Source organism: Rutidosis leptorrhynchoides, chromosome 1 (assembly GCF_046630445.1).
Source record: "Rutidosis leptorrhynchoides isolate AG116_Rl617_1_P2 chromosome 1, CSIRO_AGI_Rlap_v1, whole genome shotgun sequence".
NCBI lineage: Eukaryota > Viridiplantae > Streptophyta > Magnoliopsida > Asterales > Asteraceae > Rutidosis > Rutidosis leptorrhynchoides.
In genome coordinates, this window is record NC_092333.1 from 602,670,671 (window position 1) to 602,742,759 (window position 72,089).

Sequence of the window (72,089 nt, forward strand, 5' to 3'; positions counted from 1 at the left end):
TATGCGTAATCTGCCTCGATTGCTATGTCTGATATTTTGCTATAAATTAACCTCTTCTGTTTCATTTATTTTCACCACTCCTATAATCTTTTTCCTTATTTCATACTTCTTAATAGATTGTGAAAATGCTTCATCCAGTTCTGATTCTTGATATACTCCTAACTTTCATATCTGTCATTCTTCTTTTTCATCTACCACCGGAGGAAGTTATTTTCTTCTACCATTACCTTGGGGTTATAGTTTTTTCATTCTCCCGTGTCTTTATATTACTATACGCATTGATATACACGGTTTGTAAATTTCGGGGTTGTTATCGGGCTTATATTCTCCTTTATATTTCGGAGCTTCATGCTTTCGTTTTCTCTTCCCGACTTTAAGTCAAGCGAATAATGGTCCAGAATTCGTAGGTATGAAGTTTTGGATGTACAATACTAATGTTCTAAGAAAGAAATTGTAATGGCACGATCTTGATTTGTCAAATTACCAGAATACTAGGAAAAGACCGAATCATCAAGAAATATATTTTCTTGATATATTTAGAGATTATATAGAATGGAAGAGTTATGTAACATGGTTCATGATGAGGGTGGGATCTGTGAACCTTTATCACGTTCCATTAGAAACTCAGCATGACTTACTGTAATATAATCACGTTGATCAAGTGTCATTATATTATACTAACTCATGCTTCAATTCCCAACATTACTTCAAAACATCCATTTTTCGAATTTTTTTTAGATTTTAAAAACTAAAATAGTTTCTTTTATGATGTAACACAGATAGCGCGAAGAGATGAATGATTTCAGATAAGAATGGTTATGAAAAAATATCTTCAGAAATATGGAGGATATTTATAATGGAAGATACGATGATATCATAGAATATTCAAGATAAGATGATGATGAAGAATATTGTCCGCAAAGGTTTTAGAGTAAGGAGCAAGGTATTTGCTAAGGATTTCAGCAGACACTGAATCATTTGTATTCTTTGAAGGTAGATTTCGTTTTTGTGATTTGTCCACAGCCTCCTTCATGGTCTACTCAATCCGTTTTCCAGTTCCAAACCTTCTCTTTTTCTCAGCTTTACCACCATACTATTCTTTATCATCAAACTTTTGACTGTTAAGGTCGTTTACAGTTTTTGCAGCTTCATCAGCATTTTTCCAAAATTCGGAGAACTAGTTTCGTAGTTTGAGGTGTTTTTCAGAAACTTCACATTCGAAGTATGTAAGTCTAGAAGATAGATGTTATCTATATATAACTGTTGTCGTAGAAAAAGCTGCGAGATTCAAAATACTGATTGCTAATTCCCGGTGGTTGGTATGGCAATTATTGTTACAAGATGTGGATGAGTACATGATAGGGTTTCAATGAGTATAAGGATTTTTCGAAAGGTCAAGGATTAATAAAGTTGTTGGTAAATTTACTGCTAATGTGGTGGAACATGAAAGGTTCCCCAGTGACAAGAACGTATATGTTAAGGTTATAATAAGGCTAATCTGAAAAGTTGAAGTTGACTAGTTGGAAGTGTGATAAAACTGGATACTTTGAGAAGGAATTGCAAGATTATTTTCGGTAATAACAATGCTAAAGGATCTTTCACAGTTTTGAAGTCAAAGTATAGCTTTGAAAGATGTAGAGATCTAAGAATGATATCACTTGTTAAATCTTGACTTGGATTCTGATCCGTCAATATCAGAATATGTAATTGAATTTGTATGAGAATGATTGTGTATCATTGTGAAGATAGTGAGTATAGTTAATGATTTTTGAATCAAAGTTGAAGAATGTACAGTATAACATATTAATTGTGAATTTAAATATTTTCCGGGTATTACCTACCCGTTAAAGATTTCACAATTAATATTTTGTACAAAAGAATTTTTATTGCCGTCTTTATAAAAATATATGTATGTATATTTTCTTCAGATGTAATACAGATTTAATGAGTTAATATCATATTAAGCTCACTTGATTTTCGGCTTGAATTAGAAATGAATAATCTCTAAAACATTAGAGATTACATAATCTTTGTGGAGTATTTTACTAATGAAATTAATACTTCATTATTTATTCTTATTGATATTCCTCGGTGAAGGAAGTTGGTACTCGTGAAATTTTTGTGAACCTTACAAGGCACATATGACGTTTTCTTGAAAGTTTCGAGTACATCGAAAATGAAAATGTAAAATCAATTATGTAATTGAATAATACACTTGGTTTATTAGGAAATGGAATTCATTTAGTTGAAACAGAGATTTGTAGTTAACGATGGTTAAGTTGTTAACGAAGGATGTACATCATAGCATTTTAGTAGTATGAATTAACCGAGTAATATTCACCCTTTTTCAATTCATACATAATAGCTTAGTACGAAAAGATTTATGATGGTTTTAAAATTTATATATATAAGATATACATATAAATTCTTTAGAGGAATTGAGTTATTACTTCATAACTCATTGATACAATATACTCGTTGTTGACTCGTAATGATGTCCACGGTGCTTTCTTGAACTGGCGGAGCTTGTGATGTAGCAGATGATGCTGATGGTGACGATGCAGACGGTACTGACGATGCTGATGATGCTGACAGTACTGTTGATGTTGTGATATAACAAGTCTAGCTTGTAAATCATACACCATTCCGATCAGGGTTTCTACTCTATCTGTTTTATGGTTAAGGCTAAAATAAATAATCTCTAAACTTTAGAAATTACATAATCGCCATAGAATGTTTCTCCGATGAAGTTATGAATCAATACTTCATCGTTTATTGTTGTTGGTACTCCTTGGTACCTATGGTGTGTATGATGTTGATATCCGAGATACAGATTGTGATGTTGAGGCGTGTGATGGGGATGTTGTTGGTGGTGGTAATGGTACTGTTGGTGTTGATGATGGTACTGGTTATGCTGCTGGTGCTGCGGGTGTTCGTAACCCTTGCACTATATTCTCCAAAGCCACTACCCGAGCACGAAGCTCGTTGACTTCTTCCATTATACTGGGATGATCGGTGGTTCGAACGATAGGATAAATAAGATTTAGAATATGGGATAGTATATAATCGTGACGAGACACTCTGGAAATGAGAGAGAAAATGGTGTCTCGGACAGGTTCGCCGTTAAGTGCTTCAGGTTCTTCACCAAGAGGGCAATGTGGTGGATGAAAGGGATCACCTTCTTCTTCTCTCCAATGACTAAGTAGGCTACGAACCCATCCCCAATTCATCCAGAATAGATGATGGCTAATTGGTTGATCCATTCCGGTTACGCTATTTTCGGAGCTCGAGTGGAAATCTATATCGGAATAGCTGTCGGAATCCGAGGAAATTGAACTAGATGCGGAATTCATCTTACACGATTAGATAAAGGATTTTTGGTATGAAATGATTTTTGGGTATCGGATAATATTCTAATTACATAAAATACCAATATATAGTACAAGGGACCCCGCAAATTACGGAGAAATTTTCGAAAGCTGTCAGGTAAAGTTGACAGTAACAGATATGCTAAGATATGAAATTTGGTCTATACACTATCTATGCAATCAATGCAATAAGATGCGTTTAGACTTAAGATGATAGACATGTAATTTCCGATAAGAAATGATAAGCAAAACTTTTGACATGCAGACACAGTCGAAGTCCAGACTTACTAATGCATCTTAACAACTATCAGTTAGACACACTCATGCAAGACCTGGTTCACTAGGACCAACGCTCTGATACCAACTGTGACGATCGCTCCAAATCCATATGGACGAACACGTCATTCATCGATTTCATTGCGAGGTATTTGACCTCTATATGATACGTTTTGTAAACATTGCATTCTTTTGAAAAGGCACACCATAAATGAATATTTAAATCAAAGGTATTCGACATCTGATGCTTTCTATATATAGACAATTACCGTAAATAATAGTTTACAATAGTACTTCCGTTGACAATGCAGTCAAAATAAGATACATGGTGATGATTTGGTGAATGCAACGTTTCCTTGATAAATATGCCATGTAAGACTCCATGCACATAGCTTGTCTAACATATAAGCAAACAGCGGAAGACTTCTGGGGAACCTGTGAATAAACATGCTAACAAGTGTCAACACAAAGGTTGGTGAGTTCATAGTTTTAATGTTTTGCATAATCTGTACATAAAGGTGGATCACAAGATTTCAGTTGTTTCATCCAGAAAGGTTTATCAAAATATTATATAAAAGTGGATCACAAGATTTTAGTTGTTTCATCCAGAAACGTTTATCAATAGATTCTACATAACAGAGCACCCTGGTAACTAAACTTTAACGTTATAATGATAAATACCCCATTCGTTTTAATACACGCAAACCAACGTGTCCTAAACTCAAATAACACACGTCCGTTAAAAGGCTAGCGCTCTAGCTCGGACAGGGATGTCAAGCCCTATGGATCCATATAATGTTATTCGCGCCCACCAGTCCATATCCTATGTACTGGCAGCTACTAGTTACCAAAGCTAAGGGATTTTCGGTTCAAAATCAGTGTAGAATTAAGTATGTACTTGTATCCATTGCGTTTAAAATAAATTGCATGTATTCTCAGCCCAAAAATATATATTGCAAAAGCAATTAAAAAGGGAGCAATGAAACTCACCTTAGCAGCACATAAAGTCGTTCACCGAAATGTTACCGAAACTTGGAATACCAAATAACCGTAGATCTCAACCTAGAGAACATATGTTGGTCAATAATTGTCTATCAAGCTAGGTCAGGTCATAGTGTATCACAATCCTAATGCTCGAGATTGACATACAAAAGTTATCCAAATTCGTTTCAAAAAGTCAATTTTGACAATAGTTCAACAAAACGAGACGTACCTTGTATAAGGATTCATTTACTCGGTTGGTAATATTCAAAAATCCATTTTATCAATCTCGTAAACAAGTTGTTTAAATCTTAATTGTAGATTCAAAAGCAATTTCAATTAACGTCAGTCATAATTCAGTTGATCATATCTTTTAATCCGCTCATCGAAACTATTCGGTGTCTAAATGAAAAGTTAATGATTTTTCGCCAGCTTTCCAAAAACATGTATAACATATACCTTTTACCAGTAATATATGTATTTAATTCGTGATTCATTATAAACTGTTTAACGACGAAATTTAGCATATAAACATGTATAAATATATATACTCGAGCACTAGACATGTATACACTATTAATTTATAAAAGATAAAATATAAATGCTTACGTATCAATATTGTGATTCAATATTTCAGAAAAGTACGTAGACGCAACAGAGATGATAAACATTAGGTTTGACTTGCGAACAATACCCATGAACATTGCCCATAACCTCCATAGCTATAACCCATATTTTCCTTAGCTTTAATCCGTTTGAAAACCCATTTTGAAAGTGACACGTTCATAACCTTGTCGTAGTATTTTATGTATAATACTAATAATAACGATATCTAAAAATACTTATAATAATAATAAGATTAATAATAATAATAATATTAATCTTAATAATAATAATAATAATAATAAATAATAAATAATAAATCTTATACGGAGTAATATAGATAAATATGTGTGTGTGATAATTAAGCCAGAACTCGATCAATTTATAGAACCTTTTCTGAAAAAGCACCCCATGCGATCGCATGGGATTTGTGCTTCAAGGCCATGCGATCGCATGGCCCTCTGATCCAGCTCACATTCTTTTAACTTCTAGTTTGTCGACATATTTAAATATTAATATAATATATATAATTTAAATTAATTAATTATATATTATATTATATTCCCGTGCATAGTTGATTTGTAATTTTTGTTCCGATAAGTTGTACGTCATCACGCGACTTATGTCCCGGTTCCGGTTTTTCGAACGTCCTTTCGTACGCTGAGAAAACTTGTACTTTATGTTTCGTGACTCGTACTTTTGTCAAAATATAGTCTTAAATTATCCCTAAATTATTCCACTCAAAGTAGATCTTAATCTTTCGAGTGTATTGGTCATTTACTTCTATAAATCATCTTCTCGTTATCATAGTATATATAATTTTAAATCAAAATGTTTTATAACCAAATTAATATTACATTTTATCATATTATTAAATATATATTTTCAATATTCATAAACACGTTTTTAAATTACACACCGCAAGTTATTCATATATCTAATTCTAACAGTTAATATTTCTTATTATTGTGTGTGTACAAACACTTTAACATTTATTTCGAATATCGTTAAAAATGAATGATTTCCCAAATCAACGTGGACCTTACAACAGAGACCCGTAATAATATCATAATCCTTAAGGGACTCAGTAAATATCTTTTAATTCAATCGTTTAGCATAATCTTTTAACTTAGTAGTTAAACATATCAATCAGATAATCAAACCAATAAGTTTAATGCACAGTATCATATACTCAACACTTTGTTACGTTTTCAAGTTATAGTATGTACCTGTTTACATATAATTGTTCTCGAATCATTGAGAACAATCGAAGGGTAATTGAATAGTTCAAAATTTTGAGATTCAACTTTATAGACTTTACTTATCGTGTCGGAAACATTAAAGATTAAGTTTAAATTTGGTCAGAAATTTTCGGGTCATCACAATTATTCTTAAACACATCGAACCACCCCCACCGGAGCATAACCACCACACTTTTTCTTCAATCACCATGAAACAACTACACCTTTTTACGGTTTCTGTTTACACTCGATGACCACAAATCAGCCTACAAATGTACATTGCGGCTGCTACAGCCTCTAACAACCTGTTTCTGTTTCTATGCCGAACAAACAACCACACAACCTTGCTTTCCTATTTCGACTCAATCACCATCGCTTTTGTTGACACAACCATCAACCACCATCAAACAACTTCGATAGAATATATAGCAACTCAGGCTACTGCACTCTTTCTGTTTCTTTTTCTATTCGAAGAACACCCACACCACCTTATATCTCCTATTCAACGATCACAACCCCACAACCAACACCCACTTATTCGAAGGTCTTTCTGTTTAAACCCACCATTATTCATTACCTTAAACTAACTAAAATGTTATTGTTTTCTATTTTCATACGGCCATCTATCACCACAACCTCAAGACACCATCACAATTGAACACCACTTTCATCAAACCCGTTAAACCACCACCACCATGCTACTGCTAGCAACGCGTATACTTTTCTGTTTCTTGCTTCTGTTTCGAACCATCACAACAGCCATTCATTAAACTACAATTCCTGCTGCGTTTTACGGCCAACAAACATCACTAATCGCCACCCAAAATCACCTCGAACCGCCATCATCGAAGCCCAATACTGCAGCAACCTTTAATCATTACCACCGCTGCAGTAAATTTTCCATTTTTGATTCGTTTCAAACCCACAAAACTCTTATAACTACTGCACAGCTCTTGTTGTTGTTGTTATTATTATTATTATTATTATTTTTTCTCTAAACCCACTTGAAGAAGATAATGAATAGTGGTATTGAACGATGAAGATGAAGATGATGATGTGAGTAACGATGATCATGGATATGATGATTCTGTGGTACGTGAAGATGGTGATATAATACGATGATGATGATGGATCATGAGATGATGGTAATGGGTATACATGATAATGACGATGATCGATAGTATTGATTATGATGATTACCAAATAATAATAAACGTGAATTGATGACTAGGATAGTATATATATAATTGCGAGTGATGATGATGAGATTAGGCGATGATGGTGAGTTTATAAGTGATGAATATTGATGATGATGATGATAATGGATGATGAAGCGATGATGAGGAGATGATGACTTGTATACGCGTTTTATTTTTATTTTTTACTTACGTTTCTGCCAAAAAAATTCATGATCCAGGTTAACAAATAAAAGAAAGTCCACAGAATAACCAGTTGGGCCGAAGTTCATTTTGTTATTGGGCCATGTATATGGTGTTGGGCCAAGTATGGTTGGGCTATTAGGATGGTAAACAGAAAACGAGTTATACTTAAATGGGTTATAATTTAATTCAGAAAAACAGTCTTGGACCGATGGCTAAGGGTGTTAGCAGGGGAGCGAGAGGTCTCGAGTTCGAGTCCTGTTTGGGGCTTTCTTTTTTATAAAAAGCTTTATAAAAGGGTATACTCCTTATCCTTAATTTTATAATTATCATTACTATTATTATTGTCATTATTATTATTGTTAGTAATATTACTAGTATTAATTATAACTAGTATTACAATTATTATTACATGTATTATAAATGTTGTTATTATTATTATTATTATTATTATTATTATTATTATTATTATTATTATTATTATTATTATTATTGTCATTTTTATTATTATTATTATTATTATTATTATTATTATTATTATTATTATTATTATCTTAATATTATTATAACTATTATTTTACAGACAATAGAAATTAATATGAAAATATATTTATTACATAAGTATACTAATATTACATAATATATATGTTTTAACTAATATAATATTATTTATATTGATATAACGTTAATTAAATTACATATCAAATAAGTATTATAACATATTATATGTATTAATGAAATTATATATAAGAATATTAATTTTAATACATAAAGAAATATATAAGCTTGTTCAATTACGATTATATGTGTTAATATATATACTTGAATTAGGTTCGTGAATTCGAGGCCAACCCTGCACTTGTTCAATGTCGTCATATGTATTTTTACTACAAAATACAGTATTGTGAGTTTCATTTGCCTTTTTACCCTTTATATTTTTGGGCTGAGAATACATGCGAAATTTTTATAAATGTTTTACGAAATAGACACAAGTAATCGAAACTACATTATATGGTTGAATGATCGAAGCCGAATATGCCCATTTTTACTTGGTAACCTAAGAATTAGTAAACCAGTCTACTAATTGACGCGAATCCTAAAGATAGATCTATTGAGCCTAACGAACCCCATCCAAAGTACCGGATGCTTTAGTACTTCGAATTCGTTTTTATCATGTCCGAAGGATTTCCCGGAATGATAGGGGATATTCTTATATGCATCTTGTTAATGTCGGTTACTAGGTGTTCAATCCATATAAATGATTTTTGTCTCTATGCATGGGACGTATATTTATGAGAAATGGAAATGAAAATCTTGTGGTCTATTAAAATGATGAAAATGATCGATTATGATAAACTAATGAACTCACCAACCTTTTGGTTGACACTTTAAAGCATGTTTATTCTCAGGTATGAAAGAAATCTTTCGTTGTGCATTTGCTCATTTTAGAGATATTACTTGGAGTCATTCATGACATATTTCAAAAGACGTTGCATTCGAGTCGTTGAGTTCATCAAGATTATTACTAAGTCAATTATAGCTGGATATATTATGAAATGGTATGCATGCCGTCAACTTTCGATGAAATGAAAGTTTGTCTTTTAAAAACGAATGCAATGTTTGTAAAATGTATCATATAGAGGTCAAGTACCTCGCGATGTAACCAAATGTTGATGACTTCGTCCATATGGATTTGGACGGGGCGCTACACACCCGAAAGGGACATGTGCCATTAATTGCCTTCCCCCACAAACCCACAATGTGAAGGAACAGGTTCGAACCTGCGCCTGTTTTGATGCAAGTCAAACACAAAGTGGGCCCAGAGATCATAAGAATCGGGTACCATTGAGCTACATTTGTTGTAGGTAGTTTATGTTCTCGTTGGTTTATTTTCTCGGGTTTTGTATATTTGGGCCTTGTTCCTAGTTTTGAGGTCGTGATTGTTGGGCATCGCCCTAGTATTGTAGCTTTTCCTTTTTCTTCATCTATTGATGAAAGATTAGGTTGTTATGTCATTTCTTCATATATATATATATATATATATATATATATATATATATATATATATATATATATATATATATATATATATATATATGAGAAAAACGAAGAAGATTGTCAGTGATAAATATTCCCTCCTAAGAAAGTTTCTACATATCTATAGTATTATATAAATATGTAAAATGATAATATCATAAATAAGGATTTTCTAAGCTTTAAAAAAATCAAAAATAAAGAAAAAATTTCTAAACCTCTCCCTCATGATGATGTCATTAAAATAATTAATTATATTTAATAAAAATATTAACATATTCATTGTATAATATATGAAGCATTTATGTACAATCTTATGATAAAACACTCTCATGACCATATGTACAATATTTGAAGCATTATGTACAACTTTATAGTAAAAAACACCTCCATGACCATATGTACAATATTTGAAACACTATGTACAACCTTATGATAAAACATCCTCATTACCATATGTACAGACTTTAAAACAAATTGTACAATCGTTTACAAAACACCCCATGAACACATGTACAAACTTTAAAGCATATTGTACAACCTTCATATAATAATTGTATTTTAAATTTTAAAAAAAAATTTAAATAGGCATTTGTTATTACTAATAATTATTATTAAAAATATAAATACTTAATTTTAGAGCAAACTTTATTATTATTATATAATATATAATTATTATTCAAATGTGAGTTCTCTTTACGGGATTAATTACGTTACATGTGTATACGAAATACATGTCTCAATAAAATGTTGTAATGTAAACTTTTATGACAAGGAAAATAGTAATTGTGATAAAAATTAAAAAAGGTCGTGAGAAAATAAATGTAGTTCATTTATTCTGGTCAAGTTAAGTATATCAATATGTAAAAACAACGACAAGTTTCTTAGTCGGAATATGTGGTTCCACGGGTCATTAAACTAAATGACTTTAGCATTTACGTTCTTTAATACCTAAAACGTATTATTAAACAAATTAACTGTTTCGTTTAGTATGTTATATTACTTAAATTCAAAAGTAACGCGTTCATTGTGTTGAAATAATCATTTTGAGATGTAGAAAGCAACATATTAACAACTTCCCTCGTCTTTTTTCATTAAAAAGAAGTCAACGAGTTAGTTTTCTTGGATCTATATGACTATATATATAATGTATATGACTATATATATAATGGCTAAAGTCTTTATACTTGTATCATCCCATCTGGTAAACAAATACTCCGTAGGTTTCTTAAACACATCAATGGCCTCTTCTTCTCGTTCATGGAAGTACCACGTGTTCCTTAGTTTCAGAGGAGTCGATACTCGCAAGACCTTTGTAGATCATCTCTACTCGGCTCTTGTAGAACGTCAAATTCGCACTTACAAGGACGACGAAACGCTTCCTCAGGGTGATGTAATCGGTCCATCACTCTTGGAGGCTATTGAAGGATCACATATTGTGGTCATCATATTCTCTGAAAACTATGGTGGTTCTTTCTGGTGTTTGGATGAACTTGCATTTATTATGAAATGCAGAGATGAGACTGAGAGAGGACATATCGTCATACCAATATTTTATAACGTGGGTCCCGCAGAAGTGATGACACAGAGTGGGAAATTCGAAGAAGCATTTACAAGAATAAAGAAGGAGAACATGACAAAAGCTGAATCATGGAGAAAAGCACTTGTTGATGCAAGTAATATTGCTGGATGGGAACCCCAACAAATTGCTAACGGGTTATTTTCTTCTAAACATTTACTATTATTTCAATTCATAACCGGAAATCTAGGCCCCGTTTGGCTCACGAATCCAATGGGATTCCGGCGGAATTGGAAGTGAATTTAGACATGCGTCATGTCTAAATTCAATTCCAATTCCCTCGGAATCTCATTGGATTCTGTGAGCCAAACGGGACCTTAAGTTTCTTGAATGAGTCATGGATTAGTCTCATTTTGTGAGCAGGATAATGATTTCTTTGTGAAGGAAATCTCATACATAGGCCTAAACATGGACCTAACTAATAATTTAATTTGTACATGTGTTAAAACTATTACGGAGTAGTAACCAAAGGGCCTCGCGATATCGAGGTGCCCCTCTGACCTCGAGGTCAAGGGTTCAAGTCTCGTGGTGGACTTTATGTATATATTCGTGTAAAAAATTGTGTTGGGTGTATGTGTGTGTGTGCCTTTCAAAAACAAAAAGCTATTAGTAACGAAACAGAGAAAATTTATATGACAAGTTTCATATATTGAATGAATATATTTGTTGTTGTTGTTGTTGAAATGACTGAATCTGTCCATTTTTAAACCTGTCTTGTTTGATCCATATTGCAATGCTCTTTTTTGAATGGGAGCATCCGCTAATCACATTCACATGTATATTTCAAATGGGCAGGCATGAGTCAGTGGGCATCAAAAAGATTGTTAATACAATTTTTGATAAATTGTTTCCTTCAAGTTCAGATATAGATAAAAGCTCGTTGGAATAAGTACTCGCTTGCAGTCGTTGAAATCACTGCTGCAAATTGGGTCGGGTGGTGTTCATATGGTCGGAATATGGGGCATTGGGGGAAGTGGAAAGAGTACTCTTGCTTATTCCGCTTACACACAAATCTCTCACAACTTTGAATATCATTGCTATATTGAAAATATTCGGGAGGAATCGACAAAAAATGGTCTAAAAAAGCTCCAAGAAAAAGTTCTATCAACTCTTTTAAAAACACAAGTGAGATTACAAAGTGTTCAAGAAGGAAAAGATAAGATAAAAAGTAGGTTATGTCGTAGTAATGTGCTACTTGTTCTCGATGATATTGATGACCTTGACTAACTAACGGCGTTAGCTGGATCACATGAATGGTTTGGTGTTGGAAGCCGAATAATAATCACAACAAGGGATGAGCATTTGTTAAGAAAGCACAAGGTAGACAAGATATATCATGCAAGCTTATTATCACACGATGAGGCACTTCTATTTTTTAATAGTTATGCATATCAGGAAGATAAGGCGATAGAAGACTATAATATACTTTCACAGAGTGATTTCTTAGGCGGGTGGGCTTCCATTAGCGTTAGAGGTTTTAGGTTCTTTTTTGTGTGACAAAGACAAAAGTGAGTGGATCAGTACCTTAGCCAAGTTAAAAGAGATCCCAAACCTTAAGATTAATGATAAACTCAAAATAAGTTACGATGGACTTGATCCAGACGAGAAAGAGTTATTCTTGGATATTGCGTGTTTCTTTAGGAGGAAGAATGTAAAGGAGGCAACAGAGATACTTGACGCTTGTGGTTTTCATTCTGGTATAGGGATCAAAGTGTTGAGACAAAAAGCTCTCATAGCTATTTCAAATGATTGTTTGGACATGCATGATCTTGTTCAAGAAATGGGACACTACGTTGTTCAGGGCCGACATCCTCATAATCCTGAGAAACATAGCAGGGTTTGGGAGCATTCAGTAATTGAAGACATGTGCTCCACATATGCTACAGCGGTAAAGGTTACATTATGAAAGATTTGATATAAGTCATATGTTACAATGTTTTTAACCCCTTTTTTTCCATTACTGCAGGAAAATTACAAGATTGAAGCAATAAGTTTTTCTGGTTGTTCATCAGGTTTTCCGAAACTTGTTTCAAAAATGAAGAGACTAAGGTTTCTAGATTGCTCCAAGGCAGATGAACCATCTGACGAAGACGTTGAAGGGCCTAGTTTTCTTTCAAATGAGTTGCGTTACATATATTATGCTTATTTTCCTAGAAGTCCATTTCCTGCACATTTTCAACCAACTAAACTTCTTGTTCTAAAGTTGTGGTGCACCTTGCAAGAAGAACTTTGGGAGGGTCACAAGGTAAACTTACTAGCTTATTTCTCTTATGACATATGGTAGTATATAGTAGCCATACCTCTATTTAGATTTTAGAGGTGCGTTTGATTGCATCATAATTGAATGGTTCAGCACTGTATGTTTAACCATTAAATGTTCAGTGCTATTTTTGTGAAATCTGGATGACAAATGATGCTTAACCGTTCAACATTCTGTGCTAAACCATTCAGAGTTGAAATACCCTCTTAATCTAAACCACTCAGCATCTCCATCTCCTTAATATCTAATAGTTACAGCTTACAAAGATAACTAATATCTGACTTTTGTATATCAGCATCTACCATATTTGAAAGAGCTTGAGCTGTATTATGCGGAGAACTTACTCAGAAGGCCAGACTTTGATGGGCTTCCATGTCTTGAAAACCTACGGCTCGGATTTTGTAAAAGTTTAGAAGAGATTGATCCAACACTTGGATATCATAGACATCTAGTTGACGTATGTGTAACTGATTGTGAGAAGCTAAGAACTTTTCCAACAATTATCTGTATGGAAAAGTTGGAATCACTTGAAATATCGAATTGTAATTGGCCTTTTATGTTCCCGGAGATCGAAAGAAGCATGGATAGCCTAGTAAGCTTATCCTTGATAAATGTTGGTTTAGAAGTTCTGCCCTCATCAATCGGACAGTACTGTACCAACCTAAATTTTCTAAATGTATCATGGTGTAAATATCTAAAGACCATAGAAGGCAACTTTCAAGCCTTGAGACGAGTTCATAAGCCTGAGTTTAGCGGTTTGCGTGCACTCGAGAAGCTGCCAAGTGATCTCTTTAGTGTAGAATCTTGTTTGTTAACAAAGATGAAACTCTCTGTTTGTGGATTTGAAGATGGAGACATCCCTGTTAGTGTTGGTGAGTTAGTTAGCTTAAAAGAGTTATATCTAGGTGGAAACAAATTTTCACGGTTACATTTCAGCCTTTCGCAACTTACTCAGCTCAAAGTACTCAACGTCGAGAACTTCAACAAGCTTATAGAACTTCCGGAACTCCCATCAAGTATAGCTATACTTGTAGCGAATGGTTGTCACTCTCTTGAAGCTATGGGAGATACTTACATAAACTGTAAATGGTTATGTCAAGTCTCCCTTTCCAATTCGAAAATTGTCACTGGTGGTGTAAGATTACTACAATCTATGCTACATGTATGTCTCTCTCCAACTCTCTCTCTCTCTCTCTCTCTCTCTCTCTCTCTCTCTCTCTCTCTCTTATTAAAATTCAAGCTTTATAAAACTACACCTGGCTAACAAAGAATGCGTTTGTTTCCCCCTCTTAATTGAATGACTGTCAGTGTGTCAGCGTGTTTACTGTGTCATCTGAATGATAAATGATGCTATACCATTCAGCATTTTGTGTTGAATCATTTATAATTGAAGTACTCTCTTAATCATTTAGCACATCAATTTCCTTTAATATTCTACGTATATTATATACAAAACACTTATAATACAATCATGTTCTTTTATTCGTCATTTAAAGGTTAATACATTAATTTGCCATCATTTATAGAGTTCATTTAGAATGATTATAAAACAGGTTATTGTCGTTCAGAATCAAGTTCGATAAAAAAGAACTTTTAAATCATTCAACACTTAATAATTATGTTCTATCAATTGCAGCCAAAGTTGTTGATAGAAATTCGCTGAATTTTAACAAACTTGTGTTAATTAGGGGATGGCGATTGAAAGACACTCTATGAGTGTGGACATATGTGGCCTTGAGATTCCAAAGACGTTTATACCTCCTTTGACAAGAGGAACTATATGTAGATTGCAACTTCCACAAAATTGGAGCAATGACTTTAGCGGATTCTTAATGTGCGCCGTTTTAACTACAGACGACATGTTGTTTCCAAATATATCTTTGAAGCACGAGACAGGTACTACAATGGACATGGATCCTGGGTCTGGGTCCGGATTTTGGAAGGAGTGTGATAAGGAAAGATATATATGGGTGGGTTATGTTTCTTTTGGTTCATTGAGACACACTACTTGGTGGGACTCGACATCGAATGCCGTTTCATTTTCAATTGGCGTGTGGGAAGAGGAAGATATGTGTAGCGGTTTTGGAGTCAAACTGATTTCCAGGAATAATGGAAGTGTTCTAACAGAAACAACAGATTCCTCTGAAGTTTGTGGTGAAGAAGGTGATTATATGTTCAAATTCGAGATTGTATATGATACGAAGTCGGTTATGAAGATTTCATCTACTCATAATCATTATATGTATAATAAATTGTAAGTTTAATTCACATATTCAACTGTTTTAGCACACATGAAAGATATAATTTCTTGATTCTCGCAAAAGGTTTCATAGATTTCTATCATGTTATATGATGAATTGTATTTTAACACAATTAAGTTTATATTTTGGCATACCAGAAATGTACCCTACAGTGTGTTCCTAAAAAAAAAAACTAAATGGCACATTAATGTAGTTCGAAACTCACGTATAACAGACGGGTTCTATAGAGCAATGGTGTTGATAAATTTCCGTTTAGCAAAAGCTAACCACCACTTGTTTGGAGTTCCGTTGGGTCTATAAGCAACACTCAACAATCTTCCACTTGTTTCTTCTCGTATTTGCTTTAGATAATTCCGTAATAGCTCTGCAATACAAATTTTTATACATCAGCAACAAATATAAACATCCTACGGCTCTATTGAGTCGACAACAATCGTCGATTTATTGACGACTTGACTGACTTTTAGAGCCTAAATTAAATTCCAGGCAGGATTTAAAACCCATGGAAATTTGATTCTACCATTTTCATGGTGTCTATTATTATTTTTTATTTTAGTATTTTTAATTATTTTTAAAAAAAAAACTTTATCCTACTTAAAGGCCGGAGGTCCTCTCGGAAGCAATCTCTTTATCCGTCGAATAAAGATGGATGACTTTCTCTACTCTACTCTTGAGAGCGTTTCACTCTGGGTGGAGAAATGACTTGTCTTTATTCTCGAATAGGGGAAGGATTGTCTACATATCACCTCCCCCATACACCACTCATGTGGTATTGGGGTTTGTTGTTGTTGTTTGTTGTAACAAATATAAACATCCATATACTCGTATATTTGTATAATTTTAGTCATTTTGCTCATCATTAGTTAACTTAACCAGCTTTAATGGTCAAATTGGGACTAGGGTCTCAAATTCTCCAAGACTATGATCCATGGTAGATAATTTGACTGAAATTGGTTAAAGATAATGTAGCTAGTACTAATGTGAGAACTGTTTAGTAACTGGCCTTATTCAGGTACACAAGTAAACAAAATGTAGTCAAGTAGAAACCGAAAAGGTCTCAAAAATCCTCTCTAGATTATAGTAAAATGAACCTTGTAATCGTATAGTGTTCTAAACAGTACTCGCCAATATCAAATCTGTTTTTGTGGGAACGCAAATGGATGATCCTCGAGGTTAAACATTTTTGGATATTCGAAGGACATAAAATATTTATCTACGATCATAACAAGCCTCATTGATTTTAATGTCAAAAACTAGTCTAAAGCATTTAAGTCAAAATGGTCTCAAATTTTGGTATGATTCATCTAACCAAGAAACCCCCTTGACCAGGGGTGTTTTTGACATTTATTGGAAATAATCGAATAACGAAATTTCATTGTTAACTTTCTAATACTCCCTCTGTCTCATGCATGCCTTCATAAATAATTCCAACCGCATAATATCCTCAAGACCTAGGTATATAAGTGAACCAAACATTCAGGTAACAATTCGTGAACCGTTTGGCAGGAAGTTCGTTTATGTTCGTTCGTTTATAATATGACCGAACAAGATATGCTCATCGAATAATATGAACATGCGTGAACATATGTCTCGTTCGTGCACATTTGCAACATGTTAATTTATATTCGTCTAAAGACAAAATAAGTCACTTACCACTTGATCTACAGTTTACTTTTTTCGATTATATTCGTTATTACATTGTGTCTGTTTGTGTAATTGAATTTGTGCATATTTATATATCCCACTCTAATCTAAACCAAATTTGAATATATTGAGATAAAACGTTTATAATTTAGGTATTATAAAACGTGTTCATGTCTCATAACTAAGCATCACAATTTGGTCATTCTGTAATGTTAAATATGCATCACAATGCTTCAAGTTATGTCTATATATGTTCGTTTATGTTTGTTTGCATAGGTTTAGGTTCATTTAACATATTAACGAACAAATGCATTAATTTGTATATTCGCTCATTACCGTTCATGAGAAACATATTTTTTTAGTGAACGAACATGAACAAGAAAATCCAACCGTTTATATTTTCATGTTCGTTCAACTGTTCGAAAAAACATTAATAAACAAACACGAACATGCTCTGTCCGTGTTCGTCCGGTTCAATTACAGGCAACAAGACCTCAACTAATCTTATTGAAAATCGTCAAACAGTCCAAGCAATTTACTTTCATGACCATATTGACCCTTAAATCAGCAAGCAAGATTATATAAACATAGTAAGAAGAACTCACCTGCTTCTTTACTAGACCCTGCTAACGGAAAAAGGCCGGGAAAAGGGAAACCCGGCTCTCCAGGTACAGGTACGTCTTCCAAACCAAGATTAATTATCGCTTTTGTTCCTTCAGCTAAAGTTCTGCAACCTTCAAGCCTCTTCAAGGCAACGTTGATATAAAACGTTAAATATATAAGCAGTTTATCAGCCGGGCTTTGGATGTCAAAGTTCTTGAAGAAAACATTCGCCCTAAAGAACGTGATTGCTTCATCAATTATATCAGTTGTGGCTGCAAAAACTTAAAAATCAGATTTAAATAACAATCTTATTCGACTATTTTTTATTATTAAAACAAAAAGGTTTGACCTTGATCGGAAACGGGAGCGGGTCCTCTAATGTGACTTTTTAACGGAAGTAGTGGGCACCCACAAGCTTTACTAATTCCTTCCTCATCAACAAATGTGGAATGGTAAACCTGAGTAGGAAAGAAGCTTACATATTAAGCTTTACCAATTGACTTAGAAGTATATATATATATAATGTATATAATACATGTAAAGAAAATCGAGGGTGTCCTCTTACCATTTTTAATAGACTATACGCCACCGCCCACAGGGTTACTCACAATTTGATGTTGTGCTTCAACAGCATAAACGTAAACGGGTAAACGGATAAGGTTTTCCCTGTTCGGTTCCTAATTGAATTCACTTCCTGCAAGTTGGTATCCGTACCTTATTGTTTGTAAGATTGAAATCATATACAGGTAACACAGAAACCATGAACATGCATATCTACACATATATACAAAATAAAGAAGAAATATTGTATTAACTACTACTACACTAGCAGTCAAATTTAAAAGGGTGTTCGGATGTGTGTGGATAATCAGTTTCGAGAGTTCGGTGAAAATCTTATTATGCTTCTGATTTGAAAAGATACAGCGACGAGTGGATATATGAATTCTGATAATGATATAAAACTATCAAACTATTCATAACCTTGAAGCATATGAATATCAATTCAGAATCTTAAGTCACGATGATCACTTTTAAAACGCAAGTCCAAACACTCCTGGATCTATACTTTAAAGGAAGATAACGATTGGATATACAAGTCTATAACCAAAAGTAGGGTCAAAAGCTCAATCTTTACAAAAAATAGTTCAAGATCCAAACTTCATAGCGCATGTTTATCATGAATTTGAATTCAAATTCTTATTAATATCATGATTTCCCACCTATGACCTCAAATTTCAATTCAAATCCTACTTTATTTAAAGTAAAACTTCTACTGTTTTGCCATTTCTTATCCAACTATATAAAGTTCCGACATTTATTAGCATACAATTAGAAACTTTAAGCTATAAATAAATTTAATTTATCATGCAAATTCTTAACTTTTCTTGATGGATGTCAACAAGATTGTTTCTTAACAATGAAATTTGGCATAAACAGGCACAAAAATACGTACTCCATTACCATAAAGATTAAAGATACAAAATTCAAAACAATAATGCAATTCATTTGATGTTTTATTGAATTGTAACGAATCAATCATATTTTCAAAACCCAATTTTATTGGATCTCGAAGATTAATTCAATTACCGTGAAATTGATCAATTCATAGAGAAAATAAAATACCTGTGAGTGGGTGGGTGGGGTGAGATTTAATGACAGATCAAAGATGGGATTTCTTGATCCCAACAACAGGAGATGTTCGAACCCTAGGTTTCTGTTTCTCAACACTTGTATCTTTCTTTTTCCGCATAAAAAAAGTCAATAGTTCTGCCTTTCTGTTTTTTTTAGTTTTTGATACGTTTGAAGTGTGGATGGATGGGTTGTTGTTGTTTGGGTCTTTGCTTTGGGGGTGGCCATCTTTTAAGACTATATTGTTAATTGTTAATTCTTAATGTGCATAGTAAAGTAATTTATATCCGTGCTAGTGCTAGTTCTAGTTTTACGAGTTTGTATGTTACACGATAGTTGTACAAATTAGTTCTCCGTTTTTAATAATGTTACTATTGATTGATATTTTATCAAATGTATAATATAATTACAATTAAAAAATCATTTATTACAGATAATATTTGTATCGAAAGTATTATTATTGAATACTAACGTGAATCCGTATATTCAGTATTCACAGTAGTTATATAAATTAGTTTTCTATAGCGTTAGTATTAATGGCTCTATTAATCGAGTTAACGGCAAGTGTCGATTTATTGGCGACTTGACTGTCGTTTCGAACCTAAATTGAACTTCAAGCAAGTTTAAAACCCATGAAAATTCGATTATACAATTTTCATGGCGCTTCACACTTTTTTTCTTTTTTCAAACTACTTATTACCTGGAGGTTCATTCGGAAGCAATCCATCTATCCATAGAACATTGAAAGTGGGAACTTTCTCTATTATTGGACTTTTCTTTATTATTAAAATAGTCTACATCTTACCATTCTTACCTTTTTCATACCCCACTTTTGTGAGATTGAGTTTTGTTGTTGTTGTGATAACGTTAGTATTAAATATTGATATTTATCAAATTTATAATAAAATTACAATCAAAAACCGTTTATTACAAATAATGTGTATCAAAAAGATTAGCATTGAATACTAACACATGATTATGAGCTCGTTTATGTGGATATTGTTTATTTAAAAGGATAGATATATTAGCCCTTAATTATTAAAATATTAAATTTAATGAATAATAATTAAATTTTGAAGTCATATAATATAATATTAATGGATAAGATATAAGTTCTTATTATATTTAGATTATGATTGTGATTCTATACGTAATTTGATAGAATATTGGAAAAATTACATACCTTTAATTTATGAAGTTATTTTAGGGAGTTATCATTATTTTTTAATTCAGTTTAATTAAGAAAATGACACGTACGATTATTTATTTATTTTAATTAAGAAAAATAACACATATAATTATTTAGTTCAGTTTAATTAAGAAAATAACACGTAGAATTATTGTACGTGTTTTATAATAATATATAGATAGATAATTTTAAGATTTAAGATGTGGTTATCAAATTAGAGTTGTGGTTAATTTTTTTTTATTTATTTATTATGGCTTGTTTGAAATATATTGATTATAGGGGAGGTTAGAATCTAGTTTTTAAAATATTTTCTATATTTGTTAATGAGTTTATCTATGTTATTAATATTTACGGACACACATTGATTAATTATATTTGATTTTAAGGATAACTGTTTGTGAAGTTTTAATATATCCACTACCTTAGCGTACTATTAATTATAAATGCAATATAAATTCTTTTTTTTTTACATCAGTTTGGTATCATCTCTCGTAATTGCATTGATAATGCTAAAAAGGAACATATATTTAGTATCAATATCCTTCCAATATGGAAAGCTTTTAGTTACTATTGTTCTATTTTTATGTAATAATCGTTTAAATAAATAAGTGCGAAGACAAAAGAAGAAAACGACGATTTGAAGACGTAAACGACCAAAAAGCTAAAAAGTACAAAGTACAATCCAAGTGGTTCAAATTATTGATGAGAAACGTCTAGAAATTACAATAGTACAAGCCGCAAAACAGAAAGTACGAGATATTACATTATACGAAAAGGCGTTCGAAAATCCGGAACCGAGACATGAACCAACTATCAACGTGCGACTCAACGGAGCTAAAATTACAAGTCAACTATGCACAAAAATATAATATTATATATAATTAATTATATATATATTATATATTATTTTAATCAAAGCAGCCGACGTTTAATTCATTTGGTGAGCTGGAATCCGAAGCTCCGCACTCGCGGAGCTGTACAGTTCAAAGTGGGCCTATAAAAGGCCACGCATTCTGATCGATTTCCTTACACCTTTTTCTTTTTCTTTCTTTCAATCTATCGATATATATATATTTATATTTATAATTTTAAGTTTAATAATAATAATAATAATAATAGTAATAATAATAATAATAATAATAAAGTTATTGTAAGAAATATTTTACGGATTTTAAAGTCAGAGTTCTGTCCGTGTAACGCTACGCGATAAATAATCACTGTAAGCTATGTTCTTCCTTTTTAAATTAATGTGTCGTAACTAAATTATTATTATGCTTATTTGAGCCGAAGTAATCGTGATGTTAGACTAAATATTAAGATGGGGTTATTGGATTTTGTACCATAATTAAGGTTTGGACAAAAGACCGACACTTGTGAACATTGGACTATTGACTATTAATAGGTAGGGGGTATTGTCTAATCGAATGACAACTCATTGGAACCTGTCGAACCTATCTTCAAATTAGTTAATCTAATAATTATTAAAATGATTATGTATGCCCTATTTAGTGACGTTTATACGACATCTTTTACGATCATTTAATTAATTATTCGGGTTGGGTAATTGATTATTCATTCTGATCAAGTGGGTAAATTAATATTCATATCTCATTAAAACAGGGGTGGATTACATACAAGGATAATTGGTGTAATTGTTAACAAAGTATTAAAACCTTGGATTATACGCAGTCGATAACCTGGTATAATCATTAAACAAAGTATTAAAACCTTGTTACAGTTCGAATCCCTAATTAGTTGGAATATTTGACTTCAAGAATAAGGTTAATTTGACGAGCATTTTATAATTATGACCGATGGACTATTATGGACAAAAACCAGATAGGTATCAAATAAATCCAGGACAAAGGACAATTAACCCAGATAAATAAATTAAAATCAAAACGTCAAACATCATGATTACGGAAGTTTAAATAAGCATAATACTTTTATTTCATATTTCATCGTACCTTTATTTACTGTCATTTTAATTACTGCAATTTACTTTATCGCAATTTACATTCTGTCATTTATATTATCGTCATTTATCTTTACGCTTTATTTAAAATCGACAAACCGGTCATTAATATATAAAATCCCCCTTTTATATATTATTATTACTATATATAATTATATATATATAAATATAGTTGTTAAAAATATAACGTTAAACTTAGCTAGCTCCATGTGGAACGAACCGGACTTACTAAAAACTACACTACTCTACGATTAAGTACACTGCCTATAAGTGTTGTAGCAAGGTTTAGGTATATCCATCTATATAAATAAATAAAACTTGTATCATATTTCGCCGTATTTCATATTAAAAATAAGTATATTTCGTACCCCTTCGCTCGCACACCAAGTTTTTGGCGCCGCTGCCGGGGATATATTTATATATTTTTTTCTTTTCTGTTTCTCTGATTCTCAATCTATATATTTATATATTTGTTTCTCTAATTTCCTTAAAGGATCTACATTTTCATAGTCATGTGGGACTGTAAACCACATCGTTACTATCGTTGTTTATACCGCCGTATTAAAATCACTGATGTATAAAGTGTGAGAATAAAAAAGTGATTCGAGTGAAGTGTGATTTAATTTCAAGTTCTGTATTGCTTGAGGACAAGCAACGTTCAAGTGTGGGGATATTTGATAATGCTAAAAAGGAACATATATTTAGTATCAATATCCTTCCAATATGTAAAGCTTTTAGTTACTATTGTTCTATTTTTATGTAATAATGTTTAAATAAATAAGTGCGAAGACAAAAGAAGAAAACGACGATTTGAAGACGCAAACGACCAAAAAGCTAAAAAGATACAAAGTACAATCCAAGTGGTTCAAATTATTGATGAGAAACGTCTAGAAATTACAAGAGTACAAGCCGCAAAACGCAAAGTACAAGATATTAAATTATACGAAAAGGCGTTCGAAAATTCGGAACTGAGACATGAACCAACTATCAACGTGCGACTCAACGGAGCTAAAATTACAAGTCAACTATGCACAAGAATATAATATTATATATAATTAATTATATATATATATTATATATTATTTTAATCAAAGCAGCCCACGTTTAATTCATTTGGTGGGCTGGAATCCGAAGCTCCGCACTCGCGGAGCTGTGAAGCACAAAACCTCCGCACTCGCGGAGCTGTACAGTTCAAAGTGGGCCTATAAAAGGCCGCGCATTCTGATCGATTTCCTTACACCTTTTTCTTTTTCTTTCTTTCAATCTATCGATATATATATATATTTATATTTATAATTTTAAGTTTAAGTTTAAGTTTAATTTAATAATAATAATAATAATAATAATAATAATAATAATAATAATAATAATAATAATAATAATAATAATAATAATAATAATAATAATAATAATAATAATAATAATAAGGTTATTGTAAGAAATGTTTTACAGATTTTAAAGTCGGAGTTCTGTCCGTGTAACGCTACGCGATAAATAATCACTGTAAGCTATGTTCTTCCTTTTTAAATTAATGTATCGTAACTAAGTTAGTATTATGCTTATTTGAGCCGAAGTAATCGTGATGTTAGACTAAATATTAAGATGGGGTTATTGGATTTTGTACCATAATTAATGTTTGGACAAAAGACCGACACTTGTGAACATTGGACTATTGACTATTAATAGGTAGGGGGTGTTGTCTAATCGAATGACAACTCATTGGAACCTGTCGAACCTATCTTCAAATTAGTTAATCTAATAATTATTAAAATGATTATGTATGCCCTATTTAGTGACGTTTATACGACATCTTTTACGATCATTTAATTAATTATTCGGGTTGGGTAATTGATTATTCATTCTGATCAAGTGGGTAAATTAATATTCATATCTCATTAAAACAGGGGTGAATTACATACAAGGATAATTGGTGTAATTGTTAACAAAGTATTAAAACCTTGGATTATACGCAGTCGATAACCTGGTATAATCATTAAACAAAGTATTAAAACCTTGTTACAGTTCTAATCCCTAATTAGTTGGAATATTTGACTTCAAGAATAAGGTTAATTTGACGAGCATTTTATAATTATGACCGATGGACTATTATGGACAAAAACCAGATAGGTATCAAATAAATCCAGGACAAAGGACAATTAACCCAGATAAATAAATTAAAATCAAAACGTCAAACATCATGATTACGGAAGTTTAAATAAGCATAATACTTTTATTTCATATTTCATCGTACCTTTATTTACTGTCATTTTAATTACTGCAATTTACTTTATCGCAATTTACATTCTGTCATTTATATTATCGTCATTTATCTTTACGCTTTATTTAAAATCGACAAACCGGTCATTAATATATAAAATCCCCCTTTTATATATTATTATTACTATATATAATTATATATATATATATATATATATATATATATATATATATATATATATATATATATATATATATATATATATATATATATATTTGTTAAAAATATAGCGTTAAACTTAGCTAGCTCCCTGTGGAACGAACCGAACTTACTAAAAACTACACCACTCTACGATTAGGTACACTTCCTATAAGTGTTGTAGCAAGGTTTAGGTATATCCATCTATATAAATAAATAAAACTTGTATCATATTTCGCCGTATTTCATATTAAAAATAAGTATATTTCGTACCCCTTCGCTCGCACACCAAGTTTTTGGCGCCGCTGCCGGGGATATATTTATATGTTTTTTTCTTTTCCGTTTCTCTGATTCTCAATCTATATATTTATATATTTGTTTCTCCAATTTCCTTAAAGGATCTACATTTTCATAGTCATGTGGAACTGTAAACTACATCGTTACTATCATTGTTTATACCGCCGTATTAAAATCACTGATGTATAAAGTGTGAGAATAAAAAAGTGATTCGAGTGAAGTGTGATCTAATTTCAAGTTCTGTATTGCTTGAGGACAAGCAACGTTCAAGTGTGGGGATATTTGATAATGCTAAAAAGGAACATATATTTAGTATCAATATCCTTCCAATATGTAAAGCTTTTAGTTACAATTGTTCTATTTTTATGTAATAATCGTTTAAATAAATAACTGCGAAGACAAAAGAAGAAAACGACGATTTGAAGACGCAAACGACCAAAAAGCTAAAAAGTACAAAGTACAATCCAAGTGGTTCAAATTATTGATGAGAAACGTCTAGAAATTACAAGAGTACAAGACGCAAAATGCAAAGTACAAGATATTAAATTATATGAAAAGGCGTTCGAAAATCCGGAACCGAGATATGAACCAACTATCAACGTGCGACTCAACGGAGCTAAAATTACAAGTCAACTATGCACAAGAATATAATATTATATATAATTAATTATATATATATATTATATATTATTTTAATCAAAACAGCCCACATTTAATTCATTTGGTGAGCTGGAATCCGAAGCTCCGCACTCGCGGAGCTGTGAAGCATAAAACCTCCGCACTCGCGGAGCTGTACAGTTCAAAGTGGGCCTATAAAAGGCCGCGCATTCTGATTGATTTCCTTACACCTTTTTCTTTTTCTTTCTTTCAATCTATCGATATATATATATATATATATATATATATATATATATATATATATATATATATATATATATATATATATATATATATTTATAATTTTAAGTTTAATTTAATAATAATAATAATAATAAGGTTATTGTAAGAAATGTTTTACGGATTTTAAAGTCGGAGTTCTGTCCGTGTAACGCTACGCGATAAATAATCACTGTAAGCTATGTTCTTCCTTTTTAAATTAATGTATCGTAACCAAGTTATTATTATGCTTATTTGAGCCGAAGTAATCGTGATGTTAGACTAAATATTAAGATGGGGTTATTGGATTTTGTACCATAATTAATGTTTGAACAAAAGACCGACACTTGTGAATATTGGACTATTGACTATTAATAGGTAGGGGGTATTGTCTAATCGAATGACAACTCATTGGAACCTGTCGAACCTATCTTCAAATTAGTTAATCTAATAATTATTAAAATGATTATGTATGTCCTATTTAGTGACGTTTATACGACATCTTTTACGATCATTTAATTAATTATTCAGGTTGGGTAATTGATTATTCATTCTGATCAAAAGGGTAAATTAATATTCATATCTCATTAAAACAGGGGTGGATTACATACAAGGATAATTGGTGTAATTGTTAACAAAGTATTAAAACCTTGGATTATACGCAGTCGATAACCTGGTATAATCATTAAACAAAGTATTAAAACCTTGTTACAGTTCGAATCCCTAATTAGTTGGAATATTTGACTTCGAGAATAAGGTTAATTTGACGAGCATTTTATAATTATGACCGATGGACTATTATGGACAAAAACCAGATAGGTATCAAATAAATCCAGGACAAAGGACAATTAACCCAGATAAATAAATTAAAATCAAAACGTCAAACATCATGATTACGGAAGTTTAAATAAGCATAATACTTTTATTTCATATTTCATCGTACCTTTATTTACTGTCATTTTAATTACTGCAATTTACTTTATCGCAATTTACATTCTGTCATTTATATTATCGTCATTTATTTTTACGCTTTATTTATAATAGACAAACCGGTCATTAAACGGTAAAAATCCCCCTTATATATATATATATATATATATATATATATATATATATATATATATATATATATATATATATATATATATATATATATATATATATATATATATATATATATATAGTTGTTAAAAATATAGCGTTAAACTTAGCTAGCTCCCTGTGGAACGAACCGGACTTACTAAAAACTACACTACTCTACGATTATGTACACTGCCTATAAGTGTTGTAGCAAGGTTTAGGTATATCCATCTATATAAATAAATAAAACTTGTATCATATTTCGCCGTATTTCATATTAAAAATAAGTATATTTCGTACCCCGTCGCTCGCACACCATGCATAACCAGCCCCTAACTACTGCCCTGGAGAAAACTCAAACCAATCCGAGGGCATGGCCGGTAAAACCTCCTCCCCGCTGCCCCCGCACTAAATGAAAAGGCGACTTGCGTGGATACTTCATGTCAAGGATAACATTGAGTGTAATGTTGCAGCCCAGTGGAGTCGGACTCCTGACCTCTCGCTAAGTGTGACAGACCACGTGCAAAATAATTTTATGTGGTCCAGCGGTTAGTGGCATGCCTCCTCTAGGGGAGGGCAGGAGTTCGACCCACGTTGGCTACATATTAAAAACACAATTTCATCACTGCCATGAAGTATCCACCCATGACACCTTTCCCATATCGTTTGGGGGGTAAAGTGGAGGGGGTTTTACTTGGTCGTGCCCTTGGATCGGTTTCAAGGTTTCCTCCCGGGCAATGATGGGGGCGGGGTTATTATCGATGCATCGGAATAGTCGAAACGGGAGATGATCGCAACGGGTGGTTTAGTCCCCCTTGGGTGATCCCAATCGTTGTCAAAAAAAAAAAAATATATATATATAAGAATTTACAATACATAATCTAAGACTGTAATATTATAGGTCTATCTATATCTACATTTACATTTTATCTACTATAATATCTATATCTACATTTACATTTTTTATAAAAAAACATAAGAGAAACAGTTTTTAATATGTGTTTATTTTTTAGGGGGTGATTCTCGCACACTGTTTTTTGATCCTCACACACCAATTTACTTGAACTCCTCCCTAATAATAGGGTAAAAGGGTGTGTGAGGATCAAAAAACAGTGTGTGAGAATCATCCCCCTTATTTTTTAGGAGTATCAATGAATTGTCAACACCTCACATTCGTGGTAGAATAACTATTTTTTTTTTTTTTTACTTTGAGTGGAACAATGACTTTCCTTTTATTCTAGGGTAGATAGATGAAATACTTCCCTAGTACACTTATATTTCATATTCGTGGAATTGAGTATTGTTGTTGTTGTAAAGAATTGTCCGTGTATTGCATTTTGATACTCGCGAGTATTATTATAGTATTTTGTATGAAGCCAAATACCTATCGACATATTGCGAATTGTGTTACTTGAACCCTTTCACATTTGCAGATATTAAACTTGATTAACAGTTTAACACACATTGCAAGTCAACTAAGTTATGTTTGGCATATGTTTAGAAGATGTTTCAAATCCCTTTCATATTATTTCAAAGATCACCATTATTACACGTTTATGTTCTTCGTTCAAAAGAGTCTACACCCATACTGAATAATTTACACTTTGACACCCAAAAAAGCCTCGAAATCCCATATATCTAGTATCTAGTTATAGAAGGCTCGAAAAAGATGATGTTAGAATGTATGGGGAGTCTATGAGGGGCCCACGTTGGCGTGCCAATTCGTGAATATCCCTCACAATGTCAAAAACTGCCTCCGGTTGAGCTAGTTTAAGTGCATGTTCCGCCATTCTTTTGTGCTCGTCTGCATTGCAACTGAACCATCTCGCTACAATTCTAGCTGTTTCCCTTGAGCTTCGAGTGAATACACCCGCCCCGTTGTTCACAACATATGGAACATTTCCTTTTTCCTGTTATTAATCCATCAAAACACATTTTATTTATGTTACTAGGTACTAAATTACTAAAAAAGACTTGACAAACATGAAATGTTGCATACTTGTCCTGGGATATAGTCGTTGAGGATCAACGGAAGCCCTCTGATTAACGCCTCTGCAATTGTACCGGGACCCGCCTACAAAATCCAATGAAAGATACAAAAAGATCCATTATTTTTTATGGGAAGTGATCCGTACACCATTAAAAAAGTGTTTTAAACAGTACAACATTGTAATGTATGTTTATTAGTGTACGGATCATCGTATAACAAGAAACATATTATATTGAATCATACTTTGGTTATAATGCAATCACAAGCACCCATCCATTTCTGCATCTGCTTTTCGAATCCTCTAACCTACAACAAAAGGCAAAAACAAAAATGACTATAACTATAAAATCATTTTAAGTAAAGATTCGGTTATAATCCAATTGACTACCTTAACAGGAATTTTCCACTCGAGAGACTGAAGAGATGATGCCAAAGACTTGTTTCGACCGCATATTATAACCATTTGTCCAAACGCTTTTCCGGTTTCTTTGTCAACTAAAGCTTCTCCTAGAGCTTTTGCAGTCTTTTTTACTGGGCCCATCCCTTCACCACCTCCCATTAACAACACAGTTGGTAGATTTGGATCCATTTCCAACTCTGCTCTCAACTCATCCTACAAAAAGTATTAAAAAAAAAAAAAAAACAGATTGAGGCTAAAATAAATGGTGTAAACTTATAGAAGTTAAGAAAAAAAAGGTGTAACCTTGTTGAGGACTGCACGAGCAAAAGATGGTCGAATGGGCAAGCCAAACACACGCAACTGACTTTTGTCTAGGTCGTCTAGTAATGCCCGCTGTGCTACCTCTTCCGAAGGGCAATAGCATCTGTCAACTCCCGGATGGAACCTGATTACAACAACAACAACAACAAAAAAAAAAAAAAAAAAAAAAAACTCAGTTAAATTGAACTAGTTAAATCAAGAATTTTTTTTTTTTTTTTTTTTTTTTTTTTTTTTTTTTTTTGTAAATTTGTAGGTAGTTTTATGGTTGAGGGTAGTTGCGACTTTTACCATGTTCGATGGCATGTATTGAGATCTGTAATAACTGTCACAAAGATGACCTTTTTGTCTAATCCTTGCCATTTTAGAACCCACAGAGGAATGTGTTGCATTAGAGGATGAACACTGATGATGATATCTGGTTTATACTCCATTAAACCCGCTTCAACCTCCCTTTAGTTCCAAAAAAAAGATAATTAACAACAATAAAAACAATCATTAGCTATAACTGCAGTTGCAAAAGGGTGAATGTTATAAACTTGGATTGTAAGAAATCTTCGTGCCTGAAACGGAACCGACTCCGGATTGATCTTTGCACAAGTTGTACACTTTTCTAATCGAATATTTCGACCCAATTAGCCACGGGTTACACGAAGTTTCGATTGGGATAAGACAAAGACTAGATTGTTGTCTTGGCTAAAAGAAAACAATCAAAATTATTGCAGAGATTATCTTCTAATTGTATGAAATGAAAGTGTGTGTAAAAAGGTTAAAAATCTGAAACCTTTTTCAAATACACCAAATGTGTATTTATAATGGGTCAAAAGGTTTGATGAAGAATCACAACCTTTGATTCATACCCACTAGTTGCTTGGAAGTTCTCATTCATGTATTTAGACTTAAAATGGTCCAAAAACATGAAAAAACGGAGTTAAAATGCCCTGGAACAACCCCAAAACGTTTGGGGTTCGAAATGTGCCTTTTTGGGTGAAAAAGACACCTTTTCAGCGTCCCCTGTATCAAGCCGCGCCGCGGGCCCTTGAGCCGCGCCGAGGGCTAACAAAGGAAAACCACTTGAAAATGCCAAAAGTCTAGACATGGATTTTGTGCCTTAGGCCGCGCCGCGGGCTAAGCCTGGCCAGCACTCCATTTTTCCAAACTCAAGGTTTTCACTCGTATGGCCTTTTCAAGTCTTGTTTCGCATTTCTTATGTTCCAAATAACATTTCCAAGTCTAAAGGAAACCTCAAACCACCTCACGTTTTACGAACGTGCACTCCACACTTCTCCGAATTCGTGTAACGTATCAATGGTTCGAAAGACACTTTCAAGTTAGTAATCCAATCCCTAAAATGTATTGTTGGATCATGCTAAAATCACCAACAAATCCCCCCCATTTTAGTATGATCCTTGATTACTAAAATACCAACAATTAGAAACTAATGCATAAATGTAAATGTCACATGGATTGAATTTACACATAGTATATTACACGTGCAAGAATTCGAAAATCAGGGTGCTCTAATAGTTTGAACCCATCAATTCATTTGAAAACCTGTCGATAATATACACACTAGTTCCATAATCTCTAACAATACAAACTTGACACTATTAGGAGCCATGTGTCCCAATCCAATCATGAACATATAGAAAACTAAGTCCAAAGCTTTCTTGAAGCGGCTCAACTTCATGTCCACTTAGGTAGCTCTCTTCAATCTTGCTCCTACAATGCAATTTATCAAGAGAACTATTAAGAAGTTATAAACTTCAACCTTACTTTATCTTGTAGGTCCGAACACATACCTTTGGGATTATATGATAAACATGTGTTCCAATCTTCTCAAAATAGGCTTTCCTCATTGAATTCAAGCTTCTAGCGTTGTACTAGAAGGGAATTGGGTATCCCACTTTGAAAGACTTAGATGGACTTCAATCCCACACCAATAGCCGACTTGTGCACCGAGTCTCTGGCTAGTCCCTTGGTCAAGTGATCCGCTAGATTTTGTTCCGATCTCACAAAATCTATGGAGATCACTCCACTTGTGATTAATTCACGTACCATGGAATGTCTAACACCCAAGTGTCTAGACTTATCATTATACATGTGACTATAAGCCTTAGCCACCGTTGAAGCACTATCGCAATGTATACCAATAGGAGGAATGGGCTTTGGCCATAAAGGAATCTCATAAACCAAATTCCTTAACCACCCGGCTTCATTACCCTCCGCAGCCAATGCAACAAATTCCGACTCCATTGTCGAATTTGTGATACATGTTTGCTTTTTGGAAGCCCATGAAATTGCCCCTCCACCAAGTAGGAATATCCAACCAGTATTGGAAGAATGATCTTCCATATTGGTTATCCAACTTGCATCCGAATAACCTTCTAAAATAGAAGGGAAGCTGGTATACGTGATACCAAAGTCCTTGGTTCGCTTCAAATACTTAAATACTCTATTTACAGCTTGCCAATGGTGAGAACCCGGGTTACTTGTAAATCTACTCAATTTTCCCACCGCATAGGCAATATCCGGTCTAGTGCAAGTCATTGCATACATTAGACACCCTATAGCACTCGCGTATTTAAGTTGATATACCGCCGAACCCGTATTGGGTAAGAGCTTAAGAGTAGGATCTATGGGAGTACTTACCGGGGAGGTATCCTCAAGATTGAACTTCTTGAGGATCTTCTCAATATAATGAGATTGAGTTATCGTGATGCCATTATCACCACAGATGATCCTTATCCCAAGAATCACATCCGCAACCCCCATATCCTTCATCAAAAACTTAGATGACAGAAAATGTCTGGTCTTATCAACTTGATCTTGGCTAGTACCAAATATCAACATGTCATCCACATACAAGCAAATAATCACACCATTCCCCTTGTGATCAAATTTGCTATACACACACTTATCCGATTGGTTGATCATAAAGCCATGAGACAAAATAACATCATCAAACTTTTGATGCCATTGCTTTGGTGCTTGTTTAAGCCCATACAAGGACTTAATCAACTTGCACACCTTCGTCTCTTGTCCCGGTGTAGTGACCCGAACTTTTCCATGTTTATATATATTAATTGAGATTGATATTTACATGATTAAATGTTTCCAACATGTTAAGCAATCAAACTTGTTAAGACTTGATTAATTGAAATATGTTTCATATAGACAATTGCCCACCCAAGTTGACCGGTGATTCACGAACGTTAAAACTTGTAAAAACTATATGATGACATATATATGGATATATATATAGTTAACATGATACTATGATAAGTAAACATATCATTAAGTATATTAACAATGAACTACATATGTAAAAACAAGACTACTAACTTAATGATTTTTAAACGAGACATATATGTAACGATTATCGTTGTAAAGACATTTAATGTATATATATCATATTAAGAGATATTCATACATGATAATATCATGATAATATAATAATTTAAAATCTCATTTGATATTATAAACATTGGGTTAACAACATTTAACAAGATCGTTAACCTAAAGGTTTCAAAACAACACTTACATGTAACGACTAACGATGACTTAACGACTCAGTTAAAATGTATATACATGTAGTGTTTTAATATGTATTTATACACTTTTGAAAGACTTTAATACACTTATCAAAATACTTCTACTTAACAAAAATGCTTACAATTACATCCTCGTTCAGTTTCATCAACAATTCTACTCGTATGCACCCGTATTCGTACTCGTACAATACACAGCTTTTAGATGTATGTACTATTGGTATATACACTCCAATGATCAGCTCTTAGCAGCCCATGTGAGTCACCTAACACATGTGGGAACCATCATTTGGCAACTAGCATGAAATATCTCATAAAATTACAAAAATATGAGTAATCATTCATGACTTATTTACATGAAAACAAAATTACATATCCTTTATATCTAATCCATACACCAACGACCAAAAACACCTACAAACACTTTCATTCTTCAATTTTCTTCATCTAATTGATCTCTCTCAAGTTCTATCTTCAAGTTCTAAGTGTTCTTCATAAATTCCAAAAGTTCTAGTTTCATAAAATCAAGAATACTTTCAAGTTTGCTAGCTCACTTCCAATCTTGTAAGGTGATCATCCAACCTCAAGAAATCTTTGTTTCTTACAGTAGGTTATCATTCTAATACAAGGTAATAATCATATTCAAACTTTGGTTCAATTTCTATAACTATAACAATCTTATTTCAAGTGATGATCTTACTTGAACTTGTTTTCGTGTCATGATTCTGCTTCAAGAACTTCGAGCCATCCAAGGATCCATTGAAGCTAGATCCATTTTTCTCTTTTCCAGTAGGTTTATCCAAGGAACTTAAGGTAGTAATGATGTTCATAACATCATTTGATTCATACATATAAAGCTATCTTATTCGAAGGTTTAAACTTGTAATCACTAGAACATAGTTTAGTTAATTCTAAACTTGTTCGCAAACAAAAGTTAATCCTTCTAACTTGACTTTTAAAATCAACTAAACACATGTTCTATATCTATATGATATACTAACTTAATGATTTAAAACCTGGAAACACGAAAAACACCATAAAACCGGATTTACGCCGTCGTAGTAACACCGCGGGCTGTTTTGGGTTAGTTAATTAAAAACTATGATAAACTTTGATTTAAAAGTTGTTATTCTGAGAAAATGATTTTTATTATGAACATGAAACTATATCCAAAAATTATGGTTAAACTCAAAGTGGAAGTATGTTTTCTAAAATGGTCATCTAGACGTCGTTCTTTCGACTGAAATGACTACCTTTACAAAAACGACTTGTAACTTATTTTTCCGACTATAAACCTATACTTTTCTGTTTAGATTCATAAAATAGAGTTCAATATGAAACCATAGCAATTTGATTCACTCAAAACGGATTTAAAATGAAGAAGTTATGGGTAAAACAAGATTGGATAATTTTTCTCATTTTAGCTACGTGAAAATTGGTAACAAATCTATTCCAACCATAACTTAATCAACTTGTATTGTATATTATGTAATCTTGAGATACCATAGACACGTATACAATGTTTCGACCTATCATGTCGACACATCTATATATATTTCGGAACAACCATAGACACTCTATATGTGAATGTTGGAGTTAGCTATACAGGGTTGAGGTTGATTCCAAAATATATATAGTTTGAGTTGTGATCAATACTGAGATACGTATACACTGGGTCGTGGATTGATTCAAGATAATATTTATCGATTTATTTCTGTACATCTAACTGTGGACAACTAGTTGTAGGTTACTAACGAGGACAGCTGACTTAATAAACTTAAAACATCAAAATATATTAAAAGTGTTGTAAATATATTTTTGAACATACTTTGATATATATGTATATATTGTTATAGGTTCGTGAATCAACCAGTGGCCAAGTCTTACTTCCCGACGAAGTAAAAATCTGTGAAAGTGAGTTATAGTCCCACTTTTAAAATCTAATATTTTTGGGATGAGAATACATGCAGGTTTTATAAATGATTTACAAAATAGACATAAGTACGTGAAACTACATTCTATGGTTGAATTATCGAAATCGAATATGCCCCTTTTTATTAAGTCTGGTAATCTAAGAATTAGGGAACAGACACCCTAATTGACGCGAATCCTAAAGATAGATCTATTGGGCCTAACAAACCCCATCCAAAGTACCGGATGCTTTAGTACTTCGAAATTTATATCATATCCGAAGGGTGTCCCGGAATGATGGGGATATTCTTATATATGCATCTTGTTATTGTCGGTTACCAGGTATTCACCATATGAATGATTTTTATCTCTATGTATGGGATGTGTATTGAAATATGAAATCTTGTGGTCTATTGTTACGATTTGATATATATAGGTTAAACCTATAACTCACCAACATTTTTGTTGACGTTTAAAGCATGTTTATTCTCAGGTGAATATTAAGAGCTTCCGCTGTTGCATACTAAAATAAGGACAAGATTTGGAGTCCATGTTTGTATGATATTGTGTAAAAACTGCATTCAAGAAACTGAATTCGATGTAACATATTTGTATTGTAAACCATTATGTAATGGTCGTGTGTAAACAGGATATTTTAGATTATCATTATTTGATAATCTACGTAAAGCTTTTTAAACCTTTATTTATGAAATAAAGGTTATGGTTTGTTTTAAAAATGAATGCAGTCTTTGAAAAATGTCTCATATAGAGGTCAAAACCTCGCAACGAAATCAATTAATATGGAACGTTTTTAATCAATAAGAACGGGACATTTCAGTTGGTATCCGAGCGTTGGTCTTAGAGAACCAGAAAATTTGCATTAGTGTATCTTATCGAGTTTGTTAGGATGCATTAGTGAGTCTGGACTTCGACCGTGTTTTCTTTAAAAATGATTGCTTAACATTTTTGTTGGAAACTATATATTTTTAACATATGAATATTATGTGATATATTAATCTCTTAACGTGTTTGATATTATGTGATAGATGTCTACCTCTAGAACAAGTCCCATTGACTCACCTAATAATAATGAAGAGTCAAATGTAAATTGGAATGATTTGTGGACTGATTCACAAGTTCCCGAAGAGGAACCGGAAGAAGAGTCGGAACCGGAAGAAGAATCGGAACCGGAAGAAGAATCGGAACCGGATGAAGAAATAGAACCGGTGGGGGAAATAATAAAACGGTTAAGTAAAAGAAAATCCTCAACCAACCGACCAAAGTTAATTATGGTCAATGGTGTTTCCGCCAAGGAAGCAAAATATTGGGAGGATTACCAATTCTCCGATGAATCGGATTCCGACGAGAATTCCGATGATGTTATAGAAATTACCCCAACTGAATTTAAAAAGGCAAAAGAAAATAATAAGGGAAAGGGCATAAAAATAGAGAAATCTAATTCCAACCCCGATGAACTTTATATGTATCGTCAACCCCCGAAGTCCTTAAGTAGTAACAATGACCCGGGAACCTCTAAACCACCAGGTTTTTCTAAACCAATGTGGACAACGACGGCTCGTATTAGGGGAACATCATATATCCCTAGAAACTTGGCAAAACGAACCAAAACCGAAGAAGAAGAAACGAGCGAGTCGGAATAAGATAGTTGTATTCGTGTGGTGTAATATATGTAATATAGTGTTCTTATGCTTTATGATATATGTAAAAATTGCTTGTATTAATAAGTATTTTTTTTATGAAACTAACTCTTGTCTATTTTACAGTTTAAAAACACAAAATGGATAGACAACCCAATATTTTAAGAGACCTACCCGGAGACATGATTGATGAAATCTTGTCTAGAGTCGGCCAGAATTCTTCGGCACAACTATTTAAGGCGAGATCAGTTTGTAATACATTCGAAGAACGTTCCAAGAATGTCTTGGTTTATAAGAGACTTTCGTTTGAAAGATGGGGGATATCACATTGGGAAACCCATAAGTTACGATGTGTTTACTTTGACGCATATATTGCGGGGAACCCAAATGCTATTTTACGCAACGGGTTAAGAAATTATTTTGACTCAATATATCCGAATATTGGACTTCGTGATTTAGAAAAAGCGGCTAACATGCAACATAAAGAAGCATGTTATGCTTACGGATTAGTAATGTTCGCTTCTCACCAAAGTGAGAACAAGAACATCGGGCTACAACTATTAAACAAAACGTTTCCACAAGTGACGGAGTCGGTAATTGGGGTAAGAAATGAGGTTTTTAGATTATTACGGGACTGTTGGACATTACGTAACCCTCGTCCCTTTGATGACGTTACAACACGCTGTCTTATCAACGGCCATAACGGTTATGTTGCACAAGACCAAGGATGGGAAGTAGTCCTAGCAAAACCAGAATGCATGACTTGTTTCTGGACGTATGAATTACGTGTCTTTATTGCCTTTGCCGAACGACTTGTGTACTAGCTAGAATTGTCTTCACAACTATCTTGTATCAAAGTTATTGTGTGCTATATTTCATGCTTTATGTAAAATAAGCGGTATTGTAAGTTTGTAAAATATTGTATAAAAGTTTGAACGCGAAATATTATTACAATCAGTTTTTCATATAGAATTGTAGTAGTTGAATTGTATATTAGCTACTAAGTATGAACTTAACGGGTAGGTACTACCCGAATTTAAACTTATAAAACGCTAATATGAAGAAAAAGCTTTTATAAATGAGTTCATATTATGCTACGAAATACTATTAACTACTCTTAATATTCTGTATGATTAACTTGTTCCATTTAACTATTTTGAAGGAAATGGCACCGACTACTCGACACACCGTGAATATGAATGAAGAGGAATTCCGTACTTTTCTAGCTTCAAACATAGCCGCAGTACAGGCTGCGCTACATACCAACAATAACCTTGGATCTAGCAGTATAGGAAATCGTGTAGGATGCACCTACAAAGAATTCACTGCCTGCAAACCTTTGGAATTTGATGGAACCGAAGGACCGATCGGATTGAAACGGTGGACCGAGAAGGTTGAATCGGTGTTTGCCATAAGTAAGTGTACTGAAGAGGACAAAGTGAAGTACGCTACGCATACCTTCACAGGTTCTGCGTTAACATGGTGGAATACATATCTAGAGCAAGTGGGACAAGATGATGCGTACGCACTACCGTGGTCAGCATTCAAGCACTTGATGAACGAGAAGTACCGTCCCAGAACCGAGGTCAATAAGCTCAAGACAGAACTTAGAGGGTTACGAACCCAAGGATTTGATATTACCACGTACGAAAGACGATTCACAGAATTGTGCCTATTGTGTCCGGGAGCATTCGAAGATGAGGAAGAGAAGATCGACGCGTTTGTGAAAGGATTACCGGAAAGAATCCAAGAAGATATAAGTTCACACGAGCCCGCCTCCATACAACAGGCATGTAGAATGGCTCACAAACTAGTGAACCAGATTGAAGAAAGAATTAAAGAACAGACTGCTGAAGAGGCCAATGTGAAGCAAGTCAAAAGAAAGTGGGAGGAAAACGGTGATAAGAATCACCAATACAACAACAACAGCAATTACAACAATAATCGCAACAATTATCCCAACAATCGCAACATCAATCGCAACTACAACAAACGGCCCAACAACAACAACAACAACAACAGCAACTACAACAATCATCCCAACAACAATAATAACCGCAACAACAACAACAATCAGAAGCAACTATGCCAAAGGTGTGAAAAGAATCACTCGGGGTTCTGCACCAAATTTTGCAACAAGTGTAAAAGAAATGGTCATAGCGCGGCGAAGTGTGAGGTCTACGGACCAGGAGTTAATAGAACGAAAGGAACAAATGGTGTCGGAACGAGTAATGGCGGAGCAAGTAGTGTCGGAGCAAGTTATGCCAATGTAGTTTGTTATAAATGTGGAAAACCAGGCCACATTATTAGAAATTGCCCGAACCAGGAGAACACGAATGGACAAGGCCGTGGAAGAGTTTTCAATATTAATGCGGTAGAGGCACAGGAAGACCCGGAGCTTGTTACGGGTACGTTTCTTATTGACAATAAATCTGCTTACGTTTTATTTGATTCGGGTGCGGATAGAAGCTATATGAGTAGAGATTTTTGTGCTAAATTAAGTTGTCCATTGACGCCTTTGGATAGTAAATTTTTACTCGAATTAGCAAATGGTAAATTAATTTCAGCAGATAATATATGTCGGAATCGAGAAATTAAACTGGTTAGCGAAACATTTAAGATTGATTTGATACCAGTAGAGTTAGGGAGTTTTGATGTGATAATCGGTATGGACTGGTTGAAAGAAGTGAAAGCGGAGATCGTTTGTTACAAAAATGCAATTCGCATTATACGAGAAAAAGGAAAACCCTTAATGGTGTACGGAGAAAAGGGCAACACGAAGCTACATCTTATTAGTAATTTGAAGGCACAAAAACTAATAAGAAAAGGTTGCTATGCTGTTCTAGCACACGTCGAGAAAGTACAAACTGAAGAAAAGAGCATCAATGATGTTCCCATTGCAAAAGAATTTCCCGATGTATTTCCGAAAGAATTACCGGGATTACCCCCACATCGATCCGTTGAATTTCAAATAGATCTTGTACCAGGAGCTGCACCAATAGCTCGTGCTCCTTACAGACTCGCACCCAACGAGATGAAAGAACTGCAAAGCCAATTACAAGAACTTTTAGAGCGTGGTTTCATTCGACCAAGCACATCACCGTGGGGAGCTCCTGTTTTGTTTGTCAAGAAGAAAGATGGTACATTCAGGTTGTGTATCGACTACCGAGAGTTGAACAAACTTACCATCAAGAACCGCTACCCACTACCGAGAATCGACGACTTATTTGATCAACTACAAGGCTCGTCTATTTATTCAAAGATTGACTTACGTTCCGGGTATCATCAAATGCGGGTGAAAGAAGATGATATTCCAAAGACTGCTTTCAGAACACGTTACGGTCATTACGAGTTTATGGTCATGCCGTTTGGTTTAACTAATGCACCAGCTGTGTTCATGGACCTTATGAACCGAGTGTGTGGACCATACCTTGACAAGTTTGTCATTGTTTTCATTGATGACATACTTATTTACTCAAAGAATGACCAAGAACACGGTGAACATTTGAGAAAGGTGTTAGAAGTATTGAGGAAGGAAGAATTGTACGCTAAGTTTTCAAAGTGTGCATTTTGGTTGGAAGAAGTTCAATTCCTCGGTCACATAGTGAACAAAGAAGGTATTAAGGTGGATCCGGCAAAGATAGAAACTGTTGAAAAGTGGGAAACCCCGAAAACTCCGAAACACATACGCCAGTTTTTAGGACTAGCTGGTTACTACAGAAGGTTCATCCAAGACTTTTCCAGAATAGCAAAACCCTTGACTGCATTAACGCATAAAGGGAAGAAATTTGAATGGAATGATGAACAAGAGAAAGCGTTTCAGTTATTGAAGAAAAAGCTAACTACGGCACCTATATTGTCATTGCCTGAAGGGAATGATGATTTTGTGATTTATTGTGATGCATCAAAGCAAGGTCTCGGTTGTGTATTAATGCAACGAACGAAGGTGATTGCTTATGCGTCTAGACAATTGAAGATTCACGAACAAAATTATACGACGCATGATTTGGAATTAGGCGCGGTTGTTTTTGCATTAAAGACTTGGAGGCACTACTTATATGGGGTCAAAAGTATTATATATACCGACCACAAAAGTCTTCAACACATATTTAATCAGAAACAACTGAATATGAGGCAGCGTAGGTGGATTGAATTGTTGAATGATTACGACTTTGAGATTCGTTACCACCCGGGGAAGGCAAATGTGGTAGCCGATGCCTTGAGCAGGAAGGACAGAGAACCCATTCGAGTAAAATCTATGAATATAATGATTCATAATAACCTTACTACTCAAATAAAGGAGGCACAACAAGGAGTTTTAAAAGAGGGAAATTTAAAGGATGAAATACCCAAAGGATCGGAGAAGCATCTTAATATTCGGGAAGACGGAACCCGGTATAGGGCTGAAAGGATTTGGGTACCAAAATTTGGAGATATGAGAGAAATGGTACTTAGAGAAGCTCATAAAACCAGATACTCAATACATCCTGGAACGGGGAAGATGTACAAGGATCTCAAGAAACATTTTTGGTGGCCGGGTATGAAAGCCGATGTTGCTAAATACGTAGGAGAATGTTTGACGTGTTCTAAGGTCAAAGCTGAGCATCAGAAACCATCAGGTCTACTTCAACAACCCGAAATCCCGGAATGGAAATGGGAAAACATTACCATGGATTTCATCACTAAATTACCAAGGACTGCAAGTGGTTTTGATACTATTTGGGTAATAGTTGATCGTCTCACCAAATCAGCACACTTCCTGCCAATAAGAGAAGATGACAAGATGGAGAAGTTAGCACGACTGTATTTGAAGGAAGTCGTCTCCAGACATGGAATACCAATCTCTATTATCTCTGATAGGGATGGCAGATTTATTTCAAGATTCTGGCAGACATTACAGCAAGCATTAGGAACTCGTCTAGACATGAGTACTGCCTATCACCCACAAACTGATGGGCAGAGCGAAAGGACGATACAAACGCTTGAAGACATGCTACGAGCATGTGTTATTGATTTCGGAAATAGTTGGGATCGACATCTACCATTAGCAGAATTTTCCTACAACAACAGCTACCATTCAAGCATTGAGATGGCGCCATTTGAAGCACTTTATGGTAGAAAGTGCAGGTCTCCGATTTGTTGGAGTGAAGTGGGGGATAGACAGATTACGGGCCCGGAGATTATACAAGAAACTACCGAGAAGATCATCCAAATTCAACAACGGTTGAAAACCGCCCAAAGTCGACAAAAGAGCTACGCTGACATTAAAAGAAAAGATATAGAATTTGAAATTGGAGAGATGGTCATGCTTAAAGTTGCACCTTGGAAAGGCGTTGTTCGATTTGGTAAACGAGGGAAATTAAATCCAAGGTATATTGGACCATTCAAGATTATTGATCGTGTCGGACCAGTAGCTTACCGACTAGAGTTACCTCAACAACTCGCGGCTGTACATAACACTTTCCACGTCTCGAATTTAAAGAAATGTTTTGCTAAAGAAGATCTCACTATTCCGTTAGATGAAATCCAAATCAACGAAAAACTTCAATTCATCGAAGAACCCGTCGAAATAATGGATCGTGAGGTTAAAAGACTTAAGCAAAACAAGATACCAATTGTTAAGGTTCGATGGAATGCTCGTAGAGGACCTGAGTTCACCTGGGAGCGTGAAGATCAGATGAAGAAGAAATACCCGCATCTATTTCCAGAAGATTCGTCAACACCTTCAACAGCTTAAAATTTCGGGACGAAATTTATTTAACGGGTAGGTACTGTAGTGACCCGAACTTTTCCATGTTTATATATATTAATTGAGATTGATATTTACATGATTAAATGTTTCCAACATGTTAAGCAATCAAACTTGTTAAGACTTGATTAATTGAAATATGTTTCATATAGACAATTGCCCACCCAAGTTGACCGGTGATTCACGAACGTTAAAACTTGTAAAAACTATATGATGACATATATATGGATATATATATAGTTAACATGATACTATGATAAGTAAACATATCATTAAGTATATTAACAATGAACTACATATGTAAAAACAAGACTACTAACTTAATGATTTTTAAACGAGACATATATGTAACGATTATCGTTGTAAAGACATTTAATGTATATATATCATATTAAGAGATATTCATACATGATAATATCATGATAATATAATAATTTAAAATCTCATTTGATATTATAAACATTGGGTTAACAACATTTAACAAGATCGTTAACCTAAAGGTTTCAAAACAACACTTACATGTAACGACTAACGATGACTTAACGACTCAGTTAAAATGTATATACATGTAGTGTTTTAATATGTATTTATACACTTTTGAAAGACTTTAATACACTTATCAAAATACTTCTACTTAACAAAAATGCTTACAATTACATCCTCGTTCAGTTTCATCAACAATTCTACTCGTATGCACCCGTATTCGTACTCGTACAATACACAGCTTTTAGATGTATGTACTATTGGTATATACACTCCAATGATCAGCTCTTAGCAGCCCATGTGAGTCACCTAACACATGTGGGAACCATCATTTGGCAACTAGCATGAAATATCTCATAAAATTACAAAAATATGAGTAATCATTCATGACTTATTTACATGAAAACAAAATTACATATCCTTTATATCTAATCCATACACCAACGACCAAAAACACCTACAAACACTTTCATTCTTCAATTTTCTTCATCTAATTGATCTCTCTCAAGTTCTATCTTCAAGTTCTAAGTGTTCTTCATAAATTCCAAAAGTTCTAGTTTCATAAAATCAAGAATACTTTCAAGTTTGCTAGCTCACTTCCAATCTTGTAAGGTGATCATCCAACCTCAAGAAATCTTTGTTTCTTACAGTAGGTTATCATTCTAATACAAGGTAATAATCATATTCAAACTTTGGTTCAATTTCTATAACTATAACAATCTTATTTCAAGTGATGATCTTACTTGAACTTGTTTTCGTGTCATGATTCTGCTTCAAGAACTTCGAGCCATCCAAGGATCCATTGAAGCTAGATCCATTTTTCTCTTTTCCAGTAGGTTTATCCAAGGAACTTAAGGTAGTAATGATGTTCATAACATCATTCGATTCATACATATAAAGCTATCTTATTCGAAGGTTTAAACTTGTAATCACTAGAACATAGTTTAGTTAATTCTAAACTTGTTCGCAAACAAAAGTTAATCCTTCTAACTTGACTTTTAAAATCAACTAAACACATGTTCTATATCTATATGATATACTAACTTAATGATTTAAAACCTGGAAACACGAAAAACACCATAAAACCGGATTTACGCCGTCGTAGTAACACCGCGGGCTGTTTTGGGTTAGTTAATTAAAAACTATGATAAACTTTGATTTAAAAGTTGTTATTCTGAGAAAATGATTTTTATTATGAACATGAAACTATATCCAAAAATTATGGTTAAACTCAAAGTGGAAGTATGTTTTCTAAAATGGTCATCTAGACGTCGTTCTTTCGACTGAAATGACTACCTTTACAAAAACGACTTGTAACTTATTTTTCCGACTATAAACCTATACTTTTCTGTTTAGATTCATAAAATAGAGTTCAATATGAAACCATAGCAATTTGATTCACTCAAAACGGATTTAAAATGAAGAAGTTATGGGTAAAACAAGATTGGATAATTTTTCTCATTTTAGCTACGTGAAAATTGGTAACAAATCTATTCCAACCATAACTTAATCAACTTGTATTGTATATTATGTAATCTTGAGATACCATAGACACGTATACAATGTTTCGACCTATCATGTCGACACATCTATATATATTTCGGAACAACCATAGACACTCTATATGTGAATGTTGGAGTTAGCTATACAGGGTTGAGGTTGATTCCAAAATATATATAGTTTGAGTTGTGATCAATACTGAGATACGTATACACTGGGTCGTGGATTGATTCAAGATAATATTTATCGATTTATTTCTGTACATCTAACTGTGGACAACTAGTTGTAGGTTACTAACGAGGACAGCTGACTTAATAAACTTAAAACATCAAAATATATTAAAAGTGTTGTAAATATATTTTTGAACATACTTTGATATATATGTATATATTGTTATAGGTTCGTGAATCAACCAGTGGCCAAGTCTTACTTCCCGACGAAGTAAAAATCTGTGAAAGTGAGTTATAGTCCCACTTTTAAAATCTAATATTTTTGGGATGAGAATACATGCAGGTTTTATAAATGATTTACAAAATAGACACAAGTACGTGAAACTAAATTCTATGGTTGAATTATCGAAATCGAATATGCCCCTTTTTATTAAGTCTGGTAATCTAAGAATTAGGGAACAGACACCCTAATTGACGCGAATCCTAAAGATAGATCTATTGGGCCTAACAAACCCCATCCAAAGTACCGGATGCTTTAGTACTTCGAAATTTATATCATATCCGAAGGGTGTCCCGGAATGATGGGGATATTCTTATATATGCATCTTGTTATTGTCGGTTACCAGGTGTTCACCATATGAATGATTTTTATCTCTATGTATGGGATGTGTATTGAAATATGAAATCTTGTGGTCTATTGTTACGATTTGATATATATAGGTTAAACCTATAACTCACCAACATTTTTGTTGACGTTTAAAGCATGTTTATTCTCAGGTGAATATTAAGAGCTTCCGCTGTTGCATACTAAAATAAGGACAAGATTTGGAGTCCATGTTTGTATGATATTGTGTAAAAACTGCATTCAAGAAACTGAATTCGATGTAACATATTTGTATTGTAAACCATTATGTAATGGTCGTGTGTAAACAGGATATTTTAGATTATCATTATTTGATAATCTACGTAAAGCTTTTTAAACCTTTATTTATGAAATAAAGGTTATGGTTTGTTTTAAAAATGAATGCAGTCTTTGAAAAACGTCTCATATAGAGGTCAAAACCTCGCAACGAAATCAATTAATATGGAACGTTTTTAATCAATAAGAACGGGACATTTCACCCGGCATGACAAAACCTTCCGGTTGTTTCATGTACACCTCCTCCTCCAAATCACCGTTAAGAAAAGCAGTTTTCACATCCATTTGGTGAATAACAAGATTGTGAATCGACGCAAGCGAAATCAGCAATCTAATGGTGGTGATACGCGCAACCGGAGCATAGGTATCAAAGTAATCAATACCCTCCTTTTGCCTAAAGCCTTGTATGACCAAACGTGCTTTAAACTTATCAACCGATCCATCAACTTTCATCTTTCTTTTGAAGATCCACTTATTGCCCAAAGGTTTACAACCGGGAGGCAAATCAACTAGAATCCATGTATTATTTTCCATGATAGAGTCTATCTCGTCACGGATTGCCTCTTTCCAAAAAGCAACGTCACGAGACCTCATAGCCTCATCATATGTCCTCGGATCCTCTTCAATATTGTAACAATAATGAAGTTGAGATATGACATTATCTCTAGTTCTTTCAACTAAGAATAGTTGAAAATCCTCACCATATGATTTAGGAGTCCTTTTCCTACTCCCTCTACGTGGCTCATGAGTCTCATTTGGAATTTCTTCCAATTGAGCACCTTGGGAGGTACTTGCAATAGGTACCACATCCTTTGGTTTAGGTATTGATGTAAATCTAGATTCATCAAATATTGCATCTCTAGATTCAATCATGGTATTAACCGAAACGGCGTCATTCGGCTCAATGACAAAGAATCTATACGCCTTGGAATGCTCGGCATATCCAATAAAAATGCAATCAATACCCTTTTCACCCAACGTTTTTCTTTTAGGTTCCGGAAGTGTCACGACCGCCCTACATCCCCAAACTCGCAAGTAATGCAAGTTAGGGCGTTTGTTAAACCAAAGTTCATATGGAGTCTTCTTCCCATTCTTATTGGGAACCCTATTCAAAATGTAACAAGCCGTTAACATGGCTTCCCCCCAAAATCCCTCACTCAAACCGGAATAAGACAACATGGAGTTAACCATCTCTTTAAGTGTCCTATTCTTCCTTTCGGCTATACCATTTTGTTGTGGCGTATAAGGAGCCGTAGTTTGGTGAATAACTCCCATCGATTGAAAATATTCCGGGTCATAGTACTCCCCACCTCGATCGGTACGCAATGTTTTAATTGAACAATCAAGTTGCAATTCTACTTCAGTTTTATAGATTTTAAATTTGTCTAAAGCTTCATCTTTAGAATGCAAAAGATACACATAGCAATACCTAGACGAATCATCTATAAAAGTAATCATGTACTTCTTGTTACCCATTGAAGGAGTAGCATGAAGATCACATAAATCACTATGAATTAGTTCCAATAAAGATGATTTCCGGTTTATTTCTCTAAAAGGTTGTCTAGTGATCTTTGTTAGCATACAAGTTTTACATTTATCTAAATGTTTATCAAAACTTGGTATTAAGTCATCCTTAGACATTTCATACATTCGTTTGTAATGTACATGACCTAAACGAGCATGCCATAAACCGGAATCACAAATACTAGAACTAATCATGCAAGTAGAATTAATGGCCTTAGGAACATTTTTGAGATTAAGCATGAACATTCCATTGTTATAGTACCCAAAACCAACAAACACACCACACTTAGACAATATATATTTGTCACTTTCAAACACTTGTTTATACCCACATTTATTCAACATGGGACTAGATACAAGATTCTTACGTAAGTTAGGTACATACAATACATTATAGAGAGTAATAGATTTTCCGGAGCTAAACTCCAATACAACATTTCCATAACCAACAACACTAGCACTAGATTCGTTGCCCATGTGCAAAACATTCTTATCCGGTATGAAAGTTTTGAACCATTCACAATCCTTGCAAGCATGGCAAGTTGCACCCGAATCTACCCACCATCCAATTGTATCATCCTTGATTAGGAGTAGGATCCTTTGATCCTTGGCCCGCACCCGATGTGCTTGCTCTTTCTACCATCTTGACTTTGCAATCCCACTTAAAATGACCGGGTTTGCCACATCTCCAACAAGACTTCTTGTCCTTCTTATTGGACGCATTCTTGTTGTTTTCAGACTTTCGCTTCTTGTTGTATTTATTTCCATGAGATTTATCTTCAATCATGTTGATTGAAGAAGATCCCACTTCTTTACCCTTTCCCTTGCCACTATCTAGTGCCCGAATTGATTCCTCAATTCTCAAGTGACTTCCCAACTCATTCAAATTCATCTCTTCCTTATTGTGTTTGAGTGTGTGTTTGAAATCTTGCCATGAAGGTGGCAATTTGTCAATGATGGATGAAACCGTAAAAGTTTCATCCACACTTATTTTGTGTTGGGTAAATTGCCCCAAGATCCTAAGGATCTCATGGAATTGTTCCATGATGGGCCTAGTATCAACAATCTTATAATTGTTGAAATTGCTAACAAGGAATTTCTTGCTAGACGCATCCTCGGCCATATACTTGGCCTCCAATTTATCCCAAAGTTCCTTGGCCGATTCAATCGAATTGTAAACATCAAATAAAACATCGGACATACCATTTAGAATGTGGCCACGACACAGCAAGTCATCATTGTCCCATTTGCTCCTTAACCGGGCATTTTCCATTGTCTCTTCATCCAATTCAACGGGCCTTGGAGTGGACAACACATACACCAACTTCAATGAAGTCAAGAGAAACTTCATCTTCTTTTGCCATCTCCTGAAATCTGCCCCTTCAAACCTTTCCAATTTTGCAAACCTTGAAGTCATTTCCTTTACCGTTTCACCGGACATGGTGATAACTATTCGATTAGAATGTTATAAACTTGGATTGTAAGAAATCTTCGTGCCTGAAACGGAACCGACTCCGGATTGATCTTTGAATTGTGTGTACACTTTCCTAATCGAATATTTCGACCCAATTAGCCACGGGTTACACGAAGTTTCGATTGGGATAAGACAAAGACTAGATTGTTGTCTTGGCTAAAAGAAAACAATCAAAATTATTGCAGAGATTATCTTCTAATTGTATGAAATGAAAGTGTGTGTAAAAAGGTTAAAAATCTGGAACCTTTTTCAAATACACCAAATGTGTATTTATAATGGGTCAAAAGGTTTGATGAAGAGTCACAACCTTTGATTCATACCCACTAGTTGCTTGGAAGTTCTCATTCATGTATTTAGACTTAAAATGGTCCAAAAACATGAAAAAACGGAGTTAAAATGTCCTGGAACAACCCCAAAACATTTGGGGTTCGAAATGTGCCTTTTGGGTGAAAAAGACACCTTTTCAGCGTCCCCTGTATCAAGCCGCGCCGCGGGCCCTTGAGCCGCGCCGCAGGCTAACAAAGGAAAACCACTTGAAAATGCCAAAAGTCTCGACATGGATTTTGTGCCTTAGGCCGCGCCGCGGGCTAAGCCTGGCCAGCACTCCATTTTTCCAAACTCAAGGTTTTCACTCGTATGGCCTTTTCAAGTCTTGTTTCGCATTTCTTATGTTCCAAATAACATTTCCAAGTCTAAAGGAAACCTCAAACCACCTCACGTTTTACGAACGTGCACTCCACACTTCTCCGAATTCGTGTAACGTATCAATGGTTCGAAAGACACTTTCAAGTTAGTAATCCAATCCCTAAAATGTATTGTTGGATCATGCTAAAATCACCAACAGTGAAAAGGGAATAAAACAGAACATACTTGGTGTAAAAGGCAGCAAAAGCAGCAAGATAAGCGTTGTGTATCCAACGAGGAGATGTGCTATGAAACGCAACGTTCCAAAGTTGTACGTGTTTAACCATGAACTTGTATTGGTTTTCCATATCGTTTAATGGCCATCCGGCATATTCTTTCCAAACATCCTTGATAAATATCTGCAAAATTGAAGAAAACATAAGCTAACTGTGATTTAAGAAACCGCAAGGTGTTAGCGCATTGGTGGTGACCTAACTTCCCATAAGGGATGTCAGGGATTCGACTCTCAAGTGCTGTAAAGATAATTCCTTGTGGTTACCCGCCCATTTTATGGGCCTTGAGGGTTTCAGACGTCTATGCGTTTGAGCCTCACCCTAGAGGGTTCTACCACACGCGATGCCCACATGAATTCTTCGTGTGGGTTTTCATCCTGAGAGGCGGTTGGATTGTAATGTTCGTCAAGGAAATGATTGGTGGGTGGGTTCTGACATCGCTTTCGGACCATGTCAGTGACTCCTAACTGCCGTTAAAAAAACTGTGATTTAAGAACCGAGAAATGTCAATGCTTCAAAGAACTAAATCACTGTGTCAAGAAATACCTAAATTTTCAGTTTCATTTAAAAAGTAATCTCCTTTTTTGGAGATAAGAATAAGAAACCTCTAGCTATAAGAATGACCAAAGATAAAAATCCCAACTTTTTTGTGTATTTAATACGGAGTAGTACATTGTTGATGGGTACCTTGTATTGATCACCAAATTCGATCTTGAAAGCGTCACGAATGGCCTCAGCAGAGGCACGATGACCACCGCCAGTATCACTCATCAAAACAAGCACATTTTTGGTTCTTTTAGCACCAAGCTCCACCATTTCCATACTAGGAGCTCTATCTCCATTTTCATATGTCAGCCTTTTCATGCCATTGTTGCCGCTGCTGCTACCACCAACATATCCATGCGCCCCGATGCTCTCAAACACCGTCTTCAACCGATTGGCGTTAAATTCTTGTGCCTTAACCATTTTTCTTAATACTTACTGTTGGTATGTATGTATGAAATTTCAAGTAACTCAAAAAGATTGATTCTTGTTCCCAAAAATCAAAAACAAGTTTTTCTTAAATTTAACTGATGGGTTTCTTCAAAATGGTCAAAATTGATGCAATAAACACGGAAATTTTAGATTATATTTCAAAGGAGGTTGAAAATGAGTTTTTTTTTTTTTTTTTTTGATAAAGGGATCTAGAAATGAACACACCTTTTTCAGGGTTCTAACCGATAGGAGCCTTGTGAAACCCACCACCGGAAAATGGGTTTCGTGGGCGGCGAACGGTGGCGAGATAAGAACGTGCGATAGGGAAATGAAGTTAGTTTTTTCTGTTAAAAGAAACTTAAAAATTAATAGTTGTTTATGGTTGAGTGGATTTTTATAACGTGTTTGAAATATTGTAGCCGTACGATATTTTCAAAATGATTTAGTGGTGTGACGTTATTTTCTTCTTTGTGATTTCGTTATTTTGTTGACTACGCACTTTAATAACGTATTATGCAGTAGTTTTTTAATTTCGAAGTTAGGTAACATACCTTTAGCTTCTAGGTAACTAATGCCTTATTATTTTAGATGAAATGAAATAAACTAGTTTATAAAGTTTTGTTAAGATTATAAAAGCATCACAGTAGTACATTACTACATTACCATATGGGTAGTCATATATATATATATATATATATATATATATATATATATATATATATATATATATATATATATATCAGATCTTGAGTTAACTTTGCTAAGGATTGATTATAAGTTCATGTTGAAGAGATAACAACTAAAAACTGTTTGATAGTTACATATTAGGCAATTCATGTGCACCATTTATATATAATACGTAATCGACTACCTAACTCCTAAACCGAGTTCAAACAACTCGAAAGTAACCTAACACTACCATGAGGAAATTCCCCACAAGTCGCCGCGTCCTCCACTTAAGGCAACTTATTTACACCGAAGTGATCATCTAAACATAGAAAACCATTATGCGACTACTTGTCGTATCTGGTTTGATATTATTGTTGCTGTAATACTCGTGTAATCTATTCTTGTGAGTAATAGAGTTATTTTTCTCTCAAATTTGTATCTCCCACGTCCAGGCGATCCTCTCTTCCTAACAAGTGGTATCAAGAGCTTGGTTAGAGACGTTGGTCGAGTTTTGGGTTTTCTGAAGTTTTCAAAAAATATAATTTTGAGTGTACCATTAAATTCACTGTAGCAGCTGGCGGTACTGTAGCAGTACTGTAGCAGTACTGAAATTTTATAATTTGGTCCCTGAAATTTTCAGAAATTCATTTTTGGTCCCTGAAAGTTTATACAAATTATAATTTTGCCCCGTAAGTGGAATTTAAGCCGCGAAGTGTCTATTCTACCATTTTCAACCGTTCCGGACGTAACGGTGATCTCTGTTTTCTACAATTTAACCCCGTTTGTGTTAAAAAAATTATTTGTAAGGTGATAATGTCCACAGAAGAGTCAACATCATCTTCCGGAGCTATGATTATGCTCACAGCAACAAACTACACGCTGTGGAAACCTCGGATGGAAGATCTCCTCAGCTGTAAGGATTTGTTCGATCCTATTGAATTAAAGGGTATAAACCCTAATTCTGCCAAAGAGAAAGAGTGGAAGAAATCAAACCGAAAAACTATTGGTCAGATCCGTCAATGGATTAATCATAGTGTCTTCCACCATGTTGCACAAGAGACAGACGCATATGCCCTCTGGAAAAAGTTGGAGGACATGTACCAGGCCAAGACTGCTCGGAATAAAGCCCTGCTGATGAGGCGTTTAGTCAACATGAAGCTCAAAAGTGGAACTTCAGTTGCCGAGCATACTAGTGAGTTCCAGAGCTTAGTCAACCAGTTATCGTCTGTAGAGATGCCGCTTGGCGATGAAGTTCAGGCGCTACTGCTACTTAGTTCCCTTCCCGATAGTTGGGAAACGCTGGTAGTAACACTCAGCAACTCAGCCCCGAATGACAAACTTACCATGTCAATGGTCAAGGATGCCCTATTCAGTGAAGAGGCACGGAGAAAAGACATGGGCACAGATCATACCCATGCCTTTGTCTCAGAGAATCGGGGGAGACAGCGAATGAGTAGCGAAAATAAATGGAGAGGCAGAAGCAAGAGCAGGGGTAGGTCAGCTGATGGCAGAAAACCAACATATAAATGTCATCATTGTGGATTAGAGGGACATATGAAGAAGAACTGCTATAGATTAAAAGAGGAACAAGGTCAAAACAGTTCACAGCCGAAGAATAAGGGTGGAGAAACATTAGTGACTATCTCTGGTGATGTAGCTTATTGTTCAACCCATGATGAGACATGCCTTCACGTCTCACAAGAAGACACGGAATGGGTGGTAGATACTGCAGCTTCCTACCACGTGACTCCATATAAGGAATACTTCACAACATACAAAGCTGGAAACTTTGGAGCTGTGAAGATGGGAAATTCCAGTTCCGCTGAGATTGTCGGAATTGGTGATGTCAAGATAAAGACAAGTTCCGGGAGCACAATCACTCTGAAGGATGTCCGCCATGTGCCAGATCTTCGGCTGAATTTACTTTCCGGAGTAGCTCTCGACAAACAGGGCTATGATAGTCATTTCAGTAGAGGCACATGGAAGTTGTCAAGAGGCGCTATGATAGTCGCTCGAGGATACATTTGTGGTACACTGTACAAGACTCATGTGAAGATCTGCACAGACAGCATTAATGTTGCAGAAAAGGAGGCTTCACAAAATTTATGGCACCAGAGACTCAGTCACATGAGTGAGAAAGGGTTATCTACCCTAATAAAGAAGGATCTTATCAATGTAGACAAGGACGCTGCACTAAATCCTTGCAATCATTGTCTGTTTGGTAAGCAGCATAGAGTCTCGTTTAATTCCTCTTCAACGAGAAGATCAGAGTTACTTAGTCTGGTACACTCTGATGTTTGCGGTCCCTTGGAGGTTGAATCAATTGGCGGCAACAGATACTTTCTAACGTTTATCGATGATGCTTCTCGAAAAGTGTGGGTATATTTCTTGCGGACGAAGGACCAGGTGTTAGATTACTTCAAACAGTTCCATGTCATGGTAGAACGTGAGACAGGAAAGAAGTTAAAGTGTCTTCGATCCGACAACGGCGGTGAATACTCTTCCAGGCAGTTCGATGCCTATTGCAGATCATATGGCATCGGACATGAGAAGACGGTCCCACGTACCCCTCAACATAATGGTATAGCAGAAAGAATGAACCGAACAATCATGGAACGTGTTCGGAGCATGCTCAGTATGGCTAAGCTGCCAAAGCCATTCTGGGGAGAAGCAGTCAGAGCCGCATGTTACTTGATCAACCGATCTCCATCAGTACCACTGAATTTTGAAGTTCCGGAGAAACTTTGGTCTGGAAAGGATCCATCATACTCTCACTTAAGAGTATTTGGATGTTTAGCGTACGCACATGTATCCATGAAGCTCAGGCAGAAGCTGGATATAAAATCTACTCCATGCATATTCATAGGCTATGGAGATGAAGAATTTGGATAAATATTATGGGATCCAAAGGAGAAAAAGGTGATCAGAAGTAGGGACGTGGTGTTCCATGAAAGCCAGACAATAGAAGATATTGAAAAGCCCACAATATCTCAGAAGACAAATGTTGCTGCTCAGGTGCCAGAAGCAACAATAGATTCATTCATGAGAAATGAATATTCAGTGCAAGAAGAAATGCCAGAAGTAGAAGATTATGGAGAAAATGACGGTGCTGAGCAGGGGGAGCCACAACCCCATCTGCCAGACGTTCCAACACCATCACAAGGTCAAGATGATGGTGGATCTCCTCAGAATGTTCCAGAAGTTCGTAGATCTGAACGAGGTCGGATTCCATCGAGTAGATATCCAGAATCCGAGTACCTTCTACTTACTGAAGATGGAGAACCGGAGAGTTTTCATGAAGCAGTAACTCATAAGGATAAAGAAAAATGGTTGCTCGCAATGCAGGATGAGATGGATTCTCTGTAGAAAAATCAAACTTATGAGATTGTAGAACTTTCACGCGGGAAGAAGGCACTGAAAAATAAATGGGTGTTCAAGCTGAAAAAGGATGGTAGTGGAAAAGTGGTGAAATACAAAGCACGGCTTGTAGTCAAAGGATTCCAACAGAAGAAATGGATTGATTTTGATGAGATATTTTCACCGGTAGTCAAGATGACTTCAATTAGAGTCATACTTGGATTAGTCGCAAGTATGAACTTGGAGCTTGAACAGATGGATGTAAAGACAGCTTTTCTTCATGGAGATTTACAAGAAGAAATTTACATGGAGCAGCCGGAAGGTTTTAAGGTTTCAGGAGATAACCTCGTATGCAAGCTGAAGAAAAGTTTATATGGTTTGAAGCAGGCACCTAGGCAGTGGTACAAGAAGTTTGACTCATGCATGGTGAGTTAAGGGTACAAGAAAACTGCAGCAGATGAGTGTGTCTACATTCAGAAGTTTTCTGGAGGAGATTTCGTTGCTATTCTACTATATGTAGACGATATTTTGATCGTAGGGAAAGATGCAACGAAGATCAACCAACTGAAGAAGGAACTCTCTAAGTCTTTTGACATGAAAGACTTAGGACAGGCTCAACAGATTTTGGGAATGCAGATAACCCAAGACAGGAAGAATAAAAGGTTATGGCTATCTCAGGAGAAGTATATTGAACGAGTGCTTTCACGTTTCAATATGAACAATGCCAAACCTGTTAGCATTCCATTAGCTAACCATTTCAAGTTAAGCAAGAGTTCTTGTCCCTCATCCAAGGAAGAGATCGGGGAGATGTCGTTAGTACCATATTCTTCAGCAGTTGGAAGTTTGATGTATGCGATTGTGTGTACAAGGCCCGATATTGCTCATGCAGTGGGAACGGTGAGTCATTTTCTCTCGAACCCCGGGAAAGAGCATTGGGAGGCGGTAAAATGGATTCTCAGATATCTTAAAGGTACAAAGAATCTATGTCTTTGTTACGGGGGAGCTGATCCAATCTTGGAAGGCTATACAGATGCGGATATGGCCGGAGATCCTGATAGTAGTAAATCTACTTCAGGATTCATTTACACTTTTGCAGGGGGAGCTGTTTCATGGCAGTCAAGACTACAGAGGTGTGTTACATTATCCACAACTGAAGCAGAGTATATTGCTGTCGCAGAAGCTGGAAAAGAAATGTTGTGGTTAAAGCGTTATCTTCAAGAATTTGGAATCAAGCAAAAGGAGTACAAGGTATATTGTGACAGTCAAAGTGTTATAGATTTGAGCAAGAACTCCATGTACCATTCTCGTACAAAACATATTGATATTCGCTATCATTGGATACGCGAGGTAATTGATCGACAACTGTTGAGACTAGTGAAGATCCATACAAAGGAGAATCTTGTGGATATGTTAACAAAGGTGGTGACTCGAGAGAAGCTGGAGTTATGCAGAGACATAACTGGAATGTTCGTGGATTCGGCTGGAGGGGGAGAATTGAAGATTTCAAGCCTACAATCTAGAAGCCCACCTTCTAGATATTCAAAGTAGGCAACCTTGACAACTCATATGGAAGTAGCAAAGTTGATGACGATGACAGCCGCCAACCTTCTCCGTTCACACCATTCCACCGCCATAGAATTTTTACTATAAATAGAGGTGCAAACCTCAGTTGTAAATCATCCTAAATCACTCAGAGAAGTGTAATCACAACCTAGAAAGTATGTATGAGTTTGAGATTTTTTTTTTTTAGAGTTTTGTAATACTCGTGTAATCTATTCTTGTGAGTAATTGATGAAGTGCGAGGTGTATATAAAATAGTTATTATTTTACTAGGAAAATACTATTAAATACGATACAATTTTACACAAGATATTTATTTATTTATAGAATGGATATACTTAAACCTTGCTACAACACTTATAGGCAGTGTACCTAATCGTACAGTAGTGTAGTTTTTAGTAAGTCCGGTTCGTTCCACAGGGAAATCTTTAAACAAAGCTCAACGCTATATTAGTTTACTTTTATAAAAATACAAATATATATATAAGTAATATTATTATTATAAAGGGGGGGTTTTTACCGTTTAATGACCGGTTTGTCGATTTTAAGACTTTAGTCGCAGTTAAAACCTAATGTAAAATATAAAATAAATACAAGACTTAAATTAAAGCGTAAAGTAAATAACGATAATGAAATTGCGAATAATAAAAGTGCGATAAAATTAAATTGCGATAATTAAAAATACGATAATTAAAAGTGCGATTAAATAACAATAAAAGTGCGATAATTAGAAGTGCAATTAAATATAAAATAAAGGAAATAAAATATGAAATAAAAGAATTATGCTTATTTAAACTTCCGTAATCATGATGTTTGACGTGTTGATTTTAGTTTTATGCCCATGGGTTAATTGTCCTTTGTCCTGGATTATTCAATATGTCCGTCTGGTTTTTGTCCATAACAGTCCATCAGTCATAAATATAAATTGCAAGTGTCCTTGTCAAATTATTATTATACCCGAAGTTAAATATTCCAACTAATTGGGGATTCGAATTGTAACAAGGTTTTAATACTTTGTTTAATGAATACACCAGGTTATCGACTGCGTGTAAACCAAGGTTTTACTACTTTGTTAACAATTACACCAATTACCCTTGAATGTAATTTCACCCCTGTTTTAATTATTCTAGTGGCTATTAATCCATTCCCGTGTCCGGTTAAATGAACGATTATTCGTACATATAAATACCCCGCCCATCGTGTCCGATCGAGTGTATATGGTAATTTATAGGGACGCCCAATTGTAAATCTTTATATTAACATTAACAAACTTTCATTTAGTTAAACAAATATAAAGCCCATTAATAGCCCATAGTCTAGTTTCCACAAGTGTCGTTCTTTTATCCAAACCCCAATTATAGTACAAAGCCCAATTACCCAATTTTAGTAATTAGCCCAACATCATGATTACTTCGTTTTAAATAAGCATAATAATAACTTAGCTACGAGACATTAATATAAAAAGGTTGAACATAACTTACAATGATTAAAAATAGCGTAGCGTTACACGGACAGAATTTCGACTTACACCCTTACAACATTTGCTAACATACCCTTATTATTAGAATTATAATTAAAATTAAAATATAAATTATAAATATAAATATATTTACGTATGAAGAGGAAGAGAAAAAGATGATGAAATTTGATCAGAATTCGGTTGGCTTTATAGCCAGACTTGATTTTTGGGGCTCCGCGACTCGCGGCAAAATGGCCTTAAATCTCCGCGAGTCGCGGAGAGGTATTTACAGCTTACCCCCTTGGAGTTTCCTGCTGCCGACGGTTTTTATTATATATATATAATATATATATAATTAATATAATTAATTATATATTATATTATATTTATATACATAGTTAACTTGTAATTTTTAGTCCGTTGCGTCGAGCGTTAAGAGTTGACTCTAGTCCCGGTTCCGGATTTTCGAACGTCCTCGCGTACAATTTAATATCTTGTACTTTGCGTTTTGAATCTTGTACTCTTGTGATTTCGAGACGTTTCTTATCAATAATTGGAACCTTTTTGATTGTCTTTTGTTCTTTTGAGCTTTTTGGTCGTTTGCGTCTTCAAATCGTCGAATCTGTCTTTTGTCTTCACCTTTTATTATTTAAACGAATATCACTTGTAAATAGAACAATTGCAACTAAGCTTGTCTTTCTTGAGGAATAATGCTATGAAATATATGTTCGTTTTTAGCATTATCAAATATTCCCACACTTGAGCGTTGCTTGTCCTCAAGCAATATTGTCTTGAAATACTAGAATCACTTCTTTATTCTTCACACTTTGTACATCAGTGATTTCTATACGGCGATATAAACAATGGTAGTAACGATATGGTTTACTGTCCCACATGACTATAAAAATTTAGATCCATTAAGGAAATTGGATCTTTATGAAAACATTTGATTTTTTTTGAAAATTAAATCTAGTTTTTACCCTAGATAAGTTTTCCGGAATAACCCTTTACCGGTGTTTGCAAAATATTTTTGTGGGTTTAGTGGGTTTCAGATTTGAAAATTTTAGCTCAAAACTTGCGGTTTTGTGTCACCCACTTGCTAACCTTGTATTTGGAAAGCAACACGTCCAGTTTACTTGTCCCGTATATTACCTTTCGGTAAACTACCGTCCGGTTGTAAAGGAAAGCGTTGAACAAGCAACTGTTTAAGGCAATGTCCCGTGACATGCTTTTGATTATGGTCTATAACGTGTCGGACGCAATTACTATCCTTGGTAGGAGCAATAGTAAAGCTCACCCTTATAATTTGTCGGTCTGGCACAAGGTCCTGTCTTTGACCATGCTATGCAACCACCGTTCTTACGGTTGACACCCGATTTAGTTCAGGTGACCTAATGAATTTCAGGTGAATTCCTAGGATTTTACGTTCAATGGTAATGAACGCATTGAAAATAGGGTTTTCAGAAAACAAATCGGTTTGTAATTTTTGATCAAAGTATTTTCTCGTTTAAGCTCGAGTTTAGATATCATTGAATTCCATGAGTTTGTAATTCTCAATCTTTAAGGTCAATCTCAAGGATTGAGTAATATCAGGCTTAAAAGCTGATTTTTGATCTTTAAGGAGATTATCCTTTCTGGGGATCTGATTCATTAGTCTTATCCAGCTAATTTGCATGGTGCCCCCCCATTATACGAGATAAATCCTTCTCATGGTTAGGATAAATCTGACCACTTGGCGACCCTGTTTGATGCTGAGGTCCGTGGATTTCCTGCTGATTTTAGTGATGACTTTTCTAGATTTTTCGTCAACCTACAGCTGGTCTGGACGACAACTTCATGACCTAAATCAAGAAGCGCGTTTCTTTTTCGGAAGACTTTACTTCCTTTTAATGATGGAATTGATTCATCGTGTAGATCCATCTCTTCTTTTCTTTCATCGGGTAAAACAGTTTAGTTTAGTTCAAAGCAAAAGTATTTTCAGTTATTTGTTACAGATATATGTGACATATGTTTAAAATAACTTGGTAAATTTTCCCACACTTGGCTTTTTATTTTTCTTTTTATCGTCCTCTATTCCATTTTAAATGAATTTTAACATTTTAGTTTGTTTCTCAATTTATGTCCTTTCCGAGGTAACAATAATTTCGGTGTTAAAACCTAGTTTTATCGTTCATAAATATGTATAAACATGATTTTGGATTCATTTATTTAAAAATTTTGAAAAATTTTACTAGAATTGGGTAGTCAGTATATAAGACTAGGGCTGTTCTTTTTTTATCAGAGAGCACTAGATTCTAATACAACTACTGCTTTACTAGTATTTTAATGGTAACCAAGTGTTTAATATAAAAATTTTTAAAATCCGAAAGAATTTAACCCCTTCCCACACTTAAGATCTTGCAATGCCCTCATTTGCAAGAAATCAGTAACAATTTAAATTATTGAGGGTGATTTGTGTGAAAATGATTAAATTTTTACCAAAGTTTCCAAATATATTGGCTTTTGTTTGCTGAATGATAAATGGTGCACATCATTTGTTCATTCCGTCTTGTTGTAATTTCACATATATTTTGCATCTTGTCGTCAAAATTAGTTGCTTTTGCTGAACTTAATGCCAGTCTTTGAAAATGCGTTGTTTTACCCTGTTGTGTACATAAGATAAACTGCAAACATATATACATATTTTTGAAGTTTGGTATATTACCCCACATTCAAAAATTATTAAAATCTAAGAATAAAAGTTAGATAATTATAAAAATGATTACAATATTAACAAAAGTATTAAACATATCAATAATTACAAATTACAAAATAAAAATAAAAATAAGTAAACTAAGGATGATATTGGTACCAATAGGGGTTCCACGCATAACCATAAGTGCTATAGAATGCTTCGGCAGGGTCATACGTAGGATATGGTGGCTGCATCTCTATCGACCAAGGAGGGAAGACGGGTTTCGGTGTAGGAATATAGTTCCTACCTATATGTTGGCAATGCGCTATGATCTGGTTCTGATGAACTTGCCAATCTTCAAATGCTCTCTGTCTAGCATTTTCGTATTCCTGAGAAGCTATAAACCTATGCATTTCTTGCATCTCATTCCCCCCTCCTACATTACCTTGTTCCTGGTTTCTCTCTACCTGTGGATGTCTACCATTGTATCGTACTGCGGCGTTATTTCGCCGCTTCAAAACTTTAGCACCATGGTATACATTTAAACCTATAGTGTCGCGGGGTTCCGGCTCTTCTACCAATAATTCCCCCCGACTTATATCCACACCGAGATATTCACCAATCAAAGTAATAAAAATACCACCTCCTATTATGCTATGTGGACGCATCCCTCGAACCATAGCTGATAAATAATAACCCACACAATATGGTATACTTACAGCGCTGTGTGGGTCTCGAATACACATATGGTAAAACAAATCTTGTTCATTTACCTTTTCTTTGTTTTTACCCCTTTGTGTAATCGAATTAGCTAAAAACCTATGTATTACTCTTAATTCGGCTCTATCTATATCCAAATAAGAGTAGTTTCCCCCTTTGAAACGGTGATGGCTTGTCATTTGACTCCACACACCGTGTGTATCAAAATTCTCATCTATTTTTCTACCGTTTAGTATCAATCCTCTACAATCGGCAGACGCTAATTCCTCAGGCGTATATATACGTAAAGCCTGAGCCATGTCCAGTAAAGACATGTGGCGCATCGAACCGCCTAACAAAAATCTAATAAAAGAACGATCGGTTAAACTAGCTACCCGATCATTCAATTCTATACTACATAACAACTCTTCACACCATACTTTATATACAGGTCTGCGTATGGTGAATAAACATATCCAGTCATTAAAAGAAGAATTACCATACCTCTGTACCAGTAATTCCCTAATTGGCCCGGCCAATTCTACAGCTTCCAAGGGTCCCCATTCTATGACCCTCGGTACCTCAACAACCTTGGAATGAAGAGTATGCAAACCCCGTTGATATTTTGGATAATCTATCCAAAGTCTGTCAAATCGCAGGTTCGGGTGCAACTGTTCCAAGTGCATATCTGAAAAGGTCATGACTGGATGAGGTACATCCTGCTTGTAGTAGTTATCTACCTCCTGTTGTTCCAAGTTCTCAGCAGGAGCATGACGGGCTTGGGATGAAGATTCACCCCTTTCATTCTGCAAAACACATCAAACACAAATTTTGTGCATCCAAATATGCATTAGTGTCAGCAAAATCATCAATCAAAATAATTACAATGACATTATCAATTTACATCAAACTTAAGCTTATTTTCACATTTTTATCAAATCTACACATTTTCAAATAAGCATATACGAAAATTTTCGCCAAGTTCATAAACATTCAACTCAAATAACATGTCAAAATAATCATTACTAGCAAATAAACAAGTCTCAAATGGCATTATCTTTCAAAAATCAAGTTCATGAATTTTGGACTTGAAAAAGTCCACTTTAATTCTCAAAATCATGTTTAGGCTCAAAGTTTGGATCATTTAACTACCTAGACATGTTACACTACTCAATTTAGCAACAATTCATGACAAAAATCGGCCATAACCTGTTTATATCAAAAAGCCCCAAATTGCTCAAGAACACAAACCCTAGATTATTCAAAATTTGAAGTTTAAGGCTTCTAATCATGTTAAACAGCATCAATCTAGGTTATACAAGCATAATACATAAACAATTTAAGTCTAATTACACTAAAAAGCATCAAAATCAAATTGGGTAAAAATTAGCTCAAGAACACTAAAATTCGAATTAAATGGTGTTTAGGTGTAGGAATTTACCGTTTTTCTTGAGTAGTTCTTAGATATCATCCTTCTCAACATGATTTTAGCAAAAAATTTGGTGATTAACGGTTAAAAATTGAGATTTTTGGGGGTGATTTTCGGGTTTTTCGGGGTCTTTTTTCGCTGTTAAAATTGCAGTGTTTTTGTGTGGGAGTGAACTGATCGTTCAGCTCCTTATATTTTTTTTTCTGTAATTTTGTCCCTCCGCGAGTCGCGGAGGTTTTTCACTTAAAACTCCGCGAGTCGCGGAGTTTACCCTTTTTTTTTTTTTTTTTTTTTTTTTTTTTTTATAATCTTTAACTTATAAAACAATTAAGAAATTAATTTTAAAATTTTGTTTCCCTTGTTATTTAGGACGAGGTCGTTTCGGATCGATGTCCTAGTCCGTCCTTCGACAAAATTTTAAAATTTGTCTTTTTGTAGCGATTGTTTTAAAAGCTAAGATTTTTGGGTTTTTTCAATGTTTTTGGCATACTTTAAATCAATAAGATTAAAAATAATGATAATAAAAGTTCTCGTCCCTCCCTCGGGTAAAGCAATTTCGGTTCAAAGACCTAGTCTTCAACTTACGACGAATTTTAAAAATCATATTCTTAACTTAATGAGATAAAGTAAATTTTTGTTTTTAAATTCACACAACATAAATATAAAATTCAAAATTAAAATTAAAAATTCACACCAAACTCAAAATTTAAAATGCATAAAATTAAAATTCATATTTTAAAAATTAAAAATTCACACCAAACTTAATTTAAAAATTCATATTATAAATTCACACCAAACTTATATTAATTTTTCAAATATTTACAATTTTAAAAATATTGTTTTTACAAAGTTTACAATATTAATTTAAGATTTAAATATTAATTTTTTTAAAAACATGGTAAAAATAAAATTGAAAATCTTTTTGTCTTTTTATCCCACTTTAATCAATCAAATATTATCAAAAATATGCGCCCCTCTTTTCGGTAAAGTAATTTCGGTTTCAAGACCTAATTTAACTCATGACGAATTTTTGAAATATTTTGGTTTGATTGTTTAAAGATATTTATACCTTAAGAATAAACGTTAAATTTCGCAGTGATGTAATAAATTTTTGAATGATATCAATAATTTCGGTCGCCAAACCTAATTTTATTCAATACCAATTTAATACTTTTTAGCGAACAAATTAGCGTTTATTATCAAAAGGTTAAAAAATAAATAAAAATAAAAACTGTACAGACATACCTGTGAAATAGATTTCTTAGTTATATGATCTATTATATTCATAAGATAGTCGGTTTAATTGGTTTTCCATGGCTGCATAGGCGTAACCTCGAGCATTCATTGTCTTTTCTTCTAAACATATGTACGGTCCGTCTCTGCATAAAGTAACAAATTCGGTATTTGAATAGGTTTGATTATTTGAACATTTACCTCCATGTGACCATTTTCCGCATTTGTGACATTTTTCTAGGTGTCGTGCTCTTCTTTTCGCTGCGGATTTTGATTTTCCTTTACCAAATTGTAACTTATTATCTTCGCATCTGGATCCTTTTCTAACTCCGTCCATTCTTTCTCTGATTACTGATACTAATTCACTCGGTAGTATGTCATTATTTCTTTTAGTGATCAAAGCGTGTAGCATTAGACCATGGTTTAGTTCACAGGCAGTCTTCATTTCGTAAAAACCTAAGAAAAATAAAAATTCAGAATGGGGGGAGAAGACTAGTTCTTTAGGGTCTGCTAGGGAAAGACCATACGTGTTCCGTCTTCGAGAACTACACGAAAACAGACAATCTAACTCTAACAGAAATACATATTTATCCTTTAAAGACTTGATTCTCCCCACACTTAGTTAGCTGTGGTGTCGAAATTGTGAGTAACTTCGTTGTCGACTTCCATCGGACCATGTATGTAATGTTTAACTCTGTGACCATTAACTTTAAATTCAATCCCATTTGAATTTATTAATTCTATCGTTCCGTATGGGAAAACTCTTTTGACTATGAATGGTCCAGACCATCTTGATTTCAATTTTCCAGGAAATAGCTTGAATCGTGAATTGAAAAGAAGAACTCTGTCTCCTTCTTTGAATTCTTTTGAACTTCTGATTCTTTTATCATGCCATTTCTTCGTTCTTTCTTTATAGATTAACGAATTTTCGTATGCTTCATGTCTTAATTCTTCTAATTCGTTTAGTTGACTTAATCGTAGACGTCCGGCTTCATGTAAATCAAGATTACATGTTTTCAAAGCCCAAAATGCTTTGTGTTCAATTTCTACTGGAAGATGACATGCTTTTCCATACACAAGTCTAAAAGGTGTGGTTCCAATTGGAGTTTTGTAGGCTGTTCTAAAAGCCCAGAGTGCATCCTCCAATTTAATGGACCATTCCTTCGGATTTGATCCTACGGTTTTCTCTAGAATACGTTTTAAAGCTCGGTTGGTATTTTCAACTTGTCCACTTGTTTGTGGATGATATGCGGTGGAGATTTTATGAGTTACTCCATATCTTTTAAGAACTTTCTCAAGTTGATTATTACAGAAATGAGTACCCCGATCACTTATTAAAGCTTTCGGTGTTCCAAACCTTGCAAAAAGACGTTTTAAAAAATTGACTACAACTCGTGCATCGTTAGTTGGGAAAGCTTGTGCTTCCGCCCATTTAGATACATAATCAATGGCTACGAGTATATATAGATTATTATGAGATTTTGGAAATGGACCCATAAAGTCAATACCCCAAATGTCAAATACTTCACATACTTGGATGACATTTTGTGGCATTTCATCACGTTGACTTATTTTTCCGGCCCTTTGACATGCATCACAGGATTTGCAAAGAAGGTGTGCGTCTTTGTAAATTGTAGGCCAATAGAATCCAGCTTCATAAATTTTTCTTGCTGTTAGTTGAGGCCCATAATGCCCTCCTGTTGGTCCTGTGTGACAATGGTTTAAAATTTTACTAGCTTCATCTCCAAATACACATCGGCGTATTATTCCATCGGGACAACTTTTAAACAGATGTGGATCTTCCCAGAAATAGTGTTTTATATCACTGAAGAATTTCTTTCGTCTTTGGTATGATAATCCTTTTTCAAGGAATCCACAAACTAAGTAGTTTGCATAGTCTGCAAACCATGGGATTTCTTTATAATCTATCTTCAATAGATATTCATCAGGGAAGTTGTCTTGTATGGCTGATTCATTTAGAACTTCTAATTCGGGGTTTTCAAGACGAGAAAGATGATCAGCGGCGAGATTTTCTGCTCCTCTTTTATCTCGGATTTCAATATCAAACTCTTGTAAGAGTAAGATCCAACGGATTAATCTTGGTTTAGCATCTTGTTTTGAAAATAGGTATCTAAGAGCAGAATGGTCGGTATAGACCACCGTTTTTGCTAGAACTAGATATGATCGAAATTTGTCAAACGCAAAGACAATAGCAAGGAGTTCTTTTTCAGTAGTTGTATAGTTCGTTTGTGCTCCTTGTAATGTCTTACTAGCATAATATATAGGTTGAAATCGTTTTTCAATCCTTTGTCCTAAAACGGCTCCCATTGCAAAATCACTTGCATCGCACATTAGTTCAAATGGTAGATTCCAATTTGGTGTTATCATGATCGGTGCATTAGTGAGTTTCTCTTTAAGAATATTAAAAGATTTGATACACTCATCTGAAAAGATGAATGGCGCATCCTTTTCTAGGAGTTTATTCATAGGAGTGGCAATTTTAGAAAAATCTTTTATGAAACGTCGGTAAAAACCGGCATGCCCTAGAAAACTCCTAACTCCTCTAACATTTGTGGGATGTGGAAGTTTAGCAATTACATCTACTTTAGCTCTATCCACTTCAATTCCTTCTTTTGAAATTTTATGTCCAAGAACGATGCCTTCTTTAACCATGAAATGGCATTTCTCCCAATTAAGTACTAGATTTGATTTTTCGCATCTAATTAGCATTCGTTCCAGATTAACTAGACATGATTTAAATGTATCACCGAAGACTGAAAAGTCATCCATGAATACTTCCATGCATTCTTCTATCATGTCATGAAAAATCGCCATCATGCACCTTTGAAAGGTTGCAGGGGCGTTACAAAGTCCAAATGGCATGCGTTTGTAAGCAAAAGTACCATAAGGGCACGTGAATGTGGTTTTCTCTTGATCTTCGGGTGCTATTGGAATTTGAAAATATCCGGAAAATCCATCTAGAAAACAATAGTAACTATTTCCGGCTAATCTTTCCAACATTTGATCAATGAAAGGTAAGGGAAAGTGATCTTTTCTGGTGGCGTCATTTAATTTTCTATAATCAATACATACACGCCATCCTGTTACAGTCCTAGTAGGAATAAGCTCATTTTTCTCATTTGTGATAACAGTCATGCCACCCTTCTTAGGCACGCATTGAACTGGGCTTACCCATGGACTATCAGAAATTGGATATATCAAACCTGCATCTAGCAGTTTAATAATCTCTTTCTTAACTACATCTTGCATATTAGGATTTAGTCTTCGTTGGCATTGCACATACGTTTTATGACCTTCTTCCATAAGGATTTTATGTGTGCAATACGAAGGACTTATTCCTTTAATATCATGAATCTTCCATGCAATGGCTGGTTTATGAGCTTTCAACACAGAAATGAGTTGTGATTTCTCATTTTCAGTAAGAGAAGACGATATTATTACAGGTAATTCAGATTCACCATGTAAATAAGCGTATTCCAAATGGTTTGGAAGTGGCTTTAACTCTAATTTCGGAGGTTCTTCTATCGATGATTTATATCGATATCTGTCTTCTTCTTTTAGCATTTGAATTTCTTCTGTTGTTGGTTCATATCCATTAGCTATAAGTGTAGCTAACATTTCAGCTTCATCAATTGGTTCATTACTTTCTCCTAAAGAACATTCTCCTGTTCCTTGTAATTCTGGAAATTCTTCTAATAATTCTGCATGTGCATCTATAGTTTGAATATAATAACATGTATCATCTGTAGATTGTGGTTGTTGCATTGCTCTATCAACTGAAAAGGTAACACTCTCATCCTCTATACTTAGGGTCAGTTTCTTACCGAACACGTCTATCATTGCTTTAGCCGTGTTTAAGAATGGTCTTCCTAATATGAGAGGAACTTGAGAATCTTCTTCCATGTCCAAAACAACAAAATCTACTGGAAATACTAAAGTACCAACTTTAACTAGCATGTTCTCCATTATCCCTCTAGGATATTTTATTGATCTATCGGCTAGTTGTATGCTTATTCTGGTTGGTTTCAATTCTCCAAGGTCTAGTTTAGCGTATAGTGAATACGGCATTAGATTTATACTAGCACCTAAATCTGCTAATGCTTCTATTGAACTAAGGCTACCCAGAAAACATGGAATTGTGAAACTTCCTGGATCAGATAGTTTTTCTGGTATCTTATTCAACAGCACTGCTGAACAATTAGCATTCATAGTAACAGCCGAGAGTTCTTCCATTTTCTTTCTATTCGTGATTAGATCTTTCAAGAATTTAGCATACCTTGGCATTCCTGAAATCACATCAATGAAAGGAAGATTTACATTTATCTGTTTAAACATATCCAAGAATTTGGATTGCTCGGCTTCTAGTTTTTCTTTCTTCATTTTACTCGGGTAAGGAAGTGGTGGTTGGTATGGTTTAACATAAGGTTTATCCTTAACTGTGTTATCTTCATTAACCTTTTCAACTACCGGTTCTTTTTCCTTATCTTGATCAGGTTGTGGTTCTTGTGGAGTAGGAATAGTTTCATCAGAAGTTACAGGTATTTCAGGTGGTTTAAGTGTTGTACCACTTCTTGTGGTAATAGCTTTAGCTGTTTCATTCCGGGGGTTAGCGTTTGTATCACTAGGTAGACTTCCCGGTTTTCTTTCACCTATTAACCTTGCTAGGTTACTCACTTCTTGTTCCAGATTTTGAATAGAAGCTTGTTGATTTCTAAATGCTTGAGCATTTTGTTCATTGGTTTGTTTCTGAGATGTGAAAAACTGCGTTTGAGTTTCAACTAGCTTCGTCATCATATCTTCTAAATTTGGCTTTTTATCATCGGTTTGTTGTGGTGGTTTGTTTTGAAAATTCGGTCTTTGCTGATTATAAGTATTATTGGATACTTGTTGATTGCTAGGACCTTGTTGGTTGTTGTATGGAATATTTCGGTTATAATTCTGGTTTTGATTGTAAATCGGTCTTGGCGGTTGATAATTATTCTGATAATTATTTCCAGGCCTTTGGTTTATGTATGAAATATTCTCTCTTTGTTCCATTGTTAATTCAATACTGAGACAATCTTTTGTCAAATGTGGTCCTCCACACTGCTCACAACTAATTCGTATAGCATGAATATCTTTAGTCATCTTTTCCATTCGTCTCTCGAAAGCATCTATCTTTGCGGAAATGGAATCTAAGTCATGGCTAGAATCGGCTCTAGCTGCTTTAGATGATCTAATGATATCTTTTTCTTGGTGCCACTCATGCGAGTGGGAAGCAGTGTTATCAATAATTTTGTAAGCATCAGTTTCGGTTTTCTTCATAATAGAACCACCAGCTGCTATATCTATATCTTTCCTTGTAGTGATGTCGCATCCTTGGTAAAATATTTGTACTATTTGACAGGTGTCTAAACCATGTTGCGGACATCCTCTTAACAACTTTCCATATCTTGTCCACGCCTCATATAGAGTTTCATTTGGCTTCTGTGTGAACGTAACAATTTTTGCTTGAAGTCTTACGGCTTTAGATGCAGGAAAGAATTGTTTAAGAAATTTGTCAATTAAAACATCCCATGTATCAATCGCCCCTTCAGGTAACGATTCCAACCAATCTTTGGCTTCTCCCTTTAAAGTCCAGGGAAATAACATGAGATATATCTGTTCATCCTCCACTTCTCTTATTTTGAATAGTGTGCAGATTCTATTAAAGGTACGTAGATGTTCATTTGGATCTTCCTTCGGCGCACCACTAAATTGGCATTGATTAGTCACCATGTGTAGAATTTGTCCTTTGATTTCATAATCTGGCGCATTAATGTCTGGATGAGTAATTGCGTGACCTTGGCCAGTGCGTTTAGCTCTCATTCGGTCTTCCATACTTAAAGGTTCCAGATTCTCCATAATTGAATTTGTTGAATCGGTATCACTAGATGATTCTGATTTAATAGTTCGTTCCTCAACAATCTCTGTTTGAATGATTGGTGGTTCCGGAGGAAAGTTTAATGGTTCAGGATCTATGAACCGTTCCTGAATATTCTCTGGATTCTCAATTGTGAGGTTGGGTTCAAAAAATGGATTATCGGAAATTTGAACTGAAGTACTTGGTCGACTGGATAACGATTCTAAAGAAAAATCAACGGCGGTTATATTTGTTAAACGATGTCTTGATCGAGTTACAGGTGGTGAACGTACAAAAGGTGATGAACGTCTTGCTCGGTGCATTCACAGAATATCCTATTAGTTTTAAAAAGGAAAGAAAAATTATAATAAGTTATCCAATCAATAGACTTTTCTGATTTTGCCCACGTTTCGAATAGCCAAAAGATGCAGCAGAGGGGCAGGATTCGTTTGGTCTCAATATAATTGAGGACTGTTTGGCTCCAATAACCCGGTCCACGTACAAATCCAACTATTACTACGAACCAGAAAATTTTGATGTCTATTAATTTAACCACTTAAAATAAATTTTTCGTAATTTTTAGAAATTTAGATAAGAAGTAGAATAAAATTCTAAGTCCTAAAACTAGAATAGCGAGAAATAAGAGAGAAAAAGAGTTCGTCGCAAAAGGTCGAAAAAGAGAAAAAATGGTTGAAAAATAAAAGGTGACGGAAAAATAAAAGAAACTTATAAAAACTTAAAAATACTTAACTAATTTAACCTTATTACTACAACTAACTTAAAATTATAATCGCAAATTGAAATTACTAATTGGAATGATAATTGATACATAGTAAAAGGTCTAAAAATATTAAAGCTTACAAGGAAAAACTAAATCCCAAATGAAAATAACTTAAAAAGAAACTAAAACTTAAAAAGGCGTCGCAAAATTCTAAAGCACCTAAATTTTAGTCTAAAGAAAAAGCACTTAAGGAATTCTACGGCAAAGCCTAAAAATCTAGGAGTAAAAATAACTATAGCAAAAACTAATTTTAAAATTAATTATGAGCTAAAAATATAAATATTACGCTACAACGATTAAAAAGGTACAAAATATAAAAATATACAAAAAGTTGTAAAAAGTACAATTTTTATAAAAATATTATTTTTATATTATTTATTTAATTAAAACTACTAATTTTACAATTTTAATAAAACTAATTAAACAAAATACATAAATATAAAGTAAAAAGTAAAAATAAAACTAAAATTAATAATAATAATAATAATAATTAAGTTAAATAATAATAATAATAATTAAAACCCGTAATCAATGCTTGATTAGGGTTTTGTCCGTGTGTCAGAAACCCTCCGCGAGTCGCGGCAAAGAGAGAAGAAAACCCCGCGAGTCGCGGGGTTCAGAAATTGAGCTGACAGGTTTCACTTTTTACGCGTTTTTCTTTATATTTTTTTTTATTTTGTTTTCTGTTTTTTAAAATAATTAAAAGATATTAAAATTAAAACTTATATTTTTATAAACTAAAATAAAAATAAAGAAACTTATAAAACTTAAATATTTAACAAAATCCTAAAAATACTAATATTTTTGTTTTTCTTTTTATATTTTTCGAATTTTTAAAACGTAATTTTACAAAAAAAACGACTTTTAATAAAAGTAGATAAAAATCTTTTTTTTTTTTTTTCTTTTATATTAGCGTTGCGCTTCCGGCTTTTAAGATATTCCCCGGCAGCGGCGCCAAAAATACTTGATGTCGAACGAGGTGTATATAAAATAGTTATTATTTTACTAGGAAAATACTATTAAATACGATACAATTTTACACAAGATATTTATTTATTTATAGAATGGATATACTTAAACCTTGCTACAACACTTA

General features: G+C 34.3%; 2 protein-coding genes and 1 pseudogene across 2 annotated transcripts; 1 reads left to right on the plus strand and 2 right to left on the minus strand.

The window, feature by feature from the left end:
• The first annotated feature begins 11,122 nt into the window (after positions 1-11,122).
• Positions 11,123-13,430, plus strand: LOC139884331 (disease resistance protein RUN1-like; annotated as a pseudogene).
• A 2,590-nt stretch (positions 13,431-16,020) lies between these two features.
• LOC139884341 (actin-related protein 2/3 complex subunit 3) lies at positions 16,021-19,987 on the minus strand. The gene is made up of 5 exons (XM_071868387.1): positions 19,853-19,987; positions 18,795-18,923; positions 18,579-18,687; positions 18,232-18,501; positions 16,021-16,346 (listed from the first exon to the last, which is right to left on the minus strand). Exons 2-5 carry the CDS (start codon positions 18,795-18,797, stop codon positions 16,204-16,206), a joined length of 525 nt encoding a protein of 174 aa, XP_071724488.1. The 5' UTR covers positions 18,798-18,923; positions 19,853-19,987; the 3' UTR covers positions 16,021-16,203.
• A 9,250-nt stretch (positions 19,988-29,237) lies between these two features.
• On the minus strand, positions 29,238-51,327 carry LOC139884351 (monogalactosyldiacylglycerol synthase 2, chloroplastic-like). The gene is made up of 8 exons (XM_071868395.1): positions 50,943-51,327; positions 50,209-50,381; positions 30,691-30,852; positions 30,385-30,526; positions 30,070-30,294; positions 29,925-29,987; positions 29,691-29,765; positions 29,238-29,601 (listed from the first exon to the last, which is right to left on the minus strand). Exons 1-8 carry the CDS (start codon positions 51,219-51,221, stop codon positions 29,341-29,343), a joined length of 1,380 nt encoding a protein of 459 aa, XP_071724496.1. The 5' UTR covers positions 51,222-51,327; the 3' UTR covers positions 29,238-29,340.
• Positions 51,328-72,089: the final 20,762 nt, after the last annotated feature.

What these genes read in the sequence shown, in the direction of transcription:
- LOC139884341 (XM_071868387.1), bottom strand. An exon ending in CGCTCCCGTTTCCGATCAAG is followed by an intron (nt 18,502 to 18,578) that starts GTCAAACCTTTT and finishes AAGTTTTTGCAG; the next exon opens with CCACAACTGATATAATTGAT. An exon ending in AGGGTCTAGTAAAGAAGCAG is followed by an intron (nt 16,347 to 18,231) that starts GTGAGTTCTTCT and finishes TTTGTATTGCAG; the next exon opens with AGCTATTACGGAATTATCTA.
- LOC139884351 (XM_071868395.1), bottom strand. Translation starts at nt 51,221, where the DNA reads ATGGTTAAGGCACAAGAATTTAACGCCAATCGGTTGAAGACGGTGTTT. An exon ending in CTCGTGCAGTCCTCAACAAG is followed by an intron (nt 30,295 to 30,384) that starts GTTACACCTTTT and finishes TACTTTTTGTAG; the next exon opens with GATGAGTTGAGAGCAGAGTT. An exon ending in GTGATTGCATTATAACCAAA is followed by an intron (nt 29,766 to 29,924) that starts GTATGATTCAAT and finishes TGGATTTTGTAG; the next exon opens with GCGGGTCCCGGTACAATTGC.